General features: G+C 46.3%; 1 protein-coding gene across 1 annotated transcript; it reads right to left on the bottom strand.

The window, feature by feature from the left end:
- Window positions 1–30665: 30665 nt before the first annotated feature.
- Window positions 30666–50803, bottom strand: LOC144153565 (uncharacterized). Its single transcript, XM_077685186.1, has 12 exons — window positions 49804–50803; window positions 43639–43825; window positions 43386–43468; window positions 42998–43169; window positions 42904–42936; window positions 42799–42840; window positions 41320–41376; window positions 39312–39374; window positions 36669–36874; window positions 32644–32803; window positions 31330–31423; window positions 30666–30684 (listed from the first exon to the last, which is right to left on the bottom strand). The coding sequence occupies exons 2-12, from the start codon at window positions 43823–43825 to the stop codon at window positions 30666–30668; spliced, it is 1116 nt and encodes a 371-aa protein (XP_077541312.1). The 5' UTR covers window positions 49804–50803.
- Window positions 50804–72089: the final 21286 nt, after the last annotated feature.

Raw genomic sequence — 72089 nt, 5'->3', positions numbered from 1 at the left:
GGTACGGAGGCATGTCATTCGCTTGGAGGAAGAACGGGAATTCAAGAACCCTCGTCCCGAACTGAAGCACGAATAGGCGCAAAAACAATAGAAAGCCGTTGCCGCTGCCATTGCGTCCTCTAGTTCCAGCTCGTCAAGTTGCTGCGAATCCCTCTCAGATGAACGATAACTTGCCTGCTTGGAACGCCGACGTGAGGCAATATACTTGTTTATTAAATGCGAATGCATTTTTTAGTCGGGGGTTGTTGTGCGGTCTGTGCCGGCGTCCGCACGCAGGTGTTATCTCTCCGCGCTCCTCCTCGCCCCTAGCAACATCTGTGGCGCGCCTTTCAACTGGAGCAGGTGGTAGCTCGGGCGGGAGTAGCGGAGGGCAAGGGGAGAGGAGGAGCGCGCTCGGGCGTGTGAGGGCGCTCGTATTGCGGAGCTCGGGCGGAGTAGCGGAGAGTGAGTGGAGAGGAGGAGCGCGCTCGGGCGTGTGAGGGCGCTCGCATCGCGGAGCTCGGCGGAGAGAGCTCGCGCGCGGGGCGGGCGTGTTGCGCTGATGAATGAATAAATGGTTACGTTCACACTCTCGTCTCTCTTCATTAATTACGCCATTAATAATAATTACTCGCAGCGCACTCATCGGTGCACCCAATGCATTCGCATTTCCGCACGATCCCCTTCGGGGTGGTGGGGGGAGTTTTTTTAAAGGGTTTTTAAGCGACATTTTCGGTCATTTCTTTCACTTCTGAGCCCTCGCGCATAACCGATGCCGGCGTGCACAAGTTAGGAGGGGGGGGGGGCACGCTAAGCTGTAGGTTTTATGCCATTACCAATGACATGTCCGTTTGGCTGGTTGGAGGTTTAAACATGGACTTCAAATAACGCAGTGCGACTTGTCCGGTGCCTCTCGGTTGTCGAGCGGATTGGGTTGGTGTGTTACAAACAGCGGGAGTAAAGCAGACAGCTCCATGTTTGTCCTTCCAAGTTTCATTCAGCTAATTGCCAGAAAGTATGTCACTCGAAAATTATAAACGTACGTGTTTTATCCATAATTTTATTGCGCGGTCACGTGTTTTGTTGTGCACACCGCAGAGTGCGTCCAGCTTCACAGGTCATCCTTTTTGACAGAGTGGAAGGGCACTATTTTTTTGCAGTTGAGTTAACCACTGTCGAGCGCTGTTTGGCCTGGTGAGGTGGACGCTAATCAAGCGCATCTGACCACAATTGGAGGAAATGAGTGTGTCAGCGATGTAGGTGGTATGATGTATGCTAGTGGGCGGTTCGTGCCGCCGGTGGCCCAGGATAAATTCGGTCTTCTCGGGTGCTAATTCAAGCCATGAGTTGGAAGAGGAGCGGAACCCCGCAGTTCTGTAGCCATGTCTTCTGTGCAGTGGTAGTCGGCGGCCTCAACCCATACTGCGAGATCGTTAGCACCGATGACAAAACGAGCCGCAGTGCCCCGTTCTAAGTTGCGAGCGACGCATGCCATGGCCAAATTGAAAAGTACGGGCCCAAGGACAGAACCTTGTAGAACACGTTATCTAGATAGAAGGTTCTAGGGCTCCATCCTGGATGCGTGCTCTAGAGCAGATGTTTTAGATCGATTGGCCAATGTTCTAAAAAATCGCGAATTCAGTTTTCGGTCCTTTGGCTTGGCAAGGCTTAAGCAAGCTCTTCAAGGATAGCTTCCCGACTGACACTGTCAAAAGCTTTTCGCACGTCAAAAGTGAGGGTATAATCTCGATTACCATCTCGTGAAGTGCGGTTCAGAATGCGTCGTATATACTAAACACAGGCAATCGTGAGTACCTAGGGGAGTGCAGAAGCCAGTTTGAGACGGTCGGAACCATGGGCGTGCATATTCCAAATAATACTGAAGGCGGTTGTTGACAAGGTGTATAGATTTGGAGGGCGCAAGAGAAATAGGCCGGAGGTTAGTCAGCACAGAAGGGTCTTTGTTTGACTTTGGTATTGGGTGATCCAGTGTCAGTTTGAGGTCGTGGGGAACGTCACTTGTTACTCACGTTTAGCAGAACTAAGTTGCACAGGTGCTGCCATGTCAGGCACCATGACCACGGTCAGAGCCAGCTTTGCACACATGAAGAGCTGCCGTACACTCGGTCATGGTGAATGGGACATCGAGATTTGTATCCAGGTCGGGAACCGTGATGAACGGCCGCGGAGGCTGCGACAGACGCGAGGGAAAAAAAGGCAATGCCAGACGATGTTCTACGTCTGCTGGCTAGTCCCGGAGAGTGAGGGAAGCGAATGGCGTAGGTTTTCCGTTGCGCCTGCCCGACAAGCTCCAAAACGTGCTACGCAGTTTCGAACGTCCTCTCTCTTCACCGAGCTTGCCATAAAGACTATGCCAAGGCTCTTTGGAAAGGGAGCGTTGGTATTGTCAGATGATTTGGTAATGGCGACGAAGCCGGATCAAGTGTGGGTGACGAATAGCGTTGGTTATATAGCGAGTGTTAAGAGTTTGCACGCTCTTCAAAAGGTTGGTAATATGAGCACCCAGTAAAGGTATTAAGGAGACGCATAAGATTTGCTCTGTAGCGTGTGCTTTCGCAGCAGTAAATTGCGATATGGTTGCATTCGGAGCAATACAGACGACGGTTGGAAAAGTTGGCCAATCAATGTGCGAAATACATCGGCGAGTGCGGAAGCACTTGACTTGGAGAGTGAGAAGAATGGGATAAGGATCAGTTCCCCAAATGGTGGTGTAGGGGCTCCACGTGCAAATCACTCCCGTAGTGGCAATGGTTAGGTTGGTAGGTTGAAGTGTTTAGAAATGATTAGTAGCGTTTTTCTGCATGGGATCAAGACCCACGTAGGTGGCTGCCGTAGGGTCATTAAGAAGAGACAGGCCACAATCGTCAGTGGCAGCCTCAACGCACGAGCCTCCACCGTATGTAGTCATATCCCCGCGCAGTACTTTTCGTATTAACGTCCCCGCCGATGATAATGGGAGTGTGGAGATACTGCGAGGCAAGGTGACGTAAGCAATTATAGATAATAGATTTCTGGGAGCCGGGACTGGGCGACAATGCGAATAGTGGTTTTCCATCAGGTAGGCGTACCTTCACTATAACCACTTGGTGATCCTTGGAGCATTGCCCGAGACGGACACCTTGCAGGAACCAAGGTCTGATCGCACTAAAACAGACGCTTGTTTCCCCATTGATGGTTGGGCGGGAGAGGGGACTTTGGCTTGGTGAGTTATTGGCGGTTCCGAATAAGTTGTGTAGTCTCTAATTTTCTGCGGGGATCTGGTTTCTTGAAGAATGATATGAACGGGCAAAATTTGCGCTTTTCATTTTGAAAGATTGGGAGCCCATTGATTAAAGCTACGACAGTTTCATAGTAAAATGCAGAGAGACCATTCCATTGTCCAAGGGTACTGCGGGGAGCAATCCTTCTTGGCGGTGGGTCGGCTAGATTTGACACACCGAGAAGGGTTTGGATGTAGTTTATCAAGGCCGTAGTTTTATGGGCACATTTTTACGTGACCAGGATGCGTATATTTACAAGCGAGAATAAGCTGGGAAGCGTTGGAGTAAGCAGCAGCGTGAGTCTGGAGCCCAGCGTCGTCGTTCTCCTCTCTTCCACCAGCGGCAGAGCGCCGATGGCCTTGACAGGACTAGGGAGCAGTGTGCTTCTCTAACTCTTCAGACGGTGCCCATTTGGCAACCCATTGTCGCGATTGTCGCGATTGTCGCGATAGTCGTTGCACACCCATGTTTGAAAAAATTGCAATCTTAGGACGTGGCCGGGCCACGTTTGAGCGTGAGATTTTAGAGGCTTTCTATATTAGGATTGCGGGACAGCAGCGCTGCATAAGCCTTGCATCTTTGAGCCTTTCTGACAAGGAATTTTGTTTTCTTGGCGGGTAATCTGTGATAATTTCTTGTTTGCGTGTTGTTCGATTTTATGCAATGTTGCTTTGTGGCAACGATGTGAATGTTTGGTCTGCTTCCCAGCGGTTTCGTGAGCATAGCCGTCTAGCTGGTACGTTAACTGAGTGGTACTGGTGTCAACTCCGAAAGAGTCTTCCCAACAAACGGAAAAACATTCAGGCAAGCGGCTCTGTGACGTACCTACATGGTGCTTCTGTCACGAAGCCTATTGATGACCTGCTAAAGAAAGGCCCAAAATTTAGTCTGGAACCTCACGTCAAGAAACACGAATTGCTGGCGACTATCCGAAATGTGGCGGAAAAAGGTCCTGCTGAAGAGAGAGGACGGTGTGTGTCCAAACGTGTCGATGTCCTCAAGAGTGTTCAACGCCCACATCCTCACCGCAACGTGACGGACCTTCGCCAAGTTGTGACCTACTTCCTAGATCACAACTTGAGTCTGCTGCAGTCCGACACAGAAGGTGGCTTTGTCGTTCTACTGAAGGGGACTTTCAGCGAGAAGGCAAGAGACGCTATGAAAAAGGACTTCAAGCCCACTTCTCTGAAACCAAGGAAAGTAAAAACGGCTGCCATGAAGCTACTAAAGGAAGTGAACCTTACGGCCCTAGAAAAGTCAGTAAAGGCAACCAAAGAGGATTAGCTGCGTGTCCTTTTTCGGCAAAAACCCATAAGGTTAATTTCCCCCTGCGTTCCATCGTCACAGAAGATGGGAGCTGGCAGATACTGTTGGGAAAATTCCTACAGCAAAAACGTCGTGTTCTTGTGCCTGAGGACCCGTTTTCCGTGCAGAGCTCATCGCATGTTACTGATGCTTTGATGAAAGGGCTGCCACATGTGAACGCAGGTTTTTAGGTTGACATAGAGGACCTTTACTATTCAGTACCTCAAAATGAGCTCTGTTCTACTGTTCGCGAACTCAAAGAGGAGTCTGGCACCGTTGGCTTGCAGAACCAATGCGGCTTGAACAGTGATGCTTTCATTGAATTACTGTCATTTTATCTCTCCGCCACGTTCGTGAAATTCGATGACGAATTGTATGTCCAGAGGGAGGGGGTTTGCATCGGCTCCACAGTCGCTCCTGTTTTGTGTCACATATTCTTAGCCAAGTTCGACCGTTTGCTGAAGCAATCGCTTAATGACGACAGGATAGTAAAAATTTTTAGATACGTAGATGACTTTCTAGTGCTTTTAAACCTTTCACATGATAACAACGTTGATTCTGTTGCTACGACAATTTTGGGTTTTTTTAATGAATGCTCGGCTGATTTGCGTTTTACGCACGAACTTCCTATAGGATAGTATTCAGTTTTTGGATTTGCAGTTGTTATTCTGTGCCGATGGCCACGCCTGCTGGATGTACTCGCCGCGTACAAAGAAAGCACTCCTTCCGTACTCTTCTTCACATTCTAAGTTAGTGAAGAGAGGGATCGCATCACTTTGCCTGTCTAATGCCTTAAAGAAAAGCTGCTTCCATACTATTCAGAGCAGTTTTCGTCAACAAGAAAATCGTTTGAAGGAAGCAGGCTATCCAAGTGCGTTCCTGAGTGCGGTTGCCGAGAAAATATTTAAAAAGCTACGGTCGGGCAGTTCTGACGCATCTTCGAAACCAGAGATAGATAATAAGAAATTAGAAGTGATGCCGTACCTGCACAAAGTGTCGCACAACGTGAGAAAGGTAGCGAAAAGGCATGGCGTAAACCTTGTGTTTTCAGCCCCGCGCAAGCTCTCTGGTTTGTGTTCTCGAGTAGAGCAGGGAGATAAACGGAAAGCCAAGTGCACAACCAGGCACGTCACCAAGTATGTTCCGTGCACCACGGGCGTGGTTTATAAGATTCCCTTGACGTGCGGCAAAGTATACATCGGCCAAACAGGGCGATGTATAAACGACAGGACTAGGGAGCACTGTGCTTCTCTTAACTCTTCAGACGGTGCCCATTTGGCAATCCATTGTCGCCATTGTCGCGATAGTCGCTGCATGCCCATGTTTAAAAAAATTGCAATCTTAGGACGTGGCCGGACCAAGTTTGAGCGTGAGATTTTGGAGGCTTTCTATATTAGGACTGCGGGACAGCAGCGCTGCATAAGCGTTGCATCTTTGAGCCTTTCTGACAAGGAATTTTCTTATCTTGGCGGGTACTCTGTGATACTTTCTTGTTTGCGTGTTGTTCGATTTTATGCATTGTCGCGAGCTTTATCTTTAGTCATGTACGAAGCGATAAGTATCACTTGTTGAGTTCTGCCCATGCGCAGCTTGTGGTTGGGGGAGGTTCTTGTTTTTCTTCATAAAATTCAGTTGTTAGTCCAGCATCGTCCTGTCTGTTTCTTTTCTTGTGTCTCCGTCTTCTTGGATGGTTTTTAAACCCTAAATCATGAACCAACAGGCCCAGTTTTCCACGTTGCTTCACCAATACTAGGCACGGCCATTTCCTATCCCATCCGCTTATTAAGCCTCGCGAACGACCCCGACTGCAGCACACGTTTTTTTTTTTTCAGGGAAGTGCGCTAGCTATATTATCGGCTCTTTTTGCTTTTAGAATTTGTGAAACATACGTGTATGATGCTTAAGAATGTAGTATTTTTTACTCACTATTAAGGGGCAAAAGAACAAAGGGTGTCAGATTTTGGAGAAACACACATGTACACTGCTATTTTTTGTGGCAGCTTTACTTCACTAAGCCATGTGAAATAGCTGAGAGCCCAATGCAGTGAGTGCATGCCGTCTTGACATCAGTTACCATAAAATGTTTGCTTCACCTCTTTAATAAGTGACTACTCCAGTTTGTGTCGCAAAATATTTCAATATTGGAACCAAGCTGAACAGTGGTGCACAGTCAGAAAACTAAGACTCACACGGAACAATTTCAAGGACAGTGAGCTTTCAAAAGTTGTGGTATTAATTGTGATGCTCCAGAAGTGGGATTGTAAAGCTGAGGACTAAAATTAACTCACACGAATCATAAGTGCTCTCAAGTTACAAAATCCTCAAGTAACTGCCAAACTTGAAGGTCTGCTAATTTTTAAATTCAGCGATGCCTTTTCCAAACAGGGTATTTCACCTGCCTTCGAGCCTGTATGTTCGGCTGGGTGTTGCTATAATTGCTTTCAAAACTTGGCAAAGCGTTTTTTTTTACAGAAAAACATTGATGGACATTAAAAATGCCTTCTGATTATCTTTACTAAAATTTAGGATCTTTTCACAGCCTGGCGGTTTATTAAAGGCCAACTGCACCCAAATTTCACCCTGGCTAAATGCCTTCGATATGTGTAGTAGGTACCATGAGAACTACTGCGACGCGACCGGTAGCCTGTGCAATGCATGGTTATTAAGTTTCAGGCACTCTCAGTTATCGCCGTACCGCGCTTCTTCCATTTTGTCGGCTGTCAAATGTCTAAGATAAACCTCCCAGGGCGGCTTGGAATCGTAGAAATCACTAGACGAGGCCTACGCAGTGGATGAACGCCCTCCGCGTCACCGCAGACTCTCAAATCCCATGCGCTTTTCCCGCATATTCGGAGCTTGCCTCACTCATGTCTGTTCGTAAAAAGCTAGTTCGCACCAGCCCAAGGGTGTGCTGATTCAGGCCTGGGCCCACTGCCCGCAAGCAGTCGGTGCTTGTGGCAACAGCACGCCAACGAGAACTCGCTAGCGCGTCATTGTCAGTATGCGCGCGTTCTGGTATCTCGCTCGTGGAGCAGTGAACGTTACGGCCCAAAAATGGTGCTCAGTTCAGAAAACATCGGCCGCATGCGACAAAAATCAACTTACAAAAAAAAAAAATACACGTACCCTCGGGGATTCGAACTTGCGACTTTCAAAACAGAAAATCCAGCGCCTCAGACCACTAGGCCACAAGCCGGCGGTGGCCGGTGTGGATATATAAGGTTTATAATGTAGGACCAGTTTACACTTTTATTTATTTTAAGCATTTTAAGTACTTTATGTGACCAGTTGTTGTATATCACTCCTGCAGTAAGTGTCCCCCAAACTTCCACAATATCTCACGTCTAGCAATTGCATTTCTTTGACGGAAAAGCGTTCGCAGATATGCGGTCGTGCTGCTTACCACTGTGCTTGTTTACCCAGCGCAAAAAGTGCTTCCTGCTCCTAGTTTTGCGCTGTACAGCAAAAGTTTCAGTTGATTTTATTTTCTTAGCACCTATATTGACTTCGCTGACTCTTCTCCCGCCTTCAATTGGCCTTAGATTTTCCTACTAGCGTAAAGTCAGCGAAGCGTCGCATGTGCACTTGTGCAGCGCTTGTGTGGAGCGACCCGGACTCTGAGTTTGACACAGTGTACAAACTAACAAAGTAAGGAAAGGCACATTCTTTCATACACAAAGGTGTTGTGGCTTAGTTTCAATTGAGCGAGCGAATAGCGACGACCCGTCGGCGGCCGGCGGACGAAACGCTGGGCCGACTGACTCGATCGGTAGGTCGGCTGGTCGGCGAACCGTGCAGTAGCGCAGCCATTTTCCAGCTCATCTCCTGCTGACGTCACACGAAAACGCCACAGAAAATGGGCGAGCGTAAAGAGAGGAGGACAGCATTTTCGAATTGATTTTTCTACTAAATAAATTCGCGTAAACGCGGCCAGAGTGGTCGAAACAATGCCTACGGACTCCGAACTACAATTTGCGCTAGTAATCCCGCAATGTTTACAAATCACTTCAGTGTCCCTTTAATGGAATGGAACTGCCATTATTCCAGAAGCGTCGGAGCACGCGCTCCACGTCAGGCGCTCTCGCGCGCTCGCTCAGACGTGTCAGAGTGGCCAGCGGCCCCAACAGCCTTTTGCAAATAAACTGTCAAAGAAACAATTCAAAAATTATGCCAATTAAACTGACAGTCTTATCAACCTAGCTGTATGTGCAGCTGGGGAGTAACAAAGCTTTCAAAGTACACATAAAACACACGAGTTCAGGTAAAACAGCTTATATTGACTTCTAAATTATGTAATATGCTTTCGTAACACAGCCAGTTTAATTTTGATTCCTATCTGCCCTGGCCCACAGGGTACGCATTGTATAATTACAAGAGTAGTAAAATTACGCCCACCTCCCATCGCGGGAACCCTGGTGTGATGCAACGCATCTCATGGGGTGTTCCATTGGCGTTTTCCATCGTATTGATTACGCTTATAGCAGGGATTCTCACGCGAAGGGGAGGAGGGCGTAATTTTTCATTTTCACCATGCAATGCACATGCAGTACACGTATGCTCAGGTACGGTCTTTATTGCAGACGAGAATGAGTGCCTTGTGGTCCGTAACGTGCACAGTTAGGGGCTCGACGATTGCATCAACCAATCGTCGAGTACTGCGAGAGAGTGCAAGGGTAACGCGGACGACCGTCGACTGAGACCGTCGGAGCGCGGCATGCCGCTTTATATTTACAGCGCCCGAAGGAGAGGAGAGCGCGGAGAGTGAGAGTACTGCACATCCGCAGCGCGCGCAGCGCCGAGCGCAGCGCCGCCCACCGACGCCCAGCAACGGAGTGAGAGCGCGCTGCGCCAACCCGCAGCTGTTTGGGAGAGAGTGTTCGCTATCGGAGAGAGGAGAGGAGGAGAGGCGCAGCTGTGCGGACAACGCCGGACAAACGCAGGAAGGACAGAGGGGTGAGCATGAGATGCGTTGCATCTAATATTTATGACTATAAATAAGTCGCACACACCAGAAAGGTTGACAAAAATAGGAAAAAAAGCAAACATGTAAAACCAGGGTACAAGCACAAGGTAGTTATGCAACTTGAAATATCTCACATTAAGTGAAATAGGTGGAAAACAACGCAAGAAAAGTGTGGAAACAAAGAAATGAATGAATGGTGGTTACAAAAACAAAGCAAATTTACGAAACTAATAAATCAAATCTAGTGAAATGTTTGGGGAAACACAGAAGTGGTGTTTAGTGGTGGTTGTGAGTGCCATACAAATTTAGGCTACTTTAAACAAACCAACATCTAGGGAAATGGTTATGAACACTAGAAAAGGTGTGTATACAGAAATGACTGTCCGGCGGGTGCAGGAGCAGTAGAAATTTACGTGATGAAATGATTCACACTTAGTGAAATGGCAGGACAACAATAAAACAACAAAAGACTTTAGAAACAACTTATTGAATTCTGGTTAGGAAAACAATACAAAGTTACACTATTTCAGTATTTCACATAAAGTGATATGATTTGGGAACAAAAGAAAAAACGGGGAACACGGAAACGATTTAAGAATAGTTACAACAAGACGGATTTACACGACTACGTGATTCACACCAAGTTATACGCTCAAAGAACGACACAAAATAAAAACGCATGGAAGCACGGAAATGATTCAATGGTGGTTCAATGTGCATGCCTTCATAATCAGTTATGGTAGGGATTCTTGAACAATTTGCGTTCTTCGTTGTGGTGCCAGAAACTGCCAAAATAGTTTGTGACCGGATTGGTTTGGAAGTGAGTAAAAATTTCATGGTCCGAAGGCTGAAAGAAATTTTATACCTCTTCTAGCAATAAAAACTAAGAAGCCACAGGTTGTCGACAAAGCTGGTATTTGCGCACGATGTGAGTGACAATAAAAATCTGGGCGCTATACATTGTCTGTAACAACACGAAGATATCTACTTAGTTACACACAACGCAGGGTGCCACTTGCAGGTGGAAAAAGGCGTTTTTTCTCTTTTTCCCAAACCAGGAGAACTCCTGCGCCAAGTTGACCGTCAACAGTAGCTTGAGCAGGCGCCGTGTGCAGATTGTTGCCGTAGCACCTCCCTTGCAAACCAGTTCTTCAATTTAGGCATAGGTACAGGAAAATCTGTGTTGTTAATACAGCTTTTTAGACTGGTATAATACAGAATGGCCGCCTACCATTATCCCTGAAAAAGACAGTGTATGACAGCTGCATCTTACCGGTACTCACCTATGGGGCAGAAAATTCCAGGCTCACTAAAAGGGTCTAACTTAAATTAAGGACGACTTAGCAGGCAATAGAACGCTAGATGATGGGTGTAACATTAAGGGACAGGAAGCGAGCGGAGGGGATATAATTTAATGTCAGCATTGGCACTACTAAGGCAACCTTAAAACTATGACTGCTAATGTGAGGTACCACTATTTATAAGAACTATATTTCGTGAATGGTGACTCTGAGCACATTTTAGCCCAGCCACAGATCCCATCTCAACTTGCAAAGTGTTTTTCTCTGTCTATCCTAACCGCTTGGTTAATTGGAGTGACAATATATACACGGATGAAGCCATGTCCACAACATGTGGCGAAAGGAAACATGCGCGAACCCGGACAGCGTCACTGCCATGGACGTATACATCCTGCAGCAGAATGGTGAGGTGGGCTAGTTAGTATATATGCTTATAAATAAACCTTCAAAAAACACATCACTGAAAAACTCGTCCTGTTGTCCTGTTCGCTTGTCCTGTTAGGCCTACATTTTTAGTTGAAGTATACGTTGTACAACAGGAAGCATCAAAGTAGTGCAAGAAATTTTTACTGCACAATCACATTCAAACATAGTCTTCCCTTAATTCAAACTCTAGGCCGAATTTCCAGTGGCCACTGTATTCGAATTGCCAAGGTTAGAATTCGATTGTAGTCAGTTGTTTAGGCAGGCTTTCATTAAATTAAGTGCATTTTGCTTATGTTCTTTCAGTGGCCGTTGCGTTTAAACAACGGCCATGTGACGGTGGTGGCTGCGGCATTGCTTAAAAACCGGGTGGGAATGAAACCAAAATAATAGATCTCCCCTGATCCCAAGCAAGCTGAAAAACTTTGCAATTCAACTTTGCATTAATGCACAGTTAATCAGGCCACATAAGAACACCTACCGCACAATTCCTACAAGGCAGTGCAGGGTGGGGCATTAGACGGCATTGGCTTGCACCACGAGCTACATGGGGAAAAGAAGTTACGAAATGTTTGACTCAGCAATGAAGCCCATGCAAAATATAAGGACTTGGGTGGCATTTAGGCAAGAAACATGACTTGCAGACGGAATAATTAGGACGCCAACAAGATGCACGTGAAGTAAAGCATGGTACACGCAATCTGCAATTGATACTGGCTCAATTTTACGGCATACAGCAGGCTTTGTTTGTTGCATAGGTGGGATGACTTGACTGTATAGCATGCTATTCGGGGTACGTCTTCCCGAAGTAAAAGTTGGCAGTCAGTCTTGTTACAAGTTTGGTGTTACATTTGCAGTTCAGCGCTAGATATAAAAGTTGTGCGAAAACAAGGTTGCTATATTCACCAGAACGGTTTGCTAAAAATAGAAATGTCACCATTGCATTCTTTTTAGCTGCTTATGCTTAAAATGCTGAAGGACTGAAAGGGAGTCATCATCATCACCAGCCAATCTACGCCCACTGCAGGAGAAAGCCATCTCCCATAGATCGTCATTTACCCCGGTCCTGCGCTAACTGTGATCAATTTACCCCCGCAAACTTCTTGATCTCATCTGCCCATCTAACTTAATTTCTGCCGCCCCCTCCCACGCTTGCCATCTCTAGGGATCCACTCTGTTCCCCTTAATGAAGCAATACCGCAAGTTGGGCTAGTTGGTGCATGATATCTAAAAAACTTCAAAGCGCACAAATAGACGGGGACAAAGAGGAGGGACGCACACACGCGCTTATGTGTGTGTGTGTCATTCTGCGCGTGCGTGTGTGTCCCTCCTCTTTGTCCCCGTCTATGTGTGCGCTTTGAAGTTTTTTTCGATAGCCTTAATGACCAACGGTTATCTTGCCTTCGCATTACATGCCCTGCCCACGTCCATTTCTTCTTAATTTCTACTAATATGTCCTTGTCTACTAATATGTCCCTAATCCACTCCGCTCCCTTTTTGTCGGATAATGTTATACCTATCATCTTCCGTTCCATTGCGTGCTTAGTGGTTCGGCGCTTCCGTTCCATTGCGTGCTAAGTACCATCGCACAAATTTTGTCATTCTACAGTTTCCCCGCCCAAATCGCGGAAATATATGCACCCAGGATGTAAAAATGGAAATGCCTGCCACTCGTGTTCATCACATCACTGTGCGCACATCAGGGTTTCCCCGTTCTGGTAAACAATCTCCCGTTCTTTTTTTTTTTTTTTTTTTACTGACTGTACAAAAGGCGCCTTCTATGCTGTGAACACAAAGAAATCCCGAAGACACTTTTAAGGCGTTGTGACTTTACGCATGAGTGGGAAACGAGGCTGCGCTCAAGAATATGGACAAAACATGCACACAGCTAGGCCTCTGGGGAAAATCAGCATTGCGGAGACAGTAGGAGCAATTGGTGTAGCTGGCAGTGCGCGAGATGATGTTTACGTCAGGTGGTGTTGACATTCCTATCGGATGTGTCCCGGTTTATGTCTTTCTTGTCTGAATAAAACTCAGTTACAGTTGAGCGCTTTGTCCTATCGTCTCTTCGTGTTATGTCCTCGTCTACGTGCGCTGTTAATCCATTGAAGATCGCGTCGCCAACAACTGTTTTTGTTGAGGCACGCTTCACAAGAGTTTGAACTTCAGCCGGTTGGTACATAACTTCGAGAGGCGCAAGCCAACGGAGCGGACGGGGAGGAAACTAAAGAAATAAAGCACAAGTGTTTATCCCACTTTATCGCTCCGTCCCGTCTGTAACGCCACCGCTTTATTTCGAAGGCACATTTCACACAACGCCAACAACAAAGTACAACCTATATGCCTTTTCACAGATATGCTTGCAAAACTAATAAAACGTGATATTTCAATAGTAATGACTTTGAGATGCACAATACTCACAAGGGGAAGGCGATGAACAAGGTCGCAACGACAACGGACTAAATAGCGTGGCATCGGTGACAACTATCGTCGGGCTTTTGACTCGTTGAGCTCTTGCAGACGAATTGAGTTGACAACACAAGTCCCACGGCTGCACACAGGCAGCACAGGACTGTTCGGCCTCAAGCAACCCGGTGTACTTTGGGCGGTGATTTTCTGTCCGGACTTTTTTCCGGCAGCTATGTTCGGCCCCTGTCCATATGTGGGCCTTTTGGCCGTATACGGCCGTACTCCCATGGCTGTCCAACGGCCAGTGTTTGTCGGCCAGTCGACCAGCTTACGTTCATTCGGCCAGATTCCAGCCGTAGGGCTCCGGGCATTCCAAAGCGACCCGTGTACGGCCGAAGTACGGCCACCGGAGGACAACCGATATGCGGTCGTCGGACTCCAGCCGGACTAAAGCTGCCGGAAATACAGGCGTGTTACGGGAATTGGAGTTCAGCCGCAGAACGTTAACTGTACTGAGGCCGGTCACTGCATGTCGCGCAAGCAGATGACTCAGTCGCGTTGTGCAGCAGCACAAACGCAGCATTTTGGGTCCAATGCAGCCACATCAAAGCGAGCCTGCGCGCAACCACTAGCCGTCCAGCCTTCAGCGCAGCCTTGCTTAAAGGAGCCATGAAGAGAAAACACAAGTTTGGTTCATTCGAAAGATTGCCTCGTTAGAACCATAACGACACCACTTATAACGCAAACTTCGCTCAAATAAGCTACATAATTAGGAAAAAAGGAAATGACCATGCGACCCACCAGCTCATTTTCCGCAACAGAACCTGTGATGTCACTTGGGAATGCTCTGCGATTGGCGGAGGCCGGCAAAAGCAAACGCATGTTAGGCAGGGCTTACAGTTTGCATAGCGAGCTAAATGCCCGTGAAACATACTGTACATTCTTTTTATGACAAAGAACGGTGGAGTAAACGGTTGAAGGTCCGAACGAACACGCAAGCGTGTGCGCCAATGCGTACGAAACTAGCGCCGGCCGAGCTCGACATCTCGCCGTCGCGCAGACGAATTTTCGCGTTCGAGGCTCTTCGGGGCCAACGAACCGTTCCAGCACGCACAGCCGCGACCTTGCTTCGTACCGTAATCTCTTCACAGGAGGTTGGCCGTCATATCGCCAACCAGCAAAGGTAAAAATAGAAACGAGGGGAGTAAGGAACAGCAAGAAGCGACGAGATAGTGCCAGTCGTCGCGTAAGTTTCGAATGGTGTTGGCTTGCTGCTGTCGTTACGAGCTCGTTTCCAGTTTACAACCACTGAAAACTTCAGTTTGTTCGAGTACTTTACAATGAAATTTCGTTGCTGCGTTTTGAAATGCCCATGTAGTACGGGCAAATCGTCGAGGGAGTGCGGCGGGAGATCTCCTTTCATGTGCTGCCCAACGACGAACCTAGGCGAAGCAAGTGGCTACGTTTTGTGAACTTTGCAAACGGAGGAGAAAGAGAGCTAAAGGAAGTACGAGTGTGCTCGCTTCATTTCCGAGGAAGTGATTACGGCAGGGACCCTTACGTTAGCTCACTCCTGGGACATGCTGGCGCTCGTCGCCCACTGCGTCAAATCGCTCTGACCTTGGAGAAAAAAATGCCGTAAACACCGCGCATTGACGCTCGTATCTTTCTGGTCGAAGCAGAGAGCTCGCGCGAACGGCTTTCCATACACGACACCGGCCAACTGGCATAAGTGATACTGCTACTGAAATTGAACTATTATTAACCGTAATCAAAATACGACACATACGCACCAGTCTATATTCCTCCGTCGCGACGGGGCTGACGAGGCAGCGGTGCCGACGGCTGGGCGTTCGTCTATTGTGGCTATCGAGGAATGGTCGCTTTCCCGTCCACCGCGTATCCCACAACTCTTGCCGCTCGTGCACTTAGAAGCATTGAGCGTTTTAGTGGTGTGAGGTTGTTAAATGCAAGCCCGAGCTCCTCGGCGAGAGCACTGTTCTCCGGATCAGGCGATTCCATGACTAGGGCTGCGGGTGCACTAGGTTTTACTAGTATTTTAAGTGCGAATGCACTTTATAAGCGACCCCAAACCATCCACCGCCGGCGGCGGCGGCGGCGGCGTCGGCGTCCGCAGTGCTCCTCTATATTTAAAAAAGAAACAGCATCCGGCGCCAGGTTTCGATCCGAGGACTTTGCGGCCGCAGCGCGACGCTCTACCGACCAAGCCACGGACACGACGCTAATATCTGTGTTAGTGACGCGCCTTATATCTCTAACGCATTCAAACTACGTCGTCAGCGGCGTGCGTTGGCGACTCAGCGGCGTTATAGCGGCTTGATAACTGCGTGGTGTACACGTGATACTAAAAACCCGATGGAAGAGATGGAAGAGAAGGCGGCGAGGCGGTGGGCTGCGGAGCCGAGCGCAAGCGGCGCAAGCGGGCCGACAACCGTGCATTCGCACTTTCACATTCTCCCCCTCGGGGAAATGCGGGGGAATTTTTTAAAATGGCCGCCGTCTCGATCGACTCCCGCGTGTGGGTGCTATATGGAGTCGACATACTAAGTATCTGTTTCATGGACTGGCTCTATGACGCCATTGTACACGTCACGGAATGTTCAATTTTAGCGGGAGATTTAAAATTTTGGCTTAAATTCCCTTATTTCTCAGTGAATAAAGCATCATTTGTTTCCGGGAAAGCGCTTGGAGTACTATGAAACACCTAATCTTTCGAATAAAACAAACTTTTGTTTTCACTTCATGGCTCCTTTAATTATCAGCGCCAGTTCACCAAAATTCGATTATGAAACAGTGCTCACAAATGCTCGTTCCTTTAATTGCTGTGCCTCTTTTACAGTCGAATACAGAAAATATTCAGTTCTTTGTAGAGCTGGAACAGATGTATTGTTCATGTCCTGATATCTTCTGTGGGGCGGCTTACCGGCAATAAACGGGGAAAGAGGGGGGGGAGCAAGGCTGTTGAATTTCACCAAGATAAAAAGGCCACTTTTAGCCAATTTCATGTAAGAAAATCTTCCTGAGCGCTTTCATGCTCTGATTAAACCAACTATTTTGACAACAGCTCCTTGACCAGTTTTGTTGTATATAAAACCGGCGCGAATGCCTTTACGAAGCGTTTTGGTACTCCACAAAAACTGAGGAGCAATCAATATAAATTGCTTCACACAAAAAGTGTGTCCAGTATTTGCCCATTTTTCTTGCAAAGAAATTTTCTACTCTATCAACTTTTCTGATCATCTTTCACAGGGCTGATCCTAGGAGAGATCGAACAAGTGCTTTTATTTTCAATTTATTTTTTATGTTGTTTTTATGAGTTACTTACACACCACTTAATAGCCCAAAATAACTTAATTGTCCTCTAATATCGTACTACGGTAAAAAAAATTCTAGACGCGTTGCGAATGACGCCTTGCTTCAGGTGGGTGCAGTTCACGCAAGGAAATGTGTTCACGCAAGGAAATGTGTAAGACTTGTTTCATAATTTGTTTAATACCAAAAGATAGTAATGGTAGTATTCATACAACAAACCTTGCATACTGCAACGAATAAAACAATAAATATTTCATTGGTTAAGTTTGAATGGGTAAGGTTCTCAACCCGTCGGAGGCGAACTTGGGGCTCCGCAGGTTAAGTAAATAATTAATTAATTAATTAATTTGATACCTGCTTGCCTTTGCATGCATTACATAACACTAAGCATCAAATATGAGGCCAAACAACAAAATAATTTAACAAAGCGCTGTGAAAATCGTCATTATGAACAGCTGGTACAATCACTTGAAGGAGGGGAACCTACGAGTGACGTCACTTCTAGGACGCCGAATCGTGTTGTCGTCTGCTACAGCAGATTTGCCGTGCGTATGCGGAAGCGTGTTTTTTTTTTTTTTTTGTGGCCATCGTCTCGCCCGCTCCTTGTGGACTTGATGCAAATCACCAAAAAAGTTGTCTGTAAACCAAATAATTCGGGCAAGCAATCAGCGACTCGCTTGTTCCCGGCGACACCGCCGCGTTAGGTAGTTGCTACCACCGCGACCCACAGCTCTTACATCCGCAGCCAGCTAACGCCAAGGACGGTGCAACTGGTGCCGAGAAATTTACGCTGTAAATTCATTATGAAATACTTGTGACGGGACATGTGTGTGCAAGCAAACACCTTGTAACAGCGACGGAAACGCGTCACTCACTATGATCTCACCGCTTGAACTGCTCGTATTACCTGGTAAATGAATGACGCGAGAACGCTGATCAGATTGCTTCGCCGCACATGCTTAAAAGTATTGTTATGGTCTGCAGTTTGGCTTGCTCAGTGCCTATTTCCCCTACGATGTTTTTATAGTCATGCCCGGATTTGATTAACGATCACTGCCGTAGCCTGTACTCTGCACGGCTGATATTTACTTTTCGCGACTTGTCCGCAATGTATGAACGGTATGAACGCGAGTTTTGAACGCCTTCGAGCGGGTTCGGACAAGGCTATATTTAGTTTTCATTAGGTGCTCGGTGGGGTAATTTATAATTGCAGCGTGTTTTGTATGTTAACAGTAAGCCGGCATTTCTCAAGAATCAATTTCGAAACTCACGACAGCTCACACAAGGCGAGGCTGCGTACGAGGAGAAACACGTCGTTAATGATTTCGGGTAATGGGGATATATAGAATAGGACAACCGAGCGTTGGGGGACCCAAGAAGTTAGAGTAACCCAAACGCAATACGCGCGTGCGTGACGGGAGGGCCTTCGCCAACACCTCGCGGCCGGATTCGGATGCACGTAATCGGATGTTGGAAAGTTTAGGCTTGGCGTTGCAGCAGATATTTCATCGATGTTAGAGTTGCGAGTGAAAGTCCCTAACAGAGCGTTTCACCGCGCTGGGAACTCTACAAACGCGGTGATTTCCGTTGAAGCGATCGACGATCAAGATAACTGCACGGTGTCGGCCGATTCTTGCGCGCAAGCATAGCCATCCTTCGGCCGCTCGCCGAACGGGCCAGCGCTACCGGGACCGACCTCCGCGGCCGGTCGGCGTGAATCGCGGCAGATATGTGAGCATCGCTTTGAAAACCACAGCTGATGACACTACCTATCAGAATTTTTCATCACACTCACATCGACTTTCACCAATCTGGAACTTCTTTTCCACGACTTGTGTGATTTTAAAAAATTGCAAATATAAAATCGCTATAGCAATCACATAAATTTATTAGTGGTACAGTCCCACAACACGCTGTTGCACTACCCTTTCAAACTGCATGGGCCATGGCCCTTGGGAAATAAGGGACCGCTGCAAGCGTATGCCCTCTCCAAATTACAAACAAATACTCTGTTACGTGTAAGTGGTGGAAGGAATGTAAACATCCCCCTCGCGAGGGGCACGATCAAATGCAGAGCATTTCCGCGGGGGGCGCACCTGCAAGTCGTATGGATTACGTATTGGTTGTTGTTGTTGTAATTGTTGTCTTCCAGCATAGACATTGTCGATGAAGTCGATGGTGAAACGTGCCGTGAACCCCCTGCCGCGGCTATGACGCAACGTGGAGCGGCTATGACGCAACATGGCGCGGCTATGACGCAACACAATCCACTTTAATCCAATCCAATCCAAATCCAAACCAATCCAATCCAAGCCAAGCCAAGCCAATTTAAGCCAATCCAATCGAATCCAATCCAATGCTCCTCGCGAGAGAGTGTTATAGCGCCGAAATCGCGCCACCACACGAACGCGTGATGTTGACGTCACGATCACGCCACAGATGTCAGCGACCGGAGCGCGCGCGAACGACATATGTGGTTTAAGCACGGGGCGGCCTCTCTAGCATCCACCGTGGTCCCGCGTAATTCGCGCCAACAGCGCCAAATCCTCCCCTAGTGGTACGTGGCGTCTGAAAAACGGTGCATTTATCGTCATGGCAACGAGTGGCGAGGGGGAAAGGAGGTTGGTGACGTCGCGGACGCTGATGACGTCATTTTTTTCCGAGGCAGCCGGCCGCAGCAACCGACGCTCGCCCAACTTCCACGCCTGCCGCCGGTCGCTGCTTGCTCATGGGCCGCTCGGCAATGCCACCAGGCGCGAAAGTTGGACGAGCGACGGCGATGCCTCGGAATGGCCGCCGCCCGTCGTTTGGTATGTGTGTGCAGTAACGTGTTTAACAATTGAACGAAAAAAACATGTTGGTAATAGTATGTTTTCTGGTGTCGAATTGTTGTCTTTGTGGCGATAATAATTGGAGCGTTACACAAACATTCTTTTCGCTTTTGTTTTATTCAAAATTCATATGAAGACATCTTTGATTCGAAGTCATGAAAACACATGCACTACACAAAATATAATGCACATACATTTTATGTACCCTCTGTTGGACTCTAAACAAAAATATGACATGCAAATTTAGGCATGCAACATTGCAGAATAGGAAAAAAAACATGCAAGATGCACATTTAGGTACACAATAATTGATTACGCAAGAATAACTTCGAAAGTTCTAATCACTATACATATTTTTTTCGCGCACACCTCGGCGGGAGAAGGAAAGAACTTGAAAGTTCCACTCAATTTATACTTATTTCTTGGGCTCGCCTCGAGACGGGAATGTTCTTTAGACATTCAAAAAATTCGTTTCAGTTCAGAGACACAGTAAACGGGAACCTATAATTTAAAAGAAAGCACGCACAGGTATGCTTCAACGCCTGCCTTTTGGGCCAGTTAACGCAAACTCTGATAGGAAGCGTTGACCCGACCATACACTTCCGAGAAATCTTGTTCACACCAACAAAATGCAGCGAGAAAAAACTGTTGCAACACAATAACCGCACTATTGACCACTCATTGCTAGATTATATCTGCGTACAAAAATAATGCGCAACCACGTTGTATAATACAGAACACAATCGCAACACAAATCGAGCGCACCCGTCTTTTCTTTTAATGGCGCGTGAACAGTCTGATTATGAGGGGGGGGGGACGCGCAGAAAAAGTTTTCCTGTATTGTAAGCCGCATGTACCGAGCTCATTACTTGCAGATATCGGCTAGGTCGTCACACGCTACTCCCTAGCTCGTGTCTGGGCAGCGCCTCTTATCTCATCCTGTCCGATATCGATTCTAACTTTAGAACTATGTAACAGCAAAGCCACTCGCCATAAGATGACATGGCGCGGGCGCGCAGGTTAGATTGAACAGCAAAGCCGGCAATGCTACCCTTTTTTTTTATGAGCGAAACGCTTGCAATGGCAGCTGCAGGCAATGCATGTATTTCGGCTTGGCCTTCCACTGCTCCCTGTGCAAATTGATTGGCATTGAACACCGCGGTTTTACGTAAGATTTTTCGGAGCACTGAAGCAACGTTTGGCAGCAGTTTTGCCGCAAATATCCCTTTTGGAACAAGATAGCACCGGAAAAATTGGTTAGGGCACGCCACCCCGCGCCAACAATCGCCGTGGTAATAGGTACGCAGTCAATGACAAGAAGCGCGTACAGTTGAGCTTGCCTTCTTTGTGAGCAGGTACAGCGTGATAACTTTGGAGGGGTTGAGGTGATTCACCACAGGAAACGTCCAATGAAGTCTCGAACCGTCCTCGGCTTGGGGCCCCACCCAAGACTCAAACCCACTGCACGAAACAACAAAAAATACATCGATAAGAATCCTGAATCGACGTTCAAGCAGTTACTAAGGCAATCGCAAAACGGCAATGCCGCCTCAAATTCACCTTACGAGCAAGAGTCTGCGCGCCGAATGCGGGTTTACTTCTATTAAAACTTTGTGTACCTGCAAGGCTGGGATATATTTGCACATTAGTTTCCACTCCAAGACGACTGACATGTCTCATTAACTTCACGTTACATGTGCGAAGTAAAACTAGAAGAGTGCAATCGGTCGGCTTCTAAGGAATTCACTATAACTTGTACAAAGCTAATTTGCTTACCTGTCATTTTTGGAGAAGACGAGAAACTTGGCCGAACTGTTTCGCCCTGTGTTGCTGCACCACAGAGCTGCGCAGGACTGGTGCGCTCCTTCCCCCGCGGCCCCATATTTAGAATACATTCGTATATATTTTATAATGCAGCGAAACTTTCAGCCCGTGGAGGCGTTTAGGCAACCCGCGCAGCCCTTCGCACGCCGGCTCGCTTACGCACGCACCGAACTGGCCCACCGTGCGCGCCCAGAGAAAGAAAAAAAAAATATTGGCACCGGTAAGCTGTTGCGCATGCGTGAGGAGGCGCGGAAGCATGCGTGGTGTGGAAAGAAAGAAACGATGAGGGAAAGGGAAGGGCCACGCCGCAGCATCCTTCCGCTAGGATCGCCCCAATTTTGAAACCGAAACTAGCCAGAGTCGCCGACCAGTGGTTTAAGCGCGAACCGGCCGCGGCGAGAGAGCGCGATGCGAGCGCCCCCACCTGTTCTTGCGCGCGAACCCACTGTTGCTCAGCGCGAACCCAACGCGCAGAGAGAGGGTGTTGCGCACGTCCCCACCTGTTGTGCGCCCGAAGCGAACGCGGCGAGAGAGGGTGTTGCGAGCGGAGAGAAGGGGAGGAGGACGCGAGGGAGAGGGCGCACCTGGGCCGACGGTTGAATGGTCGGCCACAGGTGCCCCCTCCCCCCCTACACCAGCAGGTGTTCCGGTGTCCGCCCCCTAGGCGAGACAAATTACGCCTGTTGGTGGCTTTTCCTTTTCCTAAGTACAATAAATACATACATACATACATTGCTGGTTGGCGATATGACGGCCAACCTCCTGTGAAGGGATTACGGTACGAAGCAAGGTCGCGGCTGTGCGTGCTGGAACGGTTCGTTGGCCCCGAAGAGCCTCGAACCCGAAAATTCGTCTGCGCGACGGCGAGATGTCGAGCTCGGCCGGCGCTAGTTTCGTACGCATTGGCGCACACGCTTGCGTGTTCGTTCGGACCTTCAACTGTTTACTCCACCGTTCTTTGTGATAAAAAGAATGTGCAGTACCCAGCAAACCGCGTTACGTTCTGTAGATATCCTGGAGATGTCGGCAATCGACGTTACAGACGTCCAGGAGACGTACCGTTCGGGTCGGACTTACATATACTCAACGTTCCTACAACCGCAAAAAACCCGTCCAAATCACGTGAAGGATGACGTACTATAGACGTCTCATGGTACTTTTATACGCTGTTTACGGGACGTTACCTTAGTGGTACGTCTTATGGATATCGTAGTGGTACATATGCAAGACGTATTGGTACGTCTACTCTACATTGTTTTGCTGTCTTTGGCACAGACATTGCTTTGTTAAATCGCCATCTAGTCTACGTTAGTATGATATTGTCGAGATGAACCTGTATGCATTAAACTTACATTCTTTATACATTATTTAGGAGCTTGGCCAGCCCTCTTTGCGAGGTTGCCTACGTGTCGTGGGCACTTGTGCTTCAAATACATGCCTTCATTCAGCACTGTTTATTGTTACTTGGTGCCTGGTTACTAGAATAATGTGATTACACTTTCGAAGTGTTGCATACTACTTGAAGTCTCATGTGAAGAGCTAAGCTGACATAAACTCCTTGCAGAAGCACACAAATCACAGCTCCAAACAAGAAATGTTGCATCGAAAACAAGTGGCACCAAGTAACGGCAAACCAGCTCTGATCAGCACAAGTGCCCTTGACACTAAGGGAACCTAGTGTCATCGCATTCCAGGTTCGGACCACACAGCACGGCTGCACTGGCCTTCTGTAAATGAACTATCAGAGAAACAATTAGAAACTAATTAAAATGATGGTCTTGCCAAGCTAGCTGTAAAGCTCGGCCAAAAGAAAGCTTTTAAAATACACATAAAACAAAACAGTTCAGGTAAAATATTTACTTCAAAATTATGCAATATGGTTTTGCAACACAACCAGTTTTGATGCTATATATATATCTGCCTTGGCTTAAAGGGTACAGATTTTATAACAAGAATAACACACATTTGCATGACATTAAATAAGTCACACACAGATTGCCAAAAAATAGGAAAGAAAGCAAACATCAACCCAGGTTAAAAAAACAAGACAGTTATGTAACTTAAAATATCTCACACTAAGTGAAATGGTTAGAAAACAAAGCAAAAAAAGTATGTGGAACGACACAAATGATTGAATGGTACATGGTCACAAGAGCAAGACAAATTAATGTAACTCTAAATAATTCACAGCTAGTGAAAAAAAATGAGAAGCAATAAAGCAATAGCAGGTACGAAACAAAGTGATTGAGTGGTAATTGTGAGTGCCAGATAATATAAGTGACTTCAAATAAACTCGCATCTAGGGAAATGGTTATGAACACTAGAAAAAACTTGTATATACAGAAATGATTGTACGGTGGTTACAAGGGCAGTATAAATTTACGTGACTAAATAATTTACACCTAGTGAACTAGCAGGACAACAAAACAACTTTGGAAACAAAGAAATTATTGAGTAGTGGTTAGGAATTCAGCACAAAGTTACACTACTTCAATACTTCACACAAAGTGATATACTTTGGGAACAAAGAAAAAATGTGGAAACTCAGTTACGACATGAACATAACACCTAGTAATATGATTGAGGAACAATAAAACATTAAAAATGCTTGGAAGCACAGAAATGATTAAATGGTGGTTACTATTGGAACAACAGAAATTTACGCTTTAAATAATTTACACCTTGTAAAATGGTAGGAGACCAATAAAACAATTTAAAAAAGCTTATAAACACACAAATGATTGAATCGTGGTTGGGAGTACAGTAAAAAGTTACACGACTTCAATATTTCACACAAAGTAGAATGCTGCAAAAACAATGCAAGAAAAAAATGCGCACACAGAAATGATCGAATGGTAGATACCAGAGAAATTTACACGACTAAAAATTCACACCTAGTGAAATGTTTGAAAACAAGAAAACAAAAAAAAAAGCTTCGAAGCCCAGAGTGATTGAATGATGGTTAGAAGAACAGCTGTGACCTTAAATAACAGAGAAATGATTGGGGAACTATAACACAAAAAAGCTGAGAAACACAAATGATTGAATGGTGGTTACGAGTACACTCCAAATTTATACAACAAAATTCCACCTTGTTTATGATGGGGAAGAGTAGAAAAAGGTGATATATAGAAATGAGTGAACGGTGATTACAAAAAGAGCACAAATTTACGTGACTAAATAATTCCACTCAAGTGAATTGTTTAGGGCACCATGAAAACAAATGTATACAAAGGTGGGTTGTCTTGGGCTGTCTTTGCTTGGGCTGTCTTTGCTTGGGCTGCCTTGGCTTGGGCTGCCTTTGCTTGGGAAGTCTTGGCTTGGGCAGTCTTGGCTTGGGCAGTCTTGGCTTGGGCAGTCTTGGCTTGGGCAGTCTTTGCTCGGGTAGTCTTGGCTTGGGCTGTCACACTGCAGCTTGTGTCTGAAGTGTGAAAGTAAAACAAATGGCCCGTTTCTAAAATGAATGCAACATATTTAAGAGCACTCATTTCTTTGCAGCGTTAGCAATAATTATCCCTTGCAGAATTACAATAGCAGACGTCTTACCAACCCACAGAAAGTGTAATCACACTACGCAAAGCTGTTATCGTGAGGGGAAGCACTCAGGTGTGCCCCCAAAATCCTAGTACACCAGGGTCCCTCCCCATCAAATGTTTACAAGGAGTTCCTGACAATTGTAACCTTCCAGAAAAAAAGTGCGTGCCAATCCAACCTCTGAAGGTAAAGCAAAGCTGCAAATGACACCCACATGATTACCCATGCGACGTCACTTGAATTCACACACGTGGCTCTACAAGTGAAACCAGAGACAAGTGACATGCACTTAATCACAGCTCACGTGAGCTTCCTCCAATTTTTACTCACACTTGGCGTATGCACAAGGCCCGCACACAGCTGTACATGTGCCATGGGCAGCGTACAGCGGCATGAGATGTCGCATGATGCTCTCACATGACATTAAGCAAGAAGGCAGGGGAAGCCACAGATGTGCTCGGTGGGTGCCGAGCACAACGGGCTCTCTCTACATTTTTCTATTCATCCCAGGTTCGTTTCCTGGTGGTGCCAATAACTTCTTTTATTTGTTCGTGGCAGTTTTCTGTTGACACAAATGGGCATGAAAGAAACCTCGGGGGGTAGAGATACAAAGCTAAACATAGTTTATATATGCGCTTCACTGGGCCCTTTGTAAAGCTTGAGCTACAGCTTTACTAGCTAGCTTTACAAAGCTAGTAAAGTTTTGCAAAGTTAGTGTAGTGCTATTTTTAAGTGAACACGAGGCGTCACCTCGCAGTGGAGGCAAAGTTTCCTGCCCCCACCTAATTTAAGTATATGAGTACAGAAATTTCCAATACGGCCTAATAATGAGGTCTTAAAATCACTTGCCTGTTTTTTTTTTTTTGTAATTGTACTGGATCTCAATAGATCCCATAATAGCTCTAAGTACCTCTTTATTCAGATATGCTGGAACATCCCTAGGTGTTTCTAAATACTTCTAATCAAAGGTACTTCCTTTACCTACGTACTATGCTACTGCGCACAATCCCTCAGCAAAAAAAAAATCTGAAGATGTGTATTTCACAACACACTTGCTTGTGAGAGAGCTGCAGAAAATACCATGGATGCAACAAAATACCGGAATGCTTTTGTCAGGGGGGAAGGTTGCTGGGCTAAGCCAATTAGTCATGGCCAGACCGCGTTTTTTTCTGTCAAGACATGTTCTCTTGTTCTTGTGTTTTTTTTTCTCTTTTTTTTTTCTCAGGTTTGTTTAATTACCGTTTTGTAAATTTGTATCCTTCATTCAATGCTTTGTTTTGAATGTAACACACTTTGTACTTGCCAACCTGCTTGGTCTACGGACAGCAGTATCTTATAAATAAATAAATAAACAAATAAATAAATAAACATTTGACATCTCACCCCATGATATCAGTGCCCTTCATGCTCTTCTTCAGGCCACATCACGCTTTTTCTTTCCCTTTTCTTTCCTTCATCGGTTCTCACTGTCATTCCTCCCAGTGCACCTCTGTTGCCATTGCCTCTTTTTTTATGCGACAGAAGCAATAAAAAATGCCGAAAATCTGGCGTCACCGTGGCCAAGAGATGGCAGGCACAAGGAATGCCACAAAAGAAAGTAAAGCAATTGATTTTAAAATAATTGGTTACAAATGGCTGCAGGCATTCATTGGACATGGGCCCCTCCGAATCCAAGGCAAGCGCATGTATCCCCAACAAACTGAATGATTCAGGTCTTTACCTCACTAAAGGTGGCCCTAGTAGCACCGAAAAGGCACATAATCGGGGATACACTATAAACATGTAATTTTAGTTGTGCCCGTGATAGCTAGAGCTACGATCACACAGCAAGAAAGTTTGACATCCACCTCAATGCAGCGTACGGCTACAAGGGAAAGCTATACAGATTCCTCAGAAACTTCGCAGTTGAAGAAAAATTCATCCTGGTCCAGGATGTGAACTTGGGACCACTGCTTGAATGGAGCAGTTGCTCTACCAACTGAGCTAACGAAGAGGCTAGTCATTTGTAGACAGAGAACGAATTGATCAACAGCTCGAAGTGATGTCACTTCAAGTTGTTAATTCGTTCTCGCGCTACAAACCATAGTTTCTCACTAACTCACCTACAGTGAAATCTGGTGCTAGCGTCAACGTGATTCGGCGAAGGCGCTCACGCCTACATGAGTGCCGCCTAGAGTGTACTAGAATAAGGGAGTGTCCCGAGCGGCAGCGCCGAGCCACTCCGGTTGGCGTCGACATTGCCAGGTGGCGCGACTGCGCCCTTTCGCAGCTGGTCTAGCGCAGTGAGACTACGCGTCTGGCCATGCACTGCAATCTTCTCGCGTTCTCTTTTTGCTTTCAAAGACATTCAGAAGCTAAGCAAGATTCTAAGCGGCCACACGCAACTTTTGCTTTACTTACTGCTGCTCCAGGCTGTTCACGAGAACTGCGGCCTCGATGTGGTGAGCTATTCTGGTTGCAGCCACCTTAGTTCGATCCGCTATCCGCGATTTTGATTCACCTCGAGCTTTATATCTGGCGCGGGCGCTCCTGAATGTCAATGAACTGTCACCTGTGTTCTCTGCAACACGCTGTTAGGCAACACGCCTGACGAGAGATAATTACTTAGTTTTCCCGAACTGGCAGGTGTTCAGTCCCTACACAGAGAAGAGCATCGCAGTTCTAAAAACACATCATTGCTCGCATAGCAGCATTTAAGAGTGTCAAATTTTTTAGCCTAGGTGTCGCAGTCAATTCTGATGTATTATTCAGCGCATGTGCGCAAATAAGCATGTTGACACCCATCCCCATCTCCTAAAAAGAAGTTTAGACCCACCGCATAGCACAAAAACGGAATATGGTAAGGAGTACACCATTTTTCAGAGATCAGAGGGGCTATCATGGCAAAAGACAAATTATTTTGTGGTTTTTTCTTGTTATAATTACTATCAAAAAAGAATAGTAACTAATGTTAACTAACAAATCTATCAACTATGCCATGTTACATGTTAAGCAAAGTTGTGTACAGCTAATGGCACAGCTTCACTTTGTTTCAAACCCGGTTGCAATATAAATATTATACATTACGTGAAGGAGATAGAACAGATTACATTTTAGTGTGGGGGCACAGTTTATTTCGCACTTTTGTGCAGTTGTACGAGCATTTGCCTATAGTTTAGCATACTTTGCAGATTGCCGTCTTTTTGAATTGCTTCTGTTGATGCTTTTGATGTAGAGGGGAATGCGGGTCGCGAGGTAAAACGCGCTCACCTCTGCCGCAACAGCCTTACAATGATCACTGCACCCAAGTTCGCACTGCTGCTTAGCCAACACCACACTCAAAATGTCAAGGAAGCTATCATAAACTCACATGCCAGTCCTTGACGAAATACACTGTCTCACTGTTTAGAAAAAACACGTCAGAACGCACCCGATTTCACCGAACACACGTGCACCCACTGCCTTCCACGTTTCGTCCAGTCTGAAGGCTGCGGCGACAGCGCGGGCGCGGCTGACTAGCTACAAGACCGCGCACCAGCGCCCCTAGCCATCCTAGCGGTGGTCGACGGCGCGCGGCACGCCGAAAGCAACGCTGTCTCAGCCCGCTCGGGCCACTCCCCTATTCTAGTTCACTCTAGTGCCGCCATAGTGTGTAGTTCGGCCGGAAGTTCGGTGTGGCATGGCCGGCAAAGACTTTGGGGCTACTCCAATTGAGATTTTGTTTAAAAAATTGCTGCCAAAAGTGCCGCTGTTAACAAATTTTATTTTGTATAAGACACTGTGTTAGAGGGCTTATGTTTCAAAACAAATTTGGGGGTTATGAAGAAAAAAAAAAAGCAGAAGTGCTGCCTTCGGCTGACGCCACCAGATACAGCGGGCCGTTCCAGATTTATTTTTAAATATATTACATACTTCAAACTGGGTAAGGTTTGCTATGATTTTTTGTAATATCAAAGATTTAGCTAAAAAAATTGTTTAGATTGTTTTAAACTGTGTTCTTGCTTCCTCTCAATACAGTATTATTATCGTATGCTATGTGTTTTGGCAGGTGAAGCAGATGCAACATAGAGATGCAAGAATTATGTAATCACGTCGTATTTGTTTTGTCCAAGCAGATATAAATAAACTCATAGGCGGAGCCTATTACCACAAGTGAGTCTTCAAGCACGCGCGCAAAGCATTACGAAATTGAATGAACGCTTTAAATGGCAAATAAATACTGGCTTGTCGAGTAACTATGTATGTTGCCTCATTGAACCTGGCCAAGGCAGCGCATGCTTCCAGGGGTAAGTAAACGCAGCGGCGGCGACGAGCGATGCAAAAATCATAACTGAATGTGTGCAGAAAATGGATAGTGTGGGCTAGAGTAGCTTATTTAGTGGCTGTAGTGTGGGCGGCGGCGTCGGCAAGCAGTATTAAGCGGCATATAACAGGCCGCTGGGACCTTCGTTCGCTTTTAGCCGTCCAGAAGCAGCCCACGAGCGAGCGGCAGCGGTGATACAGTGAACTGTAGCGACGAGCAACGACGACAGAGGACATTGGCGGCAGTGTATTAATTTTTTTTCGCTTGTCGCTGTCACCCAGTACACTCTGCTGTTGTACCTTTTGAGTTACATTTTTGGCATCGCTTATCGCCGTCACAGCATGTGGTCACCCTTCATCTTAAGAAGCTCGCCGCTAACGCGAGCATGCGTTGAGTGCTAATCACGCTGTTATTTAGACATATCTGTGATAGCCATTGAATGCCAGAAATTGGCATCCCAAAAACAGAAAAGCACACCGCAAAACAGAACTAACAAGCACTTCAGAGCCGAGAAGCCTTATCCATAGCCCTTTGTACTAGCCACTTGGTGCCAATCCGATTCGCACACTACTCACAATTCCCATGGCGGAGTGCGATCGCAGCGACACTTTCTGCTCTAGGTGATATTGAGAAACTCTATGCTACAAACAACTAGCCTCCCTGGTTAGCTTAGTTGGTAGAGCAACTGCTCCGGTGAAGCGGTGGTTCCAAGTTCACATCCTGGAACAGGATGAATTTTTCTTCAACTGCGATGTTTCTGAGGAATCTGTATAGCTTTCCCTTGTAGCCGTACGCTGCATTGAGGTGGATGTCAAACTTTCCTTTGCAGAAACTTACTCCACCTTCGGGATTCTCCCTAAATCTGGTCGATGGTGGAAATGTGCTGGGAGAAAAAAATGGCTCCAGTCCACGGTGTGTAGGTGGTTGTAAAGCAAAGCTTTAAACGACACCCAAAACAATTGCCCATCTCACGTCACTTGAACTCACACACGTGGCTCTACAAAGAGTGAAACCAGACATTCTGCCAGCCATTACTCGAAATTTTTGAAGGTGGTGTCCCGAACTCAGCAGCAGCATCGGCCAAGGGCGGGCTACAGCGGCGGACGCCACCGCTGTAGCCTGGCCGTGAGTCGGGAGAAAGAAGACGGATAGGAGCGTCTTTCGAAGGGTGAGACAGCGGAACCTAGCTATCCTGAAGCGCTAGCTAGAGGCTACACCACTGCACACAACAAGCACACACACCGAAACAATTCGGCATGTGGGCTTAGTGATTTCCATTTATACCGATGTAAACAACAGTTCTTTTATTAAGTTTGAGAATAGCGAGAAAGCTGAGGAAACTTTTATATCCTCTATTTATCAGAACCAGTTGCTCCTTTTGCCTTTCGTACTACCTCTTGGAACACAACCAAATTGGTATTCAGCAATAGAGAATACACAGTCCTATTCTCCCATTCGTGGCAAGCAGTGCGCAAAAGGTGGTGTTTTTATAGCGCCAGATGTCTGTATGTGGCCTCTACATTTCGTTTTTCACCCTGCAAACCAATCCTTAATGCATCTTTGCCGTACGACCACTTAATTCAGTCGGATAAAGGTTACCCAGGAGGTGCTGTCGAACAAGTTATTCAAGCCGTGCAAAGGAAGTGTGCAATGGACGCAAAGCTGCACGAAAACAGGCCCAAAATAACGGTCAGTTAAGCAGATGACAAAACCATGCTGGGTAAATTCGCCGCCTCATCTACAGTGTGCTCCGTGAGTGAAACCCTCTGCACCCCCTTTCCCTTTGCTGCGTTGGGAATTTATTGTCCTGCAAGCCGCAAAAGAACCCTTGGCTAGTAGAGCTAAAATTGTTACCTTTACTGACGCAAGCCTGTGCCTGGCAGGAGCAAGACGCAGCCATTCCCGTATAGCTGCTTCAACTTCAAAGTCAGTTGCACCATGCGAAGACTTCACAGCAGCTGTGCAAAAAGATACATTAGTTCTCATTAGTGCCACAGCAACATCAAAATCTTCACTTACAGTTGAAACATAGCCCTGGAAATTTCTCAGATCAAAACCACAAATTGACCACATGGCCACAGTGTCGCCACACTTTTAAAAGGGCCATGAACCCTAAGATTCGTTCTATTTACAAGAACTAGTGTCCAGTGACCCATTCAGTTCCATTTCAGCCACAATACACCTTTTTGAAAAGACAAAATGCAAGAAATACTGAAGAACTTTTAAATTTTGGGCTACACGAAGTTAGCACAAGGCGGGGGGGGAGGGGGGGGATGCATTAAGAACATATCAGTGTGTTAACTGCCCATTATCATTTAATTGACTAGCTCAAACCGGCCCCAGTCCAATGCGCAGTAATGTGCCTTGGTGCTGGCTTGGGCTGGCCCCTATTGCACAAACACAATTCCCTGACGTCACAACGAAATCGCTGGAGAGTGGCTGGGGAGTCCCCACAAGCTCTTCTGTTCCCATTAACATCGCAATTTCCTCGAAGTTTGATATAAATTGGTATCCAACTTGATGCCAGTTTTCCTGTTGGACAAAACGTGTATTTTGTCTTCATGGTCCCTCTAAAAAAGTTCTTTTGCATTCAGTAGCGCGCTCAGTGCAAAATACGTCAGTTGCTGTACACACAATGACTGCATCTAGGTTGCAATAAATTGCGTGCTTCTAAAGCCTAAAGTGTTTAAACTAGATGAACCTCCAAATTCTAGAAGTCTACCAAGGCAATAACACCCACCTAAAAAATTGAGCCGTCTAAAAAAATGACTACAGAAATTCACGATATTAAAGTAGTTGCTTGAATCCATTCTCAAGATCAGATTGATTGATTGATTGATTTGACTGCAGGCTTTAATGTGCCGATGCAACACAGGCAATGAGGCCCGCCGTAGTGTAGAGCTCCAGACTAATTTTGAGCACCTGGGGATCTCTAACGTGGTGCCCGAAACTGCCAAAATGGTTGCAGGCCATAACAGTCGGAAAGGGGGTAACAATTCTGTGCTACAAAGGCTCAGACAAATTTAATATCTCTTCTAGCAAAAAAAAAGTAATAAGCTGCCGGTTGTCAACACAGCTGACATTGGCACAGTATGTGACTGACAATAGAAATTGGGGCACTATACATTGTCTGGTGAAAGAATTTGATGTCTGTAATAACATGAAGACATCAACTTACACACAATGCAAGGTGCCAGTCGCAGCTGGGAAAAGGAGTGTTTCCCCTTCTTGCCAAACCATGAAAACTCCATGGCTAAGCTGTCCGCCAACAGCAACTTCAGCAGGCGCCTTGCACAAACTGCCGCTGTTGAGCCGCCCTGGCTAGAGAGTTCTTCAATCTAGGCATGGGTACAGGAAAATCTGTGTTGTTAATACAGCCTTTAACACTGGTGTGATACAGAAATCAAGGGTAATGTTCATTCGAGCTTACTCCACTGCACACCAGTGACTTTCAATGTGTAACGAGATATAACACGGGGGTTTTAGTGACTGCTAAATCACCTGCTGTAGCAATAAATGCATCTGTACGTTGTTTAATTAAGAGGTGCTCGCCTGGAATATAATACATTTTCTGTAGGCACCCATTGTGATTGGAGCAGCTGGCAAGGCATTTGATTGGTGAGAAGAAAAAAAAAAGAGGAACCAGTCATCTGACACAGTACACACGCTCCTCTCCTCAAGCTACACCACAGAAAAAAAAAGAGGCAATGCTTTAATTCACACATTTCACTTTATGCCGCATGGCAACTCCAACCTTACCCTACACCTCGGGGGAGGGGGGGGGGGAAGAAAGAAAAAGAAGAAAGTAAAAGATTGTGTTCTGATCATGGTGCACCCACGGTACTAGCCAGGCTTTTGGTGCTATGGTGCATGGACTTCCAAACATCAATACACTGCAGATACACTTCTATAAATGAATATATATAAAAAGCTAAGCCCCGTTCAGCATTTTGAAACTTCATGCAGCAGTGCCTGCTGCATGGAGGAAAGGAAAGCTTAGGACAGGCTGTGACGTCGTGTTTAGGTGAAGCCGCTATGCTATTCTTGCAGGTCGCCCCTTTTTGCTAATGTTTTGCACGCACATGCCACTCTTTCCACAATCTCTTTTGCCACTGCTGTCTGCTTTGTCTCCTTCGGCTGACCACTGGGTACTGGCTGGGCGGCTCAGAGACGTAGTGCCTTGACGGGTCAGCCTGCAGTGCTGTTGCTATAATGCAGTTGCCAGTGGCCTCCAATGTGCATGAAAAAACCATGCGACTTTTTCCACACAGCTACCAATTCTCTCCTACTTTCCTGCGTAGCCTGCTGTGAAGACAAACTTTTGAAATAAGCACAATGTTTGTTTTTGAGTGGCATTCGGTTCAGGTAAGGGTAAATAAAATGCTTCAAAGGTAGGTTTCACGAGTGGTTCGATTTGCACATAGTTTGTGTATTTTTGTGAATCCCACAATATACGTTGTAAGTGGTCTATGCACTATTGTAAAAAAACTTAGCTGTACAGGTTATAGAGCTGTGACCTGAGAACTATGCAGGGAATTTTCAGGAGGACATCTAGACACTACCAGAGGAATTAAATACGTACAGAAAACGTTTGCTGCTGTATTACGCCCTATGCCCTATCCCAGCCAGAGTGGCCGCTTTTCAGATGAAGACGAAAAGCAAAAAACAGCTGTGTGTCAAAATGTCCGCACACATAAAATATCCTTAGGTGGTCAAAATTAATTGATTGATTTATTGTAGGGTTTAACGCGCCGATGCAACGCAGGTGATGAGGCGCACTGTAGTGGAGGGCTCCGGATTAATTTTGACCACCTGGGGATCTTTAACGTGCGCCGAAATCTCGTACACACGGGCGTTTTTGCTTTTCGCCTCCATCAGAAAAGCGGCCCCCGCGGCCGAGAATCGAACCCGCGCCCTCGTGCTCAGCAGCGCAACGCCTTAGCCACTGAGCCACCGCGGCAGGTAAAATTAATCCCAAGCCTCCCCCTGCTACAGCGTACCTCATAGCCCACATGTGGCTTCAGTGCACTGAAACCCCACAATCAATCAACTTGCCCTCTGTGTACCTGGCTCGTAGGCGAGAGACTAGAGATAAGTACTGAAAAAATGATACCCCCGGTAACGACAATTCTGCTCACAAAATGTAAAATAAAAGTATGAACTGTAGAGCCTGAAAAAGCGCACTGTTTTAACATGAATACCTTTATTACTGAAGTTACAATATTCACGTAACTTGCTCATTAAACCTAATGCATATTTAACCTTGACACAATACCTTTTCCATCACCCTTCACTCTCACTGCATCGTTCCATCATGCTACCTTTATTTGACAGCATTACATGTCCTGGTCTTGATGTAGGTTCTTAATATTGTATTAATGGCTTTTTACATGGTTTACGGTTTCTCTCCTTTCCTTTGTTCTGCCCTGCACACCAATTTCAAACTAAAAGCTACATTCTCATTAAATGCAGCAAAGCAAAATATTCACCTTTTCACAGGCAGAAACGAAGCAAGCTGCACAGAACTATCTCAACTGCTCCTGCCTGAGGGGAGCAGGCCTTTATAACCCTCAACTCGTGGACAAATTTCTGTGCAATGCAGTAACAACTACAGTGCCGAACGACACTGTTTTGCTGCGCAGCTGGACGCAGTCCAACAAAAATATGTTGGTGGGCATAATCTAAGCAATTTAAAAACAGTGCTTATTTTTTAGCCTTCAATAGATATTGCCAATAAAGTGATAGAGTAGATGATGTAGAGTGATGTAGATTTTTGGGCTTCTTGTTTGCCGTGTTTGCCACTGGCATCGCATAGGTTCTGGTCAGGAGAAAAAAAACAGTGTTCTTTTTGACAGCAGCTTTCTTCCCATACAGCAGCTCGAAACTTTCTTCACCCCACTGAATTTACTTGAGAACAATAAGCTGTCAAAACAAACGAAGCAAGTGGCCTGCAAAATGTGGGCCCAAGTGACACTGACGCAACTGGGACTCTCCATCATTTCCGCATTTCATTCGGTTAGCCGAATGAGCCTGGCGTAAGCTGGCGTAAGTGAGCCTACGGTCGCATGTCTCAAGACGAAGGTCTTGAAAACGGCTTCGTTTGGCAACTGGAAGACCACTTGAAGTTGTGTAATGACAAGAGTGCAGCGGTATGACAGTTTCACCTTCAACGCACTCAACACAATCCAAATGAGATTTTACTTCGTGCCATAGTGGGTGCGTGCTGCTCTTTCGTTATACCATGCCTGTACTATTCAAGCACGTTGCATGTCTGTGGTACTGCCCAGTTTCAGCCCCAGAAGAGTTAACATATCAGAGAATGCCTTCAAAACTACATATAATTCAAGTTAACTCATTGATGGTACAGAGCTGGACGCTACCATCCGTACAGTAAATGATTAAGTAGCTCCGAGTTCTCCAGTAAAAGCATTGGCTTGTATTGAGAAACAAATGGGGTGTAGGGGAGGAGATGCCAATATGCCTGCATCAGTGAGCGTGGTTCAGTGCATTCAACTACGGATCTCATACAAGGAAATGATCTGTAGCAAATGCATATCTGTTATGCCAGAACTGAACTCAAAACCAATTTATCAGTCAATACATTGGCGCAGTAACACAAAGAAGTTTGCTCTCCCCTGTAGCCTCCTTTCCATTGGCACAGAAAGTTGTCCCCCAGTACTGTAGTCTGCACAAAGGATCCAGACACTGTACTGCACAGGCTAGGACTTTGGTGGCAATGATCTCTGGCACATAACTAGTAGGAAACTGTTTTAATGGCCCCCTAAGAAATACCAGGGGACCACAGGGGCAATTACATGATTATGAAGATGAAGGTTGCAGCCAATATAGTACCATGCAACTGCTGTTTTTTTTTGAGTGTGAATGGAAGCTTTTTGCGCGTTTTTCTCTCCCCACCCCCACAAGCTTACACGGTTGAGCAATCTTTTAAAAGGTGCAAGCCCTGTTCTTGCAAATAGCATGACACTGATTCAAGCTGGCAGCTAATGAAGGCAAGAAAAAGTCATTCTAAACATTAAAGCTGCTATGAAGGAGTGCTCACCATTGGAATATAAGCTCATTTTGCTTGTTTGTGGTACATGTGAAATTTATATTGAATAAACCAATGCACCAAACCGAAGTACTCATTTACCAACTTTACTATATTAAATGAGCTATAAAAACTGCAGAATTGCTATTTCTTACCAAAGCTTCCTTTTTTGGCCCAGTCAGAGTGGTGTCAAACCTCTTCAGGGACTCGTAGTCCCTGAAAGGGGATCTGGGCATTGCTGGTTCCTTTGAAGGCTGGTGTCTTCTAGACATCCTCTCTGTGAGCGACATAAGCAGCTCCCCGTGCTGCTGTTGCACCATGCGTAGCAAGGTCAGCCTGGTCAGCACTTGGTACTGGAATTCTGGGAAAAAAAGTACAATGTGCGGCCGAGAACCATTTTGCAACATGCATATGCAGTTAACAGAAAAATTAAAGAAAAATATCAAAGCTTCTAAAAAAGTTAAGCTCAAACTAGTTTGGTCCCTACTACACAGCAGACCTGACATGCCATTTTGTTCTCTTTCCATTACATTTATAATATTCGCACACTCACACATGAGAAATGTAATGTGCATCAGAGTGCCCAGCCAAAATGGAAACCGAAACAAGAACCACAACCTGGTATTTTTTCCACAAGCCAACCAGCATTTGAACCAGTATTTTTTTATCAAGCTAAACCTGAAACGGAATTTAACCGGCAAACAAAGGTTACTGGATAAACGGCATGGTTCAACCATCCATTGTTCATATTTTCCAGACAATTTCATTTGAACTTTTCACTTTTACCTGCCATAAAATTCGCAATCCACCATCACTTTGTCCCCTCGAATCACGCACAACATTGCTATCAAAGCCCTATTTCTGATCACAACATAAGGAAAAGGACGCGCACCAATACAGCGATGGCAAGTTGCTGCTGAGCAAGGCTGTGCAAAGAAAATACAATCTACGCTCTTACTGCAGATCCGGCAAACACGGAATTCAGTTACAACAGACCATTTCTGTTGCTTATTAGGTCCCCATGCATTCTTAATTGAATCTACTCCACCCATAACGGACCAGATTATTGGCTACAATGGATTAAATTTCAGACGAAAATTATTTTGATGGAATGTTAATAGTGCACTTTCACAGTGCTGGTTCCCGATATCCTTTCCCTTTGTGTATTTTGGTGAGAAAATTACATCTGACAACACTGTCAATGCAGAATGGGTCATTGCCGCCGCCAAGCTCAGCCTGTGCCAGTGACCATTTTTTTTTTGTGCGACTGACGGCCTGAGTGGCTAGGGTAGCTGACATCGCCAGAAGTACATCGCCAGAAGTACAGGCTTGTCTAAGCAGACGGTCCACTTGACCAGAACAAGGCCACTGCCGATAAACGCGACTCCAGTGAGATCGAACAACAGCGCTATCGAATACACAAATTGGTGCGCCCGTAGTCGAGTCTGCCCTCTTCACAGTCTTTTTATGTAATAAAGAACTCGAGTTTAGTGAGGTTCAGTCTATATTATTCACATGCATGCATCGTTCCTGTTCCGTTCGGTGAAAAAGTTAAGAAATGCCTCAAGTAGGGCGTTGGTTCCCATATCTGCCAGTGGTTGTGCCCAGTCCAACCGGTCTAACTTTTCATTTCCCAGCTGTTTTTCATCATACTATTTCAGACTTATATTTCATCAGACTGATTTTTATATCTGGTTCATAATTGCTCCTAGTTAAATTCTTGCGTTATTGGCTCAGCTTACCATGTGTTTTTACACACTTGACCGCATGCGCTAGGCCAAGTGCCGGTGCTAAGCTTTGGGAATGGTGTTTAGATGATTCTTTGCCCTCGCACGAACACTGTGCAGAGGTGCTGCAGGCGTGTAGAAAGAACAGTGTCTGTACTATGCATATGCAATATCGGTTAAAGTAGCCACTTTTGCGCTCATATAATATAGACCCCCCCCCCCCACTTGCCCCGTCAAATACTGCATACTTTGGCTACAGCGGACTCTTTTCCGGGATTAAGGGAGTCCGTTGTAACGGGCCGTAGACTGTAGTCAATACTAAACTATTTGGCAGAGCTCACAGGCAGCCCAACCATTACAAGAGAAATGAATACCACCAGGGTACCGACTAAGCAGAAACTTCAAAATAGCAGCAAAATCAGACATCAGGATTCCTTCAGCTTTGGAAAGAGCATTTTTGTGGCTTGACTGTAACAGCGGCAATTAACCATGCCTCACAATGTCACTGCTAGTCATTTCTGCCAAGTCCATTTCAAAACATTTTGACTGCATCATAAAGTCACAAGGAAGCAGTATCACTGCATATCCAGTGATACTGCTCCCTTGTGACTAATACTAAGCTTCAAAAATAACTTTTTGTGAACTAGAAGTAAAAAAGAAGCCCATGGCCATTCAGCAATGTGAGCAAAGGTGTCACACAGTACTACCCACATTAACGGGATGTTTTCACATAGAATGTGCCTAAAGACGTACTAACACATCACAACGAAAAGAATATTTGCCCGCAAAAAGTTTTCTTGATTGAATATAGACTTCTTAGTAGTCATTAAAAATTCAAACCACTCACTTAAAGTCAAAGCAAGTGGTAGCTATCAAGGAAATGAGGGGGCCAGAAGCCACTAGGGTATTAACTAACAGTCCAACAGAATAACCGATGAAATGGGACACCACTCTTGTACTAAAAAAACATTGAGTGTTTAGTGATATGTTTAAACATGATACTCACAACATTTGTATCTTGAAGGACATTTGCTCCTTATACATGAATGTGCTTTTACATTTTTTACGTACCCTCTGGCGACAACAGCTTTCTCTTCAACTTTTTGGGGCTCAGAGACCTGCGCCGTTCTGCACCTGCAAAAGCCCGATTTTTTAGAATACATCCTACAGTAGCACTTCAATTTTTGGGTTAGTAAATTATTAAATTGGGGCTTTAATTGAGAGATTGAGATGTCAAGACTGTATTTACTTTCAGCCTGTAAACAAGGCACATCTGTATGACTGCACTGGCAGTAGTGCTGGCCTCACAATACTGTTCGCACTGACCAACCCCTTAATCGAGTAAATGTTTATCCACAAATAATGCCAGGGACAGCTATACATCCAAACTTTGCTGCATAATGCAGCACACATTAGCAGCGTTACGCATTGCAGCAACTCTGGCAAGATGGTGCACGTAATGTAGCAGCATTCATATATATTTTTCGAAAGCGAACAAAATGAATTCCCATTTCTGCTGCAACTCGATTTTTCTTGGACTAATACATATTCAAGCTGGCCCTCCAACGTACTGTTTCAGGCATTGTTCATATATTCAATATATTCCCAAGAAAAGTGGCAGCCTTTTTACCCCAAATTACCCACTGTGCGCTATTGTGCAACTTACATGACCAATTAATTAGTATCACCGGGAGCAATCTGACAGAGGGAAAAAAGGAAAAAAAAAAGTCACAACAGCTCAACCTTACGGGTACATTACCCAAAACTATGACTGCATGTCCCAATTGAGAAAGGCTTAAAGCACATGTGAAGTTGAGCCTCATACACAGTCATTACCTAAGACATATTAGATAATTACTTTTGTGCCAAAATCCGCAGGCACTTTGATCCTTCTACGACACTTTATCAGATCCATTTCATATGATTTCAGACTAATTGTATGTGACAAACTTCAAGGGTCTATACTTTTACAGATCCCCAGCAGTTGGTAAAGTCTAGTGCTTGTGAGAACAAACCTATTATAATTATAATTACCTAAGCCACTTTACTTTGGCATGTTTCACGGCTAAAGCTCCATTTTGCTAGGTATACCAATCCAAAAAGGCCTCACTGAGCCAATCTGACATACACTCAGTGAAGGCCAAACCAGTGCATGTGGTTGTGGAATGAGTGTCCCATTGCTCGTTTGTTCCAAAGGGTTGGGCGCACAGGGGGATAGGTGAAGAGCAAGTGCATGGGCCATCACAAAATGAAACAAAGAGGACATCGTTTCATCAAAGTTCACTGTAATTTTTGCCTTGCCTGTACAGAGTGTTTTCTCGTGCGGTGCAACTGTGTGCATATTCACTGCCCACTTTCGGTGCAAGAATGGAGCTTGTGCTCTAGTGAAAAGTTTGTTTAAAAGCATCGAATTACAGCAAATTTCATTTTTGCTTCCCCGTTCACCGGGCCATAGATGCCTTTGGAATTTTCTCTGCAAGTGTCAGCATGCAAAACAGACCACGACACCCATAGCCGTTCACCTGCAAAAGCAATCAAGCTGCCCTATACTGTGAACACTTAGGAATGGCAATTACATAGGCCTCTTCAGCAGAGCACTTTCACTGCACCCACTACACAAAACTGTTATGAACAGGCATCTTTTATATGGTGAATTTTCTAAAAATAAAATGCTGTGTCTATAGGGTAATGTCATCTATACAACACTGTTTGGTACTAATTACAAAATCTGGAGCTCGAGATAACACGTATACAGTACACAAGAGAAAATCTAGTAGTGCCCATTGTCATGGGACACATGTTGGGGGGAGGGGGGGGGGAATATAGTGACGGATTGGCTGCATTCATGCGATGGCAATCAAACAAGATGAACACGGAAATTGGCTTTGGAGGCTGGCCATAAGGGATGACGAGGGAGTGCTGAAAGATGAGATGATGGATGCTCAAGACAAGAAAGAAACGACTGCACTTACTCAAGGCTGCCAGTGTAGTTCCCCGGCCTGTAACTATAAATACCTCCATTGTGACATTTCCCCCAAAACAATTATGTTTGCCAGGTTTGTGTATTAGCTGCTATTACCTTCTTCTTCATCACGATCAGCACCAGTGTCTGTCATTTCTGCACTGGCGTCGAACACTGAAATCAGAGGAATAAAATATGAAAGGCCAAATGATAGCACTCCTTATTACACCAAGCATTTTTTTTTCAGGTCAAGTGAAAAGCGCTATGGCTGCCTCTGAATATAATAAAAGGGACAAGTGAGTGCAGTTTATGACTGCTAAAAAAGGTGAAAAGCTCAATATAGATAATTCCTTCAAGCTGCTACGAGTATGCTGCATACAAATCGCACCCAACCACAGCCAACCAAGGTGGGGCTGAGGAATCAATAATTGGTTCACTGAAAAGATTGCTTCGCTGAGATAAGTCCCACCCGAGGTAACGTACTTTGCTCAAATAATTTATGTAATAGAAAACACAATGCATGCAGCTCAACTACTACTTTGTCGCACTAGAGCTAAGGCGCATTAAGGTCCCCTTGAGCGGTGGCCGAGACTGACAAAACTAAGCGCGAATAGAACAAAAATTATAATCTCGCAGAACAAGCTATTTCGACTTCATATTTAGAGCATACCATTTTTACAGCAGTAAAAATGGTGGGATTACGAGAGTTACAACTACAACGTAACCATGCATGCTGTTGCATCTGATGGAGGTACATCATCGGCCTGCGCAATGAACCCCACTGCAAACTGTGCAGATTGTTCTGACACAACACCAGCCCATCGCAATAAGCAACACTGCCACTTTTGTGACCCTGTATATGCGAATCACACCTCATGAAACGAATGCTAGGAACCAGAACTACAGCTGCCATATTTGCTAGCGCAATGAACCCACTTTATTCCCATAAATTCGGCATGAATTTGGGGTGGTGAGTCTATTGCGAAAAAATTGCAACAGATTTTGAAAGGTTGAAATTTCATACAATAAAGTTTCTAAGAGAAGCCCTGTTCAGAGCCTTACCATTTTGGTAAAAACCCATAGGTGATTATGCAATAAAATTTCTTTTTTATTCCCATCATGCTGTGGGCCCCTACTCGCCATGCAGCTGTCCTCCTCACTGAAGTCGCTTGTGGCTTCACATCCGTTGTCAGCCCACACCGGACTGTTTTCGGTAAGATCACGACACTTAAAAACTTCTCTTCCCACTCTGGGAATGTTCCCTTCTTTGGGCCCATGAAACACGGCGATCCCTATTCACTGCCCAAAAACCTCCTGTTTTCACACGTAGCGTACAAGCACTGGGTCTACACTGAAGTGCCGCCCAGCTGCGCGGTTTCCATATGCATCAACGCACGTCCCATCACCTTCAGTTTAAAAACTGGCTGTGTAGCTGCAGAATAGGAAACTTAAGGTTATCGCTTCAACAATCACTAGCACTGTTTCAAGGTTCTCCTCAAAGCACTTCAAAATTGGTTTAATTGTTTTAAGTGTCTATTCTAATGAGACTGCTGGAACAAAGTAAGGTTGGCTCATATTGTATCAATGCAAGCTCACCTATCTCTGAGCTTTGCTCGGAAACTGCAGTGGATGACCCATCTGCGAGGGACAGAAAGGGTTTTAGTTGCATACACCACATGAAAAAAATCAAATTTTTACTACCTTCACTGCTTTCTTGTGTTAAGCGTTGAATGCCTGAAAGAAAATGAATGAGGGTAATGTGTGTGGAGTGTTGTGCACTTAGCTCCATATTTACTGGCTGTGGCAAAAGAGGTGCCTGCTGTGGCAGAAGAGGTGCCTGCTGTGGCAGAAGAGGTGCCTGCTGTGGCAGAAGAGGTGCCTGCTGCTGGGAAGCTCGGAGGAGGTGGAGGTGGCGGAGGTGGCACAGTTTGAGGGGCTCCACTTTCATACCGAGCAGGCCTTGATGTCTAGAACAGGCAACGCACAAGGTGGGGTTGTATTTAGAGTCACAAAACCACACAAGCTACTCCATACATGCAAGATATTCTTCATTCTAGTACCATATCAACTGCCAGTTTACATAATTCAGCTTGGTTAGCACTCTCTAGTTGTTCCATCTATGTCTAATGTTCCTTCAAGTGGCTGCAATAATAGGCTATAATAGGCCATTCACTGTTTATTACCTTTCGTCTCTCGGTGTCCTCGCTCTCTAGATCGGACGTAAACTGGGCCACCTCCAGCTTCCTCCGGGCATCATCGTAGTTAGCTGGAGCAAAGAACAGCCCGACACACGTTGGTAAGCAAGCTCAGTGAGACAACGGTGACAACCTGAATAAATATATTTACTGTACTGAGACTGAAGATATATTTCAACAGAGTGGTCATTTAAACAATATGACTTCATTATAACAATGTTTATTGCAGTTTAAGACTTACTGTATGTGCCCTTAATAGCAGCATTAAACCTCTTCCAGCCCTTTGCTGGCGAGCGGCCCTTCCTGGCAAACGCCGATTTGTTGCCAGGGCCCGGTGGCCAAAAGCACTTCTTGTTTGAGGTAAGCCATTTGTCGGGCACCACCTCGACTGTCTGCTCATCCACAAACTCGACGATGTGGTACTTCATCTGTAAAACATGAACAAATTTTAGTGTTTAATTTGATACAACAGCATGCTCCCACTTCAATATAGTTACATCAACAATGCTTATGAAGCAGTACATAATGTTGATTGATTGTAGAGTTTAACGCGCCCACGCAGCGCAGGCGATGAGGCGCACCGTAGTGGAGGGCTCCGGATTAATTTTGACCACCTGGGGATCTTTAACGTGCTCCAAAATCTTGTACACATGAGCGTTTTTGCTTTTCGCCTCCATCAGAAGAGCGGACACCGCGGCCGGTAATAGAACCCGCGCTCTCGTGCTCAGCAGTGCAACACCTTAGCCACTGAGCCACCACGGCAGGTTGGTGCAGGATATTGACGCATAATGCTGAAGGGCTCTCTACTCAATCTCACCTTAAAACTAATACGTGCATGTCTATGGTATCACTGTCCTACTTCTGTATCTAGAGGTGAAACCTGCCGTCAGAGGCTGCCCAATTGCTACTTGTTGCAGTTTAGTAACCACTTCTTCCCTAAGCATAGGCCGACCAGGTTATTCTACTTTTGTGCTGAGGAGAACGCCTATCCAGTAACTACCCCTAGCTGTTAAAAGGCTGTGATACCACAAAACATCCTTCCATGTACCTTTTCATCATTGTACCTTTGCATCCGCTACTCCTTCATGGGCAGCTGTTCAGAAGCTATGGTACAATTTGTTTGTCTAGGTATCTCTTTCTCCTCTGCCACATTTATATGTATTTCTACTCCTCCTACTTCCTTATCCCAGAAGGGTGGTCATGAAGCATTGGCTCTCAATTTTTTTGTACACTATATTGGGTGAGCTGGTATACCACCACAGTAAAAAAATTGCAGAATTATTCATATGACACTAAAAGAAGAATGCTGCAAAATTAACAACCGAATCGAATGTTATCGAATTCTTCTTTCAGTATCACCAATGTTTCATTAGAGACATTTTTTACTGCACTACATATACCGGATTTCACTAGCTCTCTCAGTGTGCTGCCATTTTCAGCCAATTACCCCACCGCCATGGGAGCCTATCCTGAGGGATTGTGGAAACCACCGAAGCAGCTCTTGCTTTGGCTCATATAGTGGCATTAGTTTGCAAATCAGTCCACGGTAAGTGCAAAGAGGGAATGCATACAGTGAGCAAGAGCTTCATTGTATCCCATTATTATCCACAAGCTTTATATACACCATCCATGCAGCACCATGTACTGCATACTTCTTCCTTCCTCTATCAACACAGCACCACACTCACATGACTGATAGATGATGCCTACCGTACTAGCCAAAAAAAGGTCCCAGCATTTTAGATTAGTTGGAAAGTTGCCCTGATGCAACAGAACGGCAGAGCAGGCAAGTTGTGTGACAATGCATAAAGACCAGCATGCGGTGTTGCTTTTTTTTTTGTGTCTTCATTGTACAAGCAAAGACAGTGAGGTGAATTAATCAGTTTTGTTTACGGTTGCCTAAAGTATGTCTAGCTGGCCTGTTGGATGTGTTCTGAAGAGTGATTATGATTAATTTTGACCAACTACGGGTCAAAAATTTTGTACAAACATTATTTCTTTGTTGTTGCTTCACCAAAAAAATAGCAGTAGTGACCAACAACTGATGCTCAGAAGCATCATGCCTTAGCTGCTGCATCACTATTTTGGGCAAACGAAAAAGAAAGAAACTGCAACTCTGTCGGGTTATGAAGCTTATGTAGTACAACTTTTGTCTTGCCCACTAGTGCAGTTAATGATGCTTTCCCCAATCTACAACTGCACTCTTCATTCATTGCAAGCATGCATAACTGCAATGGCATGCATTGATCTTATAGCATCAAAAATAGGAATTATAAGTAGCAAAAGGTTTTGTACCTGCACGTTATAGTCCCTACTAGGTTTTGTTGAGCAACAGAACAGTGAAACGAAGTAAATTCTTTTAATTGCGACATAACAGCAGCTTTGCTGGGGACAAAACAATGTATCAGGCCTTGCCCAGATCTAGGCGCTGGACGCTCATCAAGTAAATCAGAGCTGTACTCCTTGTTTCCACCATTAAAAATCGTTTTCTTTGCTACTGTGGTGCACTTGAATGAGCTCTTGGAACATTCTTTTTATGCCCAATATTTTAGCTTTTTCTAATTTCATTTTACTGTAGTGCCTTGTTTGCAACTCTACATGTTTGTGGTGTCTGCATTTTCCAACCAACGGAGGGTGTCGACTACCTGTAACCAATTACCTTTTTAATATTCACAAATAAAGAATTGTATCAGCATCCAAACACACAGTGTGCACACCAAGAGAACATAATGGGGGAGACAGCAATGCATCTGAATGTTATCCCTCAATGACAAACCCAAAAAACAATGAAGGTTTTGCTCACTTGGCACCGAACATGGTGCGGACAGACTGAACACACATACACGTTCTCAATTAGCAGATGGGGTGCCCAAATTGAAAGCTGTTGCCACCATTTCTATAAGTAGCTGTTTCAGCAGCACCCAGGAAATATTTGCCCGCATGGCAGCACAGCAATCAGCAGGAAATGGAGGCACCCTAAGAAAGCCTGAAAAATCTTATTGCGTAGTTTCAAGGCTCTGTGCCCGCTAACAGCCACGACAGATTAGACTGGCTTCACCTACAGTTTTGCAAGGTGAGCATGCATGATCACCATGACTTGTCTAAAAAAAGGTTCTGATGCTTGCCTGTGGCTGGATTCAAGCCAGGTTTTAGCGATACAGATAACCAGAAGTGCCACCATTAATGCAGATGCCTCGGGTGAAGTGTCACTAATTAAGGCTCCTTGATTTGCAGAATACACTTCATGCCAAAGTAATTGAAGTTTGCTATGCCATTCATTTTTATCATTTTGGAGTGTGTACATTGTCAAGCCATGGTTGCTGGATAAAAAAGTCAAAGGTTATATGTATCAAAGCAAAATTTGGCCCAAAAATGGATTTTTCAAAATCGCCATTTTCGGAATGTAGAGCTATTTTTCTTCCGGTCAGCCAATACCCTGGAGTACGTATTTGAGCCATAATATCAATTTATAGCGCCGACGACCGCTAAAATCGGCCAGGATTCGACGCGAAAATAGCATTTTTCTCCGATTCGCCGTCCATCGTGGCCTCATTCGGAGCGAGTCTTTTCGTTTTCAATTCCCCGCCAGGACCGCTTCGTTTCGTTCGTTGGTTGCGAGTACAACCGGGGTAGAAAAGAGACGGTCGCGCCACCCAATCGGCTACTGACTGCACGTGGCCGCAGGGCGCAATCTGCTCGGCACACTCATCACAGTGCAACAGGTGCAACGGCTCATGAACTCGTCTATGCAAGGACCGGCAAAAGCCCCGCACCGCGGCACGACGTAAAAACAAATAAATATGTCTATCGATAACCGAAAGGAAGAACGAGCAGTATTAAAAGCGCCTGGAATGCGCTTTTCTGCGTGCCTGACGACGGCTTATCGCGAGAACGGCGCCGAGATGGAGGTAGGTATCTGCGGGCTGAGGGTGCGCTAAGGTGCGTCTATCTTTAGATCAGCAGCACATGGAAAGAAAATGAATGTTAAATTGGAGGATGCCGCTAGCCGCCGGCGCAAAGGAAGTGTGTTCATTCTGTGATCAACGATGCCGCGGCGGGACGGCCCGCATCCGGCGCGCGCTTCTTCGCCGGCAAGTTACCATACAGATATGAGCGATTTGAGAATGATAAATGCTCGTACTGTGCACAACGTGCGAGGGTGACGTGATGTGCGAGTAGATTAAATCGAAAACGCGGTTATCCCACCTCGCCAAGCGCATGCACGCCACTGGTAACGGCATGCATGCCGTTACTAGCCCCTTCGTTGTAACTCGTTTCGCGCGATGCAAATCGCCCTGGAGCCAAATTCATTGCAATGATTGGATCGGTGACATAACAAAATAAGCGTTTACAGCTGTGGTGCACGATAGGCACCTCAGCCTTAGTCGCTAAAGAGACGGCGCGCTGCCAACAGCGTAAAAATTGAAGCAACGTTCGGGCTTTGCTTTTGCTCAGTTTTTCTGCCAAGTGCCATCTGTGTACAGAGGATTTCATATAATTTCAGCAAACTTGGTATGCTCGTGTTGAGCGAAAAGAAAGCTACATTCTAAAGCATTTCTATTTTTCACATGCTCAATAAATAAAACTTACTTGCAGTAAAACTTCAAGTACGATTTTCTCAGCTTCCTTTTTTTTTCTGCATATGTGCCTCGCCTTAAAAAGGTTTTCATGTTGTTTTTTTTCGAAGGGTATACCGTTGAATTCGGGATGAAATGAACTGCATGCTGATGCTATTTTAATTGGCTCAATGTGCCTCAAATAAATGTACGTGAGCTCATTAAGTTTTCTGAAAACTGTACTTGGCATACTTAGACTAATTCTATCCAGTCAACTAACTTTACAGGAATACAAATAGCATCAGCATGCATGGCAGGTCTTAAGCTACACATCCATACCATTTATATAAAAAAAATTGAATAAAAAGCCCCTGAACGACCCGTAAGAAATTACTTAATTAGGCTCCAGTGTTTTTTTAACTGAAAAAATAATTATGCTACATGAAAACTAATTACATATTTTAAATGAGGAAAACAAAACACATATACACAGTGAGTTTCATTATCACAGACCTATTATTAAAAAAGTTAATTTCAAGACTTTCGTCTCCCCTTAATTCAGGCATGAAATCTTCAAAACAGTAAATGTTTACGTCTTTTTTGGGCAAGTCATAAGTGCTGACCCCAATCGTGAAAAACAATTACCGCCAGAATAAACATGAAGGGGGCTGCTTTTGGTAGAAGTTCTGATATCCTGTATCGTAAGATTCCTCTAGCTGTCACTCAAAAAGCTAAAATATTATCAACACGTTCTTCCAAAAATCACGTATGGAGCAGAAAATTGGAGTCTAAGTGACTCGAAAGGAAACATAAATGAGCCCCACGGGCTATGGAAAAAATAATGCTAGGGGTAATGCTTAGGAATCAAGAAAGAGCTGCGTGGATTGGGCAACAGACACAAGAGGAAAAAATTCAAACTCTAATTAAATGAAGTAAATGGGCATGGACTGGTCATGCCATGCACATGAGAGAAAACAGGTGAGCCACCCGTTTAACAGAGTGGCTGCCAGAACAACTAGCACTCTTTAAAGGGGCCATGCCGACAAAATGCAAGTTTGTTTTATTGGAAAGATTTCGTGCTTTATAGTGCTTGTCCAGCAGAAAATGATGCCGTATTCACTGAGAAATGAATCAATTAGGTTAATATTTTGATTCTCCCACCAAATCGTGTGTTTTCGTGATGTCACTATGAGGTCGAGCGGCGGGTATTCTAGTGACCTTGCAGTGCGTCGTTAGGTTCTGGAGCCTTGCTTACCGTCGAGCCACGGACCATTGTCCGCCATTGCTTCATTTTTAACCACGTTTGCACCTGACAATGTTTTTGTTATGGTAGAAAGTAATTGCTTCGTGAAACATAAGGTATGCTCGACAAACAGCGTCACGTAAGACAATGTCGCTAACGCCAATCAACCAGTGTTGCGAAAGACAGCTCCAAAGTGGTGGGCTACCTCACCATTCTCAGATTTCAGCGCAAAAAGCTCATTCGGCAAGCCTATATGCCCTGCCTACTTTGCGTTTGCGTCTGCTTTTGCTGGCCTCAGCCAATCGCACAGCTGGGCATATGACACCATAGGTTCTGTTGCAGGAAATGACCATTTCCACTTTTTCTAATTATATAGCTTATTTAGTGAAGTGTGCGTTAAAGGTGCTGCTGATATTATGATTGTAACGATGCAATCTTTCAAATAAACTAAACTTGTGTTTTGTCTGCGTAGCCCTTTCATGCCAAATTCAAAAGTGCACATGCTTCCAGACTTGGCATAAAAGTACTGCGGGAAGACACAGTGACCTGTGCACATTACAAAAATTAAGCAACAGTGCAGGCAAAAGGCTGATAATTAAGTGCTCACGTATGGGTAATGCTTGTCCAGCCACTGTGCAGTGTCAGCTCAGGCACAAAATGGGCTTCTTATCCACAGGAGTTCTTCACATGTCAATTGAAAATGTGACGTGGAGCACAAAGTTCCCACAAGCATAAAATAATGGGCCCATACACTGGTACTAAAGTGTCCTCAAAAGTTCCCCACTTCAGAGTCACAGGTGTTCATGGCAGACATTTACTCCTCTTGCTGCACTTCCACACACCACTCCAATGCACCAAATACAAACTAGCCAACCGATTTAAGGAACTGAATTTGCTTACACCAGACACATAAATGGAAGAGTTGGATACAGGCCCGTTTAGCACGTTGTAGTGATAAAACCACAACATAAACAAACAAGCAGGCTGATGGACATTTGTGTAGGCACCTAACAGCATTGTATTACCTAACAGCATGGGCACCATAATACTTTCACAAACTTTTTTTGTCACTATTGATTACTGTTAAAATATGTAAAAAACTGCCTGCAAAGGAACATCGACCATGCCAGCATGCAGCTTGTAAAATAAATTACCTATTTTGAAGTTTCTGTGTAGAACACCATAAACAAGCACGCACACTTACCGTATTTACTCAAATCTCGGCTGGCACAGACTCTAGGCCAACTATTTTAACTCACAGGGACGAACATTTTTTGAATGTAGGCCGGCCAAACAAGGCAAGGATGATAGTAGCCCCGAAACTGAAACAACCATTATTAGCTATGAATCTGCTCAGGATAAGTCAACATCATCTTCATTTGCCGGATTCATTATGACTGCACATAGCTGCCCCCCTCATAAAAGTCATGCAATATTCGGTGCCCTCAAGTGCATTTCCAATGTGGTGCTTGTTGACTGAGGCTGCAACAGAGCTTTGCTGGATTCCATTTTAAGCTTGTCTCAAGAACCACTTGCCATAGTGGCCCAGTGGCTAAGTCATTACGCTGCAGAGCCCAAAGACTTGCGTTCGATCCCAGCCACGGTGGCCGCTTTCTGGATGGAGGTGAAGAGTGACAGTAATTGTTGGTTGGAGTTCCGCCTCGCACGCCAACTGGAGGTTGGGGTGGCTTTGCGGTCTTCCGGGTAGCCGATCTCCTCATTGCAGACAAATGGGGCCTCGAAGACGAAGTTGATGTAACGCTAGGAATATTTATGTACACTTATTTACATTTGTACATTACAGTCAAAAGCGGAAAACATTGGGACTGACTTCCTCGGCAAAGCCGATGGTGCACGCACCGCACCGTAAATCAGAACGGCCGGCCGGACTCTCGCGCTCCGTTTTTAGAACACGGAGAGTCCAGCCCACATGCAGAAAACATCCAATCATGACACACCACCAATATGATGGACACGTACCCTCGCTCCCTCTATGTGGCAAGAGCGCACAGAAATATACAAGACGAAAATACCCCTCTCCCCCCGTGGGGTACTCTTTGACCTGTCCCCCTCGCATTCCCCACCAGGCCGTCGCCCTCATCGGCTGCGTGTTTCTCGGAAAATGAAGGGTGCGGACAGGCCGGCGGGACGTGGTCCCTTGGCCTCCTGAACGGGTTGCCGCGGGCAGCCGACACCACTGCCTGCGATGAGTCACGCATTCCCACGTGCGAGCGGCTCACGCGTGTCCCTCCCGGTTTCCGTGCGCCGCGAGAAATTCCCGGGGTCTGGTTGCCGTCCTGCCCGGGTGAACGGCCTTCCCGATTCTGTGCGGAACCGTCGACATCTTTACACGTCCCCCCTAAAATTCTCCAAGGGGTCCCACGACTTCCTTTGAGAATAAACCCAACCAAAGAATCGACGGTTGACCGTACATGCCCTGGGGAGGGATAACGCGTACTGGGGCGCGCTTGCCTAATTACGGCGCGCCGGCGCTGAAAACACTTTGTAGCGAGAACAAAACAAAAACAAATACGCCATGCTACATAGGCGCCTTATTACTGCGTGCAGACGCGCAACAACCCTCGTGTAGCGCGAACAAAACGCGCCAAACACGCACTTGAGGGAAACACTGTAACTTCAGTTCTACACATGCATACACCCTACACTGTTGCACTCCTACGCGCACCGTGCACATGTTGAGTCTGCTGCAGTTGCGTCCCATGGAAGTGTCACTGCACTTGTCTTCTAGGAATCGTGTCCTCTCCACCCTTCTCCCCGTCGCGACCACCGCTGTCTGTTTCCCAGTTCTGGTTCGGCAACCTAGACAGTGCGTCGGCGTTACCGTGTGCGTTCCCTTTTCGGTGCTGAACCACCACATTGTATCGCTGCAAAGCGAGCGCCCAGCGCGTTAGCTTTGCTCCCTGTGGCACGTTCAGGGTGAGAAAGGAGAGGGGGTTGTGGTCCGACACCACCGTAACCTGGGCGCCAAACAGCCAGAGGTCGAACTTTCCCAGCCCCCAGATCACCGCGAATGCTTCTCTCTCGATGGTTGACCATCGCGCCTGCGTTGGAGAGAATCTGTGACTCGCGAACGCGATCGGTCGCTCGGAGCCATCCGCAGCACGCTGTGAGAGACAGGCTCCCGCCGCAACCGCTGAGGCGTCCGTGTGCAGCCAAAACGGCTTGTCGATATCTGGCGTACCGAGCGCTGTGGCTTCGCAGAGTGCCGCCTTGAGTCTCTGAAAGGCTCTTTCAGCTTCGGCTGGCCACGGAATTTTGCTAGGAATCTTTTTCCCTGTCAGCTCCGTCAACGGCGCTGCCACCTCCGCGTAGTTAGGCACGTATCCTCGGTAATAACCGCACAGCCCGAGCACACTACGGAGCTCTTTCTTGGTTTCTGGTGCTTTCAGCCCCCTAATTGCGGACAATTTGTCAGGGTCGGGCGCGTGGTTCCCCGAGCCTACTACGTGTCCCAAGTACCGGATGGACCCTCTTGCCACTTGGCACTTCTCGAGCTTTACTTTCAAGTTCGCTCTCTGCAACGTCGCGAAGACGGCATGCAAGTGTCGCACGTGATCGGTCAGCGTTTCGCTGAACACCGCAATGTCGTCAAGGTACGCGCACGCGTAGGCAGAGTGCGGGAGTAGGAGCTCATTCATGGCTCGTTGAAATGTCTGAGCTGCGTTTTTCAGCCCAAACGGCATCACTCTCCACGCAAACTGCCCCCGGTGGCAGACAAAAGCGGTGAGGAGCTGAGCTGATCGCGCTAGCGGCACCTGCCAATACCCTCTCCTAAGGTCGAGTAGAGTGATGTAATTCGCACTTCCTACGCTCATGACGAGCTCTTGCTGCAATGCCATTGGGTAAGCGTCAGCCACTGTCCCCGCATTGAGCTTCCTGAAGTCTACACACATTCTTATCGACCCGTCCTTTTTGGTGACGCATACAACCGGGTGAGCATGGGGGCTTTCGCAGGGGTATATAAGATCCAAATCGAGCAGCTCGTCCACCTGCTTGCCCACTTCGCCTTTCAAGCTTGCGGGTGTTCGGTACGGGTAGCCCGACTTCGGGGTGAAGCCCTCCTCCAGGAGAATCCTGTGCTCCGCTACTTTAGCTACCCCTAGCCTGTCATGGAATAGGCCTCGGTGTTCTCTGAACACTTTGCGAATTAGGCTGCGCTCTTCCGGCTTCAGGTGAGCCGTCATGTCCTCTGGGAGGATCGATACCGCCTCTCGTGTCGGCCTAGGCCTAGGTACATATTCTATTTCCCCGAACGCCCGGTCCTCATCGAAGATCACCCCGACCGTCATTGCTCGCCTCTGATACGACCGCAGCTTGCTGGCGTGAACCAGCTTCCTACCTCCTTCTGGTATCTCCACGAAGTATGAGTGTTCGCGAAACTTTCCGACAACACTTCCCGGCCCCTTCCACTGTGGAAACATCTTTCCTGGGCGCTGATCGTCAAACACCAGTACACTGTCGCCTATCTCAAAGGCTTTGCTCTTCGCCCTTCGGTTGTGCTGGGTCGCGTACGCGTTCTGCTGCTTTGAGCTTATCAACTCTGCTACCTCCGCCGCATGCTCCAAACGCGCCTTCAGCTCTTGCATATACTGTGATGGGGACGGTCCCAGTGTCGCTGGTACACTCATCTGCCCTTCCCAGCCGCGCTTTAACACGGCTAACGGGCCGGTTGGCTCACGCCCATACAACATTTGGAACGGCGCTATTCCTGTCGTGTCGTGCGGCACTTCGCGGTACGCCCATAAAAGGAACGGTACAAATTTGTCCCATTCTCTTCCTTCGTCCTGGATTATATGGTACAGCATGTTTTTGAACGTTCTGTTCCAGCGCTCTACAGCTCCATTGCTCTCGGGGTGACCCGGAGTAGAAAACCTCGGGGAGCAGCCTAACCTCTTCAAAAATTCCTTTGTGAGTTCAGCCGTGAAGTTCGTCCCGCAGTCGGAAGCGACGACCTCGGGTATCCCTGTTCGGCTGAACACCGTCAGGAGGGCGTCACAGGTAGATTTCGCGCTGAGGGAGCGCAAGCACACCACCTCGGGCCAGCGTGTGCACAAGTCGATGATGCACAATGCGTACCGATGCCCCCTCCCTGAGGGTGGATCCAGTGGGCCGATAACGTCGACGTTAACCTGCTCAAACGGATATCGCGGCCTCGCTAAGGGTTCTATCGGCACCCTGTCCGTCTGGCGGCGATCGGACCTCGTCTGACACCCATGGCAGCTGTCGCAATATCTCCGCACATCTCCCTCAATCCCTGGCCAATAAAAGCTGTACTTGATTCGTGCCTTGGTTTTTCTCAACCCAAGGTGGCCTCCCCAGTTTGACTCATGGGCTAACTTAAGGACCTCCTCCCGCCGGGACTCGGGGAGCACCAACTGCATTACTGGTTTCCCCAGCAATTTATCCTTGTGGTAGAGTAGCCGATCTACCTCCGTCATGCCTGCTTTCCCGACCCTGGCGTTTTCCCAGCATTCTCGCAAAGTAACATCACTCCGTTGCTCCTTTTTGAAAACTGCCGTAGCACTGCTTCCCCCTGTTACGCTGTCATCTGTTTTCTCCGTGTCATGCAAATCGCTTTCACTCTCTTTCCCGGTGACGATGTGCACTCCAGCGTGGGGCGTTGCGATCTCTTTGACTGGCTCTACGTCCGGTTCGACCGACGCTTGCTCTGCCTGTTTGACCCCCCTGCAGTCTCTGACCTGGCGGTTATCTGTTGCTCCCACGCCTTTCACGTCCCACTCTTCCCTCAGGGACTCCCAGGCTTCTTCTGACAGCAAGCAGTCTGTCTTCGACACTAGTTTGTCGGTCAAGGCGCATACTACTGGCACCGCCTCTCGTATGTCCGAGAAAATGCCCAAGTCACGGTTTATTATAAGGGGCACGACTGCGAGTTTAGCCTGCACTTTCTCGCCAAAAGCTGACACTAACTCAATGGATCCATACGGTTTAATCAAATCCGGAGGGACCATGCTCTCTCGCACGACCGTTATTTCGGCACCTGTGTCCAAAATTGCGTTAATACGCCTATCCTGACACGCCAGCGTTACCGGTCTTAGTTCGCTTTGTGCGGCGACCCCTTCCTGTGTTGCCACACGTGCGGAGAGGCTGTCCCCCTTGGCGTTGGGTGCCGCTCCCCTCGAGTTGTGTGGGCAGTCGGCCTTCTTGTGTCCCATTGAGCCGCACGAGAAGCACCCTCTGTACCATTGCCTTGTGTCTGTCCGCTGCGTGCCTCCCGAATCGCGTGTGAGTCGGTCTGGGTCTCTCTTTCCCTCTCGTGTATGCGAGCTCTCCTCCGTTCTCTGCTCGGGCTTTTTCACCGCGCTGTCTTTGCCCCGCGCCTCCTCGAACGTTTGCAGCAGTGCCGCCAATGTTGGCGTTTTCTTCCACCCCTCACCCTCCTGCAAAGTTACGTATCGGAGAGCCTCTTCAGATAGCGTGTTCTTAAGCTGGTCTGCTACTAGCAACTCAACTAGCCCTTCAAACGTGTTGACACCCCTTTCTTCAACGTAGCAATTAAAATAACTCTGCAGGCGAGTTGCAAACGCCCTCCAGCCTTCACTGGGTAGCTTCTTCGAGGTTAGGAACCTCCTTCGATATTCCCCTGCCGAGAGCTTCAACTCCTCTAGCACCACTTTTTTCAGCACTTCATACTCCCTGTGCTGCGATGGTGTCAAGCGCGTTGAAAGGAACCGCACCTTCTCCGCAATCAGAGGGAATACAATTTGCCCCCAGTGTTCCTTCGGCACAGCGTACGCTTCCAGGGTGTGTTCTACTGCCTCGAACCAGACAGGCACTTCTGCTTCTGCCGGAAACTTCGGTAGCGCTCCTGACAACCATTTTGAGTACCGACACAACTCCGCCCGCGCGTCACTTCTCTCCAACACTGCGGCGTTTTGCGCCGCATTTTCTTCTCTCCTACTCGCTCGTAATTTTTCCAGCTCGAGCTCGAGTTCGAGGGCCCGGCGCCTCTCCTCCGCAGCTCTGACCTCCAGTTTTTTCATGTCCATTGCCGTCTGGCTAAACGGCGCTCCAGGCGCGGACAAACTGCCGTCCGACACAACCGTCTCCTCTCCGTCGCCCATTGTTCTCACCTTCCGCCTGTCCGGGTTTAAATGCGCGAACCGCGTGTTCATGCACCCCTTAGTGCCCACCCAGACAGCGATGCTCACGCCAAGGTGAAGAACAAAGAGGACTCACCCTCCGACGAGATGCGACGCGCTGGCTCTTGACTTCCGTTGCTGTCGTTGCCGCCGTCGCCGGTCTCGTTGCCGCCGTTGCCAATGGAGTACGCGGCCGGTCCTTGTGACACGCCGCCCTCCCTCCAAGTGGTGGCTTCCCAGCTGTCACCGCTGACCCAGCAGTGGACTCGTCCCGAATCCGCCGCTGCTCGCCTCTCCGGTGTCTCGAACACCGTCGTCCGACGTCGTAGCCGGTGACCGCTGTGCTGAATCCGCTGACTCCCTTTTCATTCCTTCCTTGCTCGTCGTTTCTCTTCGTCTCCTCCTCCGCTACCCGTTCTGCCGACTGCGCCAGTAATTGTTGGTTGGAGTTCCGCCTCGCACGCCAACTGGAGGTTGGGGTGGCTTTGCGGTCTTCCGGGTAGCCGATCTCCTCATTGCAGACAAATGGGGCCTCGAAGACGAAGTTGATGTAACGCTAGGAATATTTATGTACACTTATTTACATTTGTACATTACAGTCAAAAGCGGAAAACATTGGGACTGACTTCCTCGGCAAAGCCGATGGTGCACGCACCGCACCGTAAATCAGAACGGCCGGCCGGACTCTCGCGCTCCGTTTTTAGAACACGGAGAGTCCAGCCCACATGCAGAAAACATCCAATCATGACACACCACCAATATGATGGACACGTACCCTCGCTCCCTCTATGTGGCAAGAGCGCACAGAAATATACAAGACGAAAATACCCCTCTCCCCCCGTGGGGTACTCTTTGACCTGTCCCCCTCGCATTCCCCACCAGGCCGTCGCCCTCATCGGCTGCGTGTTTCTCGGAAAATGAAGGGTGCGGACAGGCCGGCGGGACGTGGTCCCTTGGCCTCCTGAACGGGTTGCCGCGGGCAGCCGACACCACTGCCTGCGATGAGTCACGCATTCCCACGTGCGAGCGGCTCACGCGTGTCCCTCCCGGTTTCCGTGCGCCGCGAGAAATTCCCGGGGTCTGGTTGCCGTCCTGCCCGGGTGAACGGCCTTCCCGATTCTGTGCGGAACCGTCGACATCTTTACAGTGACCAACGCCCATGCATTAAGATTTCTGTGCTTGTGCTGCTGAGCACGAGGACGTGGGTTCGATTCTCGGCCGCCACTTTTCTGATGGAGGTGAAAAGCAAAAACTTCCGTGTGTACGATATTTCGGTGCACGTTAAAGATCCCCAGGTGGTCAAAATTAGTCCGGAGCCCTCTGCTATTGTGTGCCCCACTGCCCAAGTGTACCTTCGACACGTTAAACCCCACAACTAATTGTATCAAGACCCCCACGCCTCCCCCAACCCCAATGCAGATGTTTCATCAATGCTGAGTCGTTCCCTTGTTGAGAGCCTCAGTGAGCTTGTGCCTGCCAGCAAAACTTTGCTTTAAACGCAGCCCCATCATGATATTGGTACATAGTGGTGCCAAGCAGGCAAACTTCTATTGAACATTAACCCAAAATAAAACACTGCATGAGCATAATCAAAATGGCAGCTCGTGACATGCACTTTGTTTGGCTAAAACTGTAGATACTATTGGCTACACACTACTTTTAGTGAAGCATCTAGGAGGTGGCAACTGCATGCTATTCTGGTTTTAATGTGTACTCGGCACGTTTGACTGTAAATCTAAGTTGACCGACTTATGCATACCACTTTCTGCTTGAAACTATTGATTTATACTGCAGGAGGGTTGCAAGCTGGGCTAGTTGGAAAGGCATTCTTGGATAAAACCAGCGCGAACTCAGACGAAGATGAAGTTGCACTTCCGAAGTTGCACTTGTGTTGCACTTCCTTCGTCTTCGTCTGCGCTGGTTTTATCCAAAAATATTGATTTATAATTGAGCAAATACGGTAATGCAGCTACATGACTACAAATTGCAGTTTTGTCCTCTTAGACAAGCTAGCACATTCACAGACAGCTTCAGCTTGTATGTAACATGGGAATCACCACAAACTTTTGCTTGTACGGAAAAATAACCAACTTCGTAACAGCTTCTATCAACCAACACTTTGTGGAGGACAGCTTTCCCACAACAGCAATACCAAGTCTCGTTGAGTCAAAAGGATGTTCATAGAGCGGTTCCAATTCCTTGAACTGCCGGCCTACAATGCATGGGAGGCCATCTTCCTTTCTGTGAGCAAAGCTGTTAATCATAACAATGTCTTCGTTGACTTTGCAGCAGTTGTTGCCTTGCTTTATGCTCAACGCAAAACTTTGAAACCTAAGTTCACTGTACTCGGGTGGTACACACTGCAATGGAAGGCCTCCTGCCTCATGGCTGCCCAACAGAGTGTAGCTTTCCCTGCAGCTCCCACCAGAGGCCTTCACGTGAAGATTTTTCTCTGCCATCCTGTTGTAGATCTGGCTAAGGGGGCACCCTGGTTTGCGGATTAGCTTTTTTATGGCCTGCATATTGTTCTCAAAAGGAAATGCAGAAAAACTGTCCAGGGTGCCATGTTGTTCCGCGTCTGCTGCAAGATGCAGAAGACAGTGCACATTGTAGGACACAGTTGTTCCTCCATACAGATCAGCAAATTCCTTCACAAAGTGTGCTAGAAGGCGATTTGCATAGTCTGCATACATCTCACATAAGGACCTGTTGCTTAGAATAGACACTGCTGCATGCAGAGTTAGAAAGTTCAAGTACATCCTTCCTGGTATGCACTGAAGAACTACTGGTCCAGTGTAATGAAGAAGAAGCCTAAACTCTGTGGCTTTCCACCTGTCCTTCTCTTTCAGCGACCTTGGCTTCCGCACAAACTCATCTGGCACGTGCTTCTGCAATGAGCAGTGGTGCTCTGAGATGGAGTCACGTACAGCCCCCCCCGATCCCGCCTGCAGCTAGCCAGAGGTTTACAAGCTTCCTGGTCACGCCAAGGTACACCAGGTGCATCGGATCAAGAGGTGCGCAGCGCACAAGGTCGATCGGCAATTCAGTCAGAACAGACGTCCCTTTGTGGTGTTCCATGTCTGTCTGAGCACGCAAAGACTGGTCAGTCCGGGGATGGCCTGCTGTCGTGGTGAAGTGCACCTTGTCACCACGATCAGCCTCTGCTGTGCACTTGGGGCAACCATTGTAGCTTGTATGCCCTTTGACGCTAAACGCAAAAGCACGGGCTGGAGCATCGCATATGATTATGCCGCAGTTCAATGCGCACTGCCTTACCAGAGATGGGCAAACCGTTGTTGATGACATCTTTCAACTCCTCGACAAAAGGCCTCAAATAGTCATTCGCTGAGTCTGGCTTCGAAGCCCCAACAAATGCCCCTACAACAAACGGATTTGGTAAACAACTGCCAACACAGCCATGAACAAGGCACTGAATCGGCCAAAGGACTGTATTAGTGCTCTTGGACAGCGGAAGACCATCAATGTTAAAGCTAACTGCGATCGGTTCGGGGCACTGCTGCGAGTTCAAAATGACCCGCTCCAGTCCTTCTTTGAGGCCGTAGTGGCAATAAGATCCAGGCTTCAATAACACAATGCCTGCTCTCTTTGCTGCCATGCGTGGAGTCTTTAAAAGGCTACGAGCATCCTTTGGTAGTTCAACAAAACACTCGTGCGCTTTTAAGAGTACTAAAAGTGACGAGAGAGACTTGTGGGTGATGTTATGAGTTACAGCCCATTCTGCTAGACTGCTGGCAAAGCTAGTGGGTTGGCTGTCTGAATCACCAACATCCCCAGAACACCTTAAATCACCTGACTCATCATCGGAATCCACCGAAATCCACTCATCTGTCCACTCATCAGTGATTGGGCCGATTCCTTGAAGCGCTTGCTCGGCAAAACTTTGGGAGTCATCTGGACTCCCCCAACCACCGAGATTAGCACTAGGATCCGATTCGCCATCACGGCTTCCATGAGCACAACTTTCAACAGTCACTGGCTGTTCATTTGATAAAAACGTAGAGCTGCTCTGGCTCAAGGTGGGCTGTGAGCTGTCAGACCTTCCGGGGTGGCTAATTAATCCAGAATCTTGTTGACTGGACCCTAAAGTGGCAAGAAGGTCGTGAACTTCGCGGAGTGCCTTTTTGCGAACATGCTGCTTTGAAGTAACCTTCGGCATGTTTTGAAATCTACCGCAAACGTGCGCGGCACCGCTGACATGCCAGCTAAATGGCTAAAAAAAATTGTAGAAATTACAGAATGAGAACACTGATGGGCATTTCAGAAACGAGCACAGGCAACTGCCCACTTCTAATCCATGCCACGCACACACTAGTCTTCAAAACGCCATGCAATGACGTAAAACACGCAGATGTAGAAAGGCTACATTTAGATAAAAATACAAGGTGGTTAAGGACACCAGTAGGGCAGCATGCGTGCTCCTCCGATCGCTCTGCGCCTGACAACGAATTAATTAAGAAGTGCGTTTATGTAAGAGCGCGAAATTTTTCGCGTAGTGGTCTTTCGAGCTGAAAACTTGTGACGTCTACGATGCTAAGTCGAACGTGAGCGCATAATTGCTGTCATATGACGGGATGCCGCCTTCAGAGAACGAAAACCAATTACACAGAAAAATGCACTCTGAGAAAATTCAAAAACGTATTTCAAAAATAACGGCACAACTGACACTGACAAAAAGGCACTGCTGTGGACTTCAAAATACCAAGAAATGTGCACACTCGTTTCTTATCACCTCGCCTAAGCCAGACACAGATCAACAAAGAACTAATACCACACAACGACACAACATATACTACTACCACTACTACGCACGTACTTTCTTGAACGGCAGTCCTTTCCAGGGCTCACGGGCGGCGGCGTCCATCCCACAGAGCACGGGAACAGAATGAAAGCCTTCTCCGAACTTTCCCAGCCCTCACGGCCCACGGGACTGGGTTATAAAGATAATATGACTGATATCTGATATGACTATAGTTTCGAAATCTTGGGATAACGGTACAACAACAAACAAAAAAAAAAGCAAGCCAATGTTGCCAACTGGTTACAGCAAAGTGTAGAACTGTTAGCTTTATATTACGCGTTTTTGTTTCGACAAATTGTTAAATGATAAATTTTTGCCTTTCTGGACACAATTTGCCATATTGTTTTGAATGTGTCATAACACTAAGCTGCATAGCAACCAGAGTTGCATAGCAACAACGGCTAGTACCAGCTGGAACTAAAAATTAAGTTCTTAATACATAACTATAGTTATTTCAACTGTATAATTGCTTGAAATAAACCGCAATAATAAATTTTAACAAAATCAAAACCATACATTTATTTTATTAGTTTTCTTACAATGGCAGCTGGTGGCTTCTTTTTGAAGAGCCGTAGCCGCGTAGCCGGCCATGCTGGCCGTGGACGCCATGGAGGAAGAAGAAACTTTTCCTTCCTCCATGGTGGACGCGGAAGGATGGTCGTCGATAGCAGTAGGATTTCTTTCTTTGTGGTAGTGCCTCTAGTGTGACAGTTCATTAAGAGTGAATATTTGCTGCTAACTACTGCAGCTAATCCTTATTATATTTGCGTGCGTGCGCCTCGTTACTGGGGCCGCCCAAGAGTTCGTGTTTGCCGAAGTTGACGTCAAAATGCACAAAAATGACGCCCGAAGACGCTGCTATGTGGTGTTCAAAACGCGGATTTTGTGGTGCGTGTTGGCGGTGTGATGCTTTACCAGTGGTCCGGCCAAGTTGTAGCAGAAGTGTGCGCTTGAAAAAGTCCTCTGAAGTAGTCGAGCAATCTGACACCGAGTCGCTGCAATGGGCGGTCATCATTTTCCAGGTGGGTAAGTTTATTTGGGTGTCGTTTACAGGCAACATTTTGCGGCGTGTATTGCTTCACTCGCACAACTGTGAGGAAATATACATCAAAAATTAAAGACGAAATCGACGTGAAATGTGTGAAGGGCCGTCCAGGCAAGAGGGAGACCAGCTGATTAGACGTCATCTGCAGTTCTGGGACTCTGCATTTTCTGGTGGCAGTGTTTAGCGTTCTGTCTGGGAGGAATGCGCTAGGTACTACCAAAAATAAAAACGTTTGTGTTGCTGATTGAGTTGGCGACAGAACGAAAGGCCACCACTGCGGGTTTCCCTTTTTTTTTTCGTCTTGCGTCCTCTACTCTGGCCCTTACCAGGTACTACATTTAACTGCTTAGCTTCAGTTACACCTGTTGAAAACAAACTGACTTAGCAAGCAGCATTTTCTGCCACGAAGATCGAGTGACAAGGAAGGTTTCCGTCTGCAGTAATACCAGTATCGTTTTAATTCATGTAGAATGCAGCCACATGTTTATCACAACTAGCACGGCGTGATTATAATAGTAGGGCTGCGCCTAGAGCCTCGTAATCATGCTCCGCCACTTTGGTGTTCCAATTGCATGTTAGCAGTTACAGCAGTCAATGTGCATAATTTTTACTGCGGCGTGCACTGTTGCGGCACACTCAGCGTTGTGCTGTGTGGTCCTCATTTTGAATCGGTGCACTTACAGTGACAACGGCCAGTAAGAAAATGAGTGCTGACTGTTGTGCGGTTTTAAAAAGTGTTGCAAGGTTGACTCTAGTTATATGCCTCCTGTGGATGCAGCTGGTGTTCGGTGATTTGTCGATTTTTGTATTTTAAATGAATGGGCAAAATAATCATGTCAGGAAACTGTTAACAGTGCAGTGATATATAAACAGTGAACCCTTCTCTGCCAATATAAAATTGTGGCCCTCGCAGATTGCTGTGCCTCTATTTTACTTTGCTACCTGAAAAATTACCTTTTGAGGAGCTGTGATGCTGCCATGTATTTTGGTTAATAGTGTCAACTGGGTGCATTAACAGCTGTCGTTACACCGAATGCACAGGCTGTAGTACACACATTTGGTACATTGATTTCAGGTGAGCATGGCAGTTGCAGAATGAACTCGAAAGTGCCTTTCCCTTGTTGTATTTGCGTTCATCTTTTGTCTGGTCTCCATACAAGCTATATGTTTTCTTTCCTGCTCGTGAAGTAAAATGTAGAACTTCATATATCTGGATGTCAAAATGCCATCTTATGACAGCTGTTGTTCTGGAACAAGCTAGCAGTAAATGGTTGGCTGTGCAGTGACAGCTGATGCACTATTCTCTGATTGTTGCTCCTGTAGGTCCTTTTGCTTTAAAAAGCAGGAGCATTAGAATAATTCTGTTCACCTCGTTAAAAGGTTATAAAGAAACAAGCAATATTCAGTTCGGTCCTTACTTCCGAGCGGGCAGCCGCACTGGCACTTCATTCTGCACTTCCTTGTCATCACTGAGAGTGACTTGCTTCGCACTTCTGACTTGAGGAATGATGGCCTTAATCGTTAGTGCACCACTCTCCACTGCACTCGCATCCACATTGACGTAATCCACAGACAATACTGTGGTGATGCTGTCGGACTGAGCCGCCACTGATGAGTGCTGGCCACCCGCTTCTACTGCAGTGTCAGGCCACAAGTGAAAAATAAACGGGGACCCCAGTTTGGGTTTATGGTGCTGTAGCGTTTGGATGTGTCCCTCCTCATTCCTTTGCAGTCGCGACAATACATTTTCTATAATGTCTGTCATAGAGGCAGCGATGCAATCTTTGGGAGCAGGCTGGTCATCATTACCTAGTGGGAGAATCTTTAAAAACGGCAGACTGCTCTCAAACTTCAGTCAGTTCCTGGCAGTCACAAAACAGGCTCCTCACTGCCAGTCAGAGCACTTAGGGCATTATAAGCAGACTGTGGTAGTTGAGTGGTACCTGTGTAACTCTCTTCAGATGAACGGTTTTTCCTGCATGGAACCTTGCTATTGTATATTTTTTTCAAGTGGGAAAGTTGATGAGTTTGGGTGCTGCGCTGTGAGTATTTGGACAAATTTAGTGACTGGTATTGCCTGCATTGACTACACTGAAAAGTTTTCATTGCCCCTGAAATCGCCAAAGGCTGCACGTTACTGAATGGTAGCACAAAAAGATAGATTTTGGCTTCTGTCCACTGGAGTAAATGTTATTTACTTAACTGTGTTAAAAGAGAAAGATACATAAATGATGTGTCAAATTGCATAAAACAGGCACACAAGAAACAGAAAGGCCAAAAATGCATAAAAAAATTGCGTTCTCATCATTTATTTCGTGGGAAATAAGGCTCCACTTGTGTCTCAAAATGGTTCTTGCTTCAAAAGAATTGCATATCAAAGAAGGCTCATTTGAGTCCCATGCACCTAATTTTTTCCACAAAAGTTTTAAATGTCGCATATACTTTTTACATCTTTCAGAATCAGAATTAAATTTCCAGCGGGTGTGCTGGGGGCCACCCAGACAAAAAGCGGCTCAGTAACCACTTGAGCGGACCTGGGGGCCCGTACAAAGCAGCAGGGCTTCACAAATACACAGCAAAGGGGTAAATTCCTAAAATACAGACTGGAGATTCTAAAGCGTATGTAACAGAAATAGGCACACCATTGTTTCTTTAAAAGACTTCTTCATACAACAGTATATGACCTTGTAATAGTGATATTCGAAGTTTGTATAGCAACTCTTTTTGACAAACAAGAAAACGACATTTTGGCAAACTCACGCATCAAAACAAACATAAACCACACTGAGCATTCCGGAACATTTCTGTCAATGGTTTAAAAAGTATTCGTGCACTTGACGCGGAGAGAGTGCATTGATGTTTCTTTTCCCGTCTTCCAATATGTTGAGTGGAGAAGGCAAACGGTATGCTAGTAATTAAAAATTGTAGTTAGCCCGGTGGTGAGGAATAAGCCACTTGTCAGAGCTGCGGGTGTGAGAGTCAGTGTGTTGTACTGTTAGTTGCGAAAATGTTCTGATAAAATGCTGTAGTTTGTGATTAAATAACCAAGAATGTGACACAGTCAAAAATCGCACAAGTTTGTTGCACTATTAATTACTATAATTCTATATTTAAGAAAGAATCCTTGTGTTGTGTGCAAGTTCGGTAGGTTTGCGATGCAACGATCTGCTCTTTTCTGTGGGCGATAAATTGTATGCATATTTTCTAGTGTACTTGTACCCAGACCAGACTGCAATAATTCAAGTGTAACACAAATAATGTGCGATAAATCTCTAGCTTTGCTTTCTCAGGCATAAAATGACAACACCGTGGTAAAGCACCCACAGTTGATGACAGAGATTTAGTCAATGATTCAATGTGATGTTTCCAAGACATATCAGACCTTAATTAAGATCCTTGGAGAAGCCAAACCTTAATTAAGAGTCTTCGAGAAGCCAAGTCATATGAACACGGTGAAAAAAAACATGCATGAAAAGGAACCTGAGAGTGTGCTTCCATAAAAATTATGCTTGTTTTTCTCGTCATTTTCAGGAAAAAAGGTGGGACTCGGCGAGTACCAAGAAAGAAAAACACCCTGAAGTCTGCAGAAGACTCATCACAAACCTAAAACCACTTACGGGCATTTGGTTAGTTGCTCCAGTTCTTAGGTTCAGAAGCAGTCAACGTGCAAGTTCCCGCAATCCAAGTGGGGGGTCATTGCACCCAACCATATATGCCGGGCCAATCTTAGAGCAGTAGGTAACTATGGTGGTGTGGCACAGTCAGCACGGCCACTGTAATAGCTCAGCTTATTTCAGCACACTGCAGCAATATATCTTGGTGTGCTCTCACTTCAAACTCATTGGTCATGTGTACTCTGCGTAAAGTGCTCATAATCTGAGGGATATGCACCAAACTTTCATAATGGGAATGGGCTTCAACTTTCCGGAGCTCTCAGAAGTGACCAACTGAATGCCCCATCAATATTACACTTAGGCACTCCAAGAAATTGAGAGTGAAATAAACGAGAGATTTAACAAATATATCAGTGCTCATGTGATTTTTTTTGGTAGCACTCCTGCTGTTGTGGGTGACGTTACCGCAGGTCGAAGGAGCAGTTACCAACTTTGTTTGACCCTTTAAGCACAGAATGTAAAATGCATTATCTCAGCATGAAAGTGCTTTAATTCTCATAGAAATTAGCTTGATTTGAGTCCTATTAACAACTCTAACCTGATCACCATATAGTAAATGCCTAATTCACAAAGTGCAGTTAATGTAAGCCAACAACTTGAGTCTGCGGTGATTTCCTGGCACTGTGACATGCCAATGCACCAATATGTAGAAGCACAGCACAGCTCCCACTGTTGAATATTGTTGATTTCGGACTCTTGTAATAAGCATTTTAATGGCACATAAAATTTTAAGCAGTTTCGCTTTGTTCCCTCTCACAATTAACCAAAATTGTTTTTTTTTTGTCTACAGCTGCGGTGTAGATGCAATACAAAGTGGTGTTGTAGCCTATAGTGCACACAGTTAATGCATGAAATAATTGTAATTTACTTGATCTAAGTAATTTTTCATCACTGCTTTAATAGGCGACAACGTGAGTTTGCATTGGAGGGTTTTTTCATTGAGACCATGCGCTACCCGCCGCAATGGCTCAGTGGCTAAGGCGTTGCGCTGCTGAGCACGAGGTCGCGGGTTCGATTCCCGGCCGCGGCGGCCGCTTTTCTGATGGGGGCGAAAAGCAAAAACGCCCGTGTGTACGAGATTTCGGTGCACGTTAAAGATCCCCAGGTGGTCAAAGTTTATCCGGAGCCCTCCACTACGGCGCACCTCATCGCCTGCGTTGCGTCGGCGCGTTAAACCCTACAATCAATCAATCATCAATCGAGACCATGCGCTCCGTTAACTTGTTGAGATGTGGCATAGGGTTTATGAAATAAAACCATATTTGTGGACTAAGTAATGCCTTCTGATATTTTCCATGCAACTTTGGTTCATTTTTACTCATTTTTATATTTGCGAAGATATAGGTTTGTGCCATCCACACTTTTGGAATAAGGCAAGTATCTTGTGCTTAATTATGCTGGGGCAGCAGCCAGGTATTACATTACGCTTACATGCTTTTGTAGTCCTCAAAACTTTTCCAGAAATTGAAGCGGATTTGAGTTTGATTCGAAACTGCCTGCACACTTATATGCTTCCATGCAGAGGTTGTGCTCATGGCTAAGTGAACTCGCTTATTTAATGTTAGGACAGGTCAGCGACATGCAGTTAGTAATAGAAATGTATACGCGTTGTCACAATTAATTAGACGTCTAAAATAGGTTATTGATCGGTACGTCCGTGCTGTACGAGAAACATCTTAGGTACGTTGGTAAAATATATCTAAATATCATCCAAAATGGAAGCACCAGCAACGTATTCCTAACATCCCAAATTTTTGATCAAAACTTGTACGTACCTGGGATGTCCACTAGATATTTTGCTGGCACATAGACATTTAGACTTTTGTGGGACGTCTAGGTACGTACCTGGGATGTCCACTAGATATTTTGCTGGCACATAGACATTTAGACTTTTGTGGGACGTCTAGGAGATGTCAGTGGTTTGCTGGGTATGTTTCACGGGCATTTAGCTCGCTATGCAAACTGTAAGCCCTGCCTAACATGCGTTTGCTTTTGCCGGCCTCCGCCAATCGCAGAGCATTCCCAAGTGACATCACAGGTTCTGTTGCGGAAAATGAGCTGGTGGGTCGCATGGTCATTTCCTTTTTTCCTAATTATGTAGCTTATTTGAGCGAAGTTTGCGTTATAAGTGGTGTCGTTATGGTTCTAACGAGGCAATCTTTCGAATGAACCAAACTTGTGTTTTCTCTTCATGGCTCCTTTAAGCAAGGCTGCGCTGAAGGCTGGACGGCTAGTGGTTGCGCGCAGGCTCGCTTTGATGTGGCTGCATTGGACCCAAAATGCTGCGTTTGTGCTGCTGCACAACGCGACTGAGTCATCTGCTTGCGCGACATGCAGTGACCGACCTCAGTACAGTTAACGTTCTGCGGCTGAACTCCAATTCCCGTAACACGCCTGTATTTCCGGCAGCTTTAGTCCGGCTGGAGTCCGACGACCGCATATCGGTTGTCCTCCGGTGGCCGTACTTCGGCCGTACACGGGTGGCTTTGGAATGCCCGGAGCCCTACGGCTGGAATCTGGCCGAATGAACGTAAGCTGGTCGACTGGCCGACAAACACTGGCCGTTGGACAGCCATGGGAGTACGGCCGTATACGGCCAAAAGGCCCACATATGGACAGGGGCCGAACATAGCTGTCGGAAAAAAGTCCGGACAGAAAATCACCGCCCAAAGTACACCGGGTTGCTTGAGGCCGAACAGTCCTGTGCTGCCTGTGTGCAGCCGTGGGACTTGTGTTGTCAACTCAATTCGTCTGCAAGAGCTCAACGAGTCAAAAGCCCGACGATAGTTGTCACCGATGCCACGCTATTTAGTCCGTTGTCGTTGCGACCTTGTTCATCGCCTTCCCCTTGTGAGTATTGTGCATCTCAAAGTCATTACTATTGAAATATCACGTTTTATTAGCTTTGCAAGCATATCTGCGAAAAGGCATATAGGTTGTACTTTGTTGCTGGCGTTGTGTGAAATGTGCCTTCGAAATAAAGCGGTGGCGTTACAGACGGGACGGAGCGATAAAGTGGGATAAACACTTGTGCTTTATTTCTTTAGTTTCCTCCCCGTCCGCTCCGTTGGCTTGCGCCTCTCGAAGTTATGTACCAACCGGCTGAAGTTCAAACTCTTGTGAAGCGTGCCTCAACAAAAACAGTGGTTGGCGACGCGATCTTCAATGGATTAACAGCGCACGTAGACGAGGACATAACACGAAGAGAAGATAGGACAAAGCGCTCAACTGTAACTGAGTTTTATTCAGACAAGAAAGACATAAACCGGGACACATCCGACAGGAATGGCAACACCACCTGACGTAAACATCATCTCGCGCACTGCCAGCTACACCAATTGCTCCTACTGTCTCCGCAATGCTGATTTTCCCCAGAGGCCTAGCTGTGTGCATGTTTTGTCCATATTCTTTAGCGCAGCCTCGTTTCCCACTCATGCGTAAAGGCACAACGCCTTAAAAGTGTCTTCGGGATTTCTTTGTGTTCACAGCATAGAAGGCGCCTTTTGTAGTCAGAAAAAAAAAAAGAACCAGAGATTGTTTACCAGAACGGGGAAACCCTGATGTGCGCACAGTGATGTGATGAACACGAGTGGCAGGCATTTCCATTTTTACATCCTGGGTGTATATATTTCCGCGATTTGGGCGGGGAAACTGTAGAATGACAAAATTTGTGCGATGGTACTTAGCACGCAATGGAATGGAAGCGCCGAACCACTAAGCACGCAATGGAACGGAAGATGATAGGTATAACATTATCCGACAAAAAGGGAGCGGAGTGGATTAGGGACATATTAGTAGACAAGGACATATTAGTAGAAATTAAGAAGAAGAAATGGACGTGGGCAGGGCATGTAATGCGAAGGCAAGATAACCGTTGGTCATTAAGGGTATCGAAAAAAACTTCAAAGCGCACACATAGACGGGGACAAAGAGGAGGGACACACACGCACGCGCAGAATGACACACACACACACATAAGCGCGTGCGTGGGTCCCTCCTCTTAATCCCCGTCTATTTGTGCGCTTTGAAGTTTTTTCGATATCATGCACCAACTAGCCCAACTTGCGGTATTGCTTCATTAAGGGTAACAGAGTGGATCCCTAGAGATGGCAAGCGTGGGAGGGGGCGGCAGAAATTAAGTTAGATGGGCAGATGATATGAAGAAGTTTGCGGGGGTAAATTGATCGCAGTTGGCGCAGGACCGGGGTAAATGACGATCTATGGGAGATGCCTTTCTCCTGCAGTGGGCGTAGATTGGCTGGTGATGATGATGACTCCCTCTCAGTCCTTCAGCATTTTAAGCATAAGCAGCTAAAAAGAATGCAATTGTGACATTTCTATTTTTAGCAAACCGTTCTGGTGAATATAGCAACCTTGTTTTCGCACAACGTTTATATCTAGCGCTGAACTGCAAATGTAACACCAAACTTGTAACAAGACTGACTGCCAACTTTTACTTCGGGAAGACGTACCCCGAATAGCATGCTATACAGTCAAGTCATCCCACCTATGCAACAAACAAAGCCTGCTGTATGCCGTAAAATTGAGCCAGTATCAATTGCAGATTGCGTGTACCATGCTTTACTCCACGTGCATGTTGTTGGCGTCCTGATTATTCCGTCTGCAAGTCATGTTTCTTGCCTAAATGCCACCCAAGTCCTTATATTTTGCATGGGCTTCATTGCTGAGTCAAACATTTCGTAACTTCTTTTCCCCATGTAGCTCGTGGTGCAAGCCAAAGCCGTCTAATGCCCCACCCTGCACTGCCTTGTAGGAATTGTGCGGTAGGTGTTCTTATGTGGCCTGATTAACTGTGCATTAATGCAAAGTTGAATTGCAAAGTTTTTCAGCTTGCTTGGGATCAGGGGGGATCTATTATTTTGGTTTCATTCCCACCCGGTTTTTAAGCGATGCCGCAGCCACCACCGTCACATGGCCGTTGTTTAAACGCAACGACCACTGAAAGAACATAAGCAAAATGCACTTAATTTAATGAAAGCCTGCCTAAACAACTGACTACAATCGAATTCTAACCTTGGCAATTCGAATACAGTGGCCACTGGAAATTCGGCCTAGATTTTGAATTAAGGGAAGACTATGTTTGAATGTGATTGTGCAGTAAAAATTTCTTGCACTACTTTGATGCTTCCTGTTGTACAACGTATACTTCAACTAAAAATGTAGGCCTAACAGGACAAGCGAACAGGACAACAGGACGAGTTTTTCAGTGATGTGTTTTTTGAAGGTTTATTTATAAGCATATACACTAACTAGCCCACCTCACCATTCTGCTGCAGGATGTATACGTCCATGGCAGTGACGCTGTCCGGGTTCGCGCATGTTTCCTTTCGCCACATGTTGTGGACATGGCTTCATCCGTGTATAAATTGTCACTCCAATTAACCAAGCGGTTAGGATAGACCGAGAAAAACACTTTGCAAGTTCAGATGGGATCTGTGGCTGGGCTAAAATGTGCTCAGAGTCACCATTCACGAAATATAGTTCTTATAAATAGTGGTACCTCACATTAGCAGTCATAGTTTTAAGGTTGCCTTAGTAGTGCCAATGCTGACATTAAATTATATCCCCTCCGCTCGCTTCCTGTCCCTTAATGTTACACCCATCATCTAGCGTTCTATTGCCTGCTAAGTCATCCTTAATTTAAGTTAGACCCTTTTATTGAGCCTGGAATTTTCTGCCCCATAGGTGAGTACCGGTAAGATGCAGCTGTCATACACTGTCTTTTTCAGGGATAATGGTAGGCGGCCATTCTGTATTATACCAGTCTAAAAAGCTGTATTAACAACACAGATGTTCCTGTACCCATGCCTAAATTGAAGAACTGGTTTGCAAGGGAGGTGCTACGGCAACAATCTGCACACGGCGCCTGCTCAAGCTACTGTTGACGGTCAACTTGGCGCAGGAGTTCTCCTGGTTTGGGAAAAAGAGAAAAAACGCCTTTTTCCACCTGCAAGTGGCACCCTGCGTTGTGTGTAACTAAGTAGATATCTTCGTGTTGTTACAGACATCAAATTCTTTCACCAGCCAATGTATAGCGCCCAGATTTTTATTGTCACTCACATCGTGCGCAAATACCAGCTTTGTCGACAACCTGTGGCTTCTTAGTTTTTATTGCTAGAAGAGGTATAAAATTTCTTTCAGCCTTCGGACCATGAAATTTTTACTCACTTCCAAACCAATCCGGTCACAAACTATTTTGGCAGTTTCTGGCAC

This window comes from Haemaphysalis longicornis, unplaced genomic scaffold (genome assembly GCF_048455015.1).
Source record: "Haemaphysalis longicornis isolate Haplotype H1 unplaced genomic scaffold, Haemaphysalis longicornis Haplotype H1 scaffold_9, whole genome shotgun sequence".
In the NCBI taxonomy this organism is placed as follows: domain Eukaryota; kingdom Metazoa; phylum Arthropoda; class Arachnida; order Ixodida; family Ixodidae; genus Haemaphysalis; species Haemaphysalis longicornis.
This window is presented reverse-complemented; position numbering and strand designations above follow the sequence as displayed.

What these genes read in the sequence shown, in the direction of transcription:
- LOC144153565 (XM_077685186.1), bottom strand. Translation starts at nt 43,825, where the DNA reads ATGAAGTACCACATCGTCGAGTTTGTGGATGAGCAGACAGTCGAGGTG. An exon ending in TGATCGTGATGAAGAAGAAG is followed by an intron (nt 39,375 to 41,319) that starts GTAATAGCAGCT and finishes GGGCTTTTGCAG; the next exon opens with GTGCAGAACGGCGCAGGTCT. An exon ending in ACTGGCACCTTGCATTGTGT is followed by an intron (nt 31,424 to 32,643) that starts GTAAGTTGATGT and finishes CTTTTTGCACAG; the next exon opens with CTGCTGTGAAGTCTTCGCAT.